General features: G+C 37.1%; 1 protein-coding gene across 1 annotated transcript; it reads right to left on the bottom strand.

The window, feature by feature from the left end:
* Nucleotides 1–27,792: 27,792 nt before the first annotated feature.
* LOC137637978 (uncharacterized) lies at nt 27,793–40,808 on the bottom strand. The gene is made up of 8 exons (XM_068370082.1): nt 40,787–40,808; nt 40,198–40,599; nt 38,910–39,041; nt 36,661–38,232; nt 36,241–36,552; nt 35,015–35,446; nt 32,782–33,783; nt 27,793–27,926 (listed from the first exon to the last, which is right to left on the bottom strand). The coding sequence occupies exons 1-8, from the start codon at nt 40,806–40,808 to the stop codon at nt 27,793–27,795; spliced, it is 4,008 nt and encodes a 1,335-aa protein (XP_068226183.1).
* Nucleotides 40,809–72,089: the final 31,281 nt, after the last annotated feature.

A 72,089-nucleotide genomic window follows, 5' to 3' on the forward strand; every position in this document is an offset into this window, starting at 1 on the left:
CATCGAACTTCCCTACGGAGAAGCATAGGTAATGTTTAAACGTGATGTCAGTGGTGTTGGTCATGTTTTCGTCTCTTGCTTCCCAGAGGCCATTTTCATAGCCAATAGAATTAGCTCTGGCCAGAAAGCTGCGTTAGGAGTATGACCTCGACCAGGCACACAACAGCTTAATTCACAATACCATCAAAACGGGAGTGACGCTGCCTCTTTCACTCCCCAATGTAACATCTAAGCCAAACTGAAAAAAATACAAGACTATTTCTTGAAGAGATTCGGAAAATTATCTATCTAATGTAAATAGTGACTGATGCTTCAGATGATTAACGCTCAATTTTCTGAAATATTCGCAAAAAAGGAAAAAAAAATCTAGTTTTGTTACAAACAGCAATCAGTACTTGAAATAATCAATTAATTCCACCTTATACATTTTAATGTGCAGGGTTTCATATGAGAGAGAGAGAGAGAGAGAGAGAGAGAGAGAGAGAGAGAGAGAGAGAGAGAGAGAGAGAGAGAGAGAGAGATGGTGATATTTGGCACGATGTGTCACTAATTATTTACAGTTTAAGGATGGAAATATATCTCCTATAAGAATTTTAGAATTGCAATCGGTTCTTCCTCGATTTGACTACAGATTTTATTTACAATAAAAAAAAAATAAAACAATCCCTGTACGTTTGTGGGATATTTTTGTTTTTATATGCTTTTTATTACTATTATTTTCCATTTTATCTAAATCAACCTATTTTCTGTTAGTTCAACTTCTCTCTATTATCTCCTTACGACATTTAGGTAATTTATATCAGTGTGTTGAACTCGGAATAATAATAATAATAATAATAATAATAATAATAATAATAATAATAATTATAATAATAATAATAATAATAATAATAATAGCTGTAGTAGTAATACCTTTGGTGAAATAAACATCGCAGTTGTAGGTTTGTAATGTAATATTATACAGTACATGTGGAACTGTTCGTGAATGCTTCAAGTTGAAGGCGGAAAATTAGTTGTAACTTCAGACACGCCTATTATTATTATTATTATTATTATTATTATTATTATTATTATTATTATTATTATTATTATCATCACCATGTTTAAAAATGTTGGATTTTGTATTCAAAGGCAGTGCCTAATCAAGGACGAGAGATTGGATTGGGGAATTTGAATATAAATCAAACGAAAAAGTAACTTTGAAAAAATTAAAACTATTTTGGAGATAAAAAGAAAAGAAAATCAAAGCAGAGATATTACTCCAAAGACTTTGTATAAAAGACCATAATTTGTTCGGTATTCGCGGAATTTAAGCCCCTTTCCATAATAAGGTCTTGGCCTATTAATTTCTTTACTCCCTCCCAGGGGGCCTGATTTACTTGGGGCCCCAGTTTTCAGGTTCAAGAAACAGTTAATTGTTTAGATATACTTAGTGTCAACATTACCTTTCGGTAGCATACACTGTATTACTAGAAATACGCAAGAATGTTCCGGCCTTGAACTGCAACTTCTTTTGATGGTGACTTTTTAAATCAATCATTAATATCATTAAAACAGGTGGAAAAAAATATTTTCTTGTGCATATCTTTTTACCTTTTTCGCAGTCAGTTTTCGTAGTGACGCCATAAAAACACAAAAAAATTGTCAAATATTAAAAGAAGGCTATATAAAAGCTTCCTAACACAATATATCGCTCTTTTATTGTAAAAACACTTTTTGACGAGACATATATTAATTCAGCACTACCTAGATCGGAAGATCAACAGAAACACAACACCAGATATGGCAAACATCGACAATGAGTAAACCATAGGAAAATTTAGTTTCAAATCCAAATGTGATTTAGTGTTCTTCTATATTATCCCAAGAATAATCACTGAACTTGATGACGATAATGGTAGAATATTCACTAAAAACTAAAGGTTAATCAGTCAGTGGTTGTTTCCCGTGTGGATGCTAAACGTATTTAATTTCACCGGTATCTGTCTTTGAGTGTTTCATTTTGTCTGAAGTATGGAGGATTGTATTGATGAAATTTGAAGGAAAGGGACATATGATGAATTTCTTTTGGAGATTGATGGAAGTTTATTATATTTTCAATGACGAAATAAGAACTCTTCAAATCTCGCCCGATACAATTCTTTTTATTGTTTTTGCTTTTCCATTGACAACCTGAACAAGTTCTTTGCCCAGTAATCACTAAAACTAGTTTCTTGCATTTCTTATAAAGATATCACAAGACAACAAAACATAAGGTTTCTGAGAGAGAAAAATAATGATATAAGGCCATTTCGAGGTTGAGTGATTTTAAAACATATTCTTATTGACTTAGAGCTTAAAGGTTAATACTTTTCCAGATATTGATAATAAATGTATATATGTATACATATATATATATATATATATATATATATATATATATATATATATGTATATATATACAGTACATATATATATATATATATATATATATATATATATATATATATATATATATATATATATATATATATAAATTAGTGTGCCACTGTAGTTAACACACATTTGGGTTCTCTTCAAATGTCATCTTTAATGTGTTATAATTTAGAGTTGGTATGTTACATCTTCAAGTAAAGTCTAAGTAAGTTAACTTTAAAATGGTTTATTCTTTATGAACAGTGTTAACATCTCCATCCCAGGAATATAGCTGGTTTATTCGGATGACCATTCCGTATGACATCGTAAAGTAAACTGATACAAATATCCATATTCATGTTAAAGTTACTTCAGCACTTAATGATCTATGTAAACACCACATTAATACCGGAAGATACTCAGTTCCGTTCTCACAGACAACCTTTCTCACGGACTGGGTTGGTGTTTACTCTTCATGAAAAATGTTACATTGCTGAGGTTTGGTATTCGCATCCTGCTATGATATGACTACAGCACTTCTCACACTCGCTTCTACTTCCACAATGACCTATTATGTCATGTGTTTTAAACATGTAATATATAATTATTACATAAGCTCGGCCAGCTATCTCAATTTTTTTTTTTTTCAATTTAACAACACGTCAAATATGTTTACTAGGAGTGTGACTGGATATGTATATTATTTTTTGTTTAACTTTAGCCATAAGCAAATGAGGATGAATGTTCAAATAGGCACATTAAAAAAAATAATGATAATAATGCATATTAACAGATATTACCAAAGCAAAGAAAAAATGCATGATAAATACAGATGACATATATGGTACATTGCTAACAAACGATTATATGGTACCAAAAAAAAATACTGATATACATATGATTCGGTAACTTTGTTAAAGAATAATTGTTACCTTTGTCAGAAATAGTGATTATTATAATACGGTAATTAATAAAAATATTTGTTACCTTGGTAAAGATACAATTTTAGTTCACAAACACGAATTCCTGGTACGTACACGTACCATGGTTTCGTACATATATATATATATATATATATATATATATATATATATATATATATATATATATATATATATATATATATATATATATATATATATAAGGCTTATATATTTTATTAGATGCCCATAGATTCTTTATTTAAACATTTGGGGCTTATATATTTTATTAGGTGCCCATAGATTCTTTAAGTTTTAAATATTTTTATTATTAAAATGTTTGTAAAAATGTTTTTAAAATGCAAATGTTCAATAGTCTCTTCAATTACATATTACTAGCGTACTAACTGCTTTTCGTACACAACACTTTTCCAAGACATTTTTAATCCTTTGAGCGAATGAAGGGGCCAGTTTCAAACGGCTTTAAATTGAATTAAATAAGGAGTTTTGTCTGGACATGGCAAAACGTTCTGTTTGAGCTGCAAACTATTGTACCTTAACGTACGCCAAACAAAGATGTTAACGGCGATAAAAATCATCACCGTAACGCATAAAGCTGCTAGGAATATGTAAAATCTTAGATCTGCATAAGTCGGTGACGGGTGGTCCATCTCGGTCAATTTCATCAACCGCTTAGCCACATGTGCATTGTATGGGAAAGGTAAAGATGGAATTGTTGTTGACCACGTGAAGTTCGCGAAGTAGGCTCGTTCTCTGATGATAGTCTTGATTCCTTGCACCATGTAATTCGGGGACGTCCCGATACAACCATCTGCTGCAACGAAGATTTGGGAATAGGACGTGGATCCGTCCGAGCATGATACATTGAAGCCGGCCTTGTCGTATCGTATCCACGAGCCGTTGTTCAGTCTGCAATTGAACTTATTATTGTCAAAGGGATAAAGCCTATCCCGACAATTTTCATTTGTATGGGAGAGAGCACCGTCTAGCACTATACCTAACTCGCATGAATTCATTAAGTTTTTATGGAATTCAAATGAATCAGCTGTACATATTTTTCTATCCATTGCGTCTGAACAGTGAGTTAATTGATTTAAGTCTTTAATGACCGTATATGTTTCCTTGTCTGGGGAAATCAATACGTGTCCTGTCAAACTGGATATTACTGGATTTGAGTGATTTGTCATGAAAGTCAGAAATGGTGATATCCTGTAAGATTGCCAGGCATCGAAAGAATCAAAGGGAATTGTAATCATAATCCTGTGATTTTCAACACATACTGTAATTAGGCTGTAATAAAATTCTAACCTACGTGCGTCTAACAAAGGAATGTAACCTAATTTCTCCCGTCCGTTCTCCACAATTAACGTTAAGTCTCTTATTGGCAACAAATGGGGTGGCAGTACACCTTTAGTCGCTAACATGAAAGCTTCCATATAATCTTTTGATTTCTCAATGAAATGTGCAATTCTGTTATGTATGTGATCTATTTTTGAATCATAATACGTTAACGTTGCCAACAAATCCTGTACTTCCATAATCTGATTGATATTACTAGAATGTTCATTTACTAAACTCATAATTTGATTGATTGAAGCTAACTGATTCCTTAGTTCTGATATAATCAATTCATCTTCATGAGTCAAGAACTCAATTTTCTTATTTTGATTACTAATCTTAAGACGATTGGAAATTACTAAACCTAAACTTGCAATAGAACCAAAGATGTTTAGTGCAGCAAAAATAAACGGGTTACGTTTCTCAAGATTATTGTGTCCTACAGTCCACATCAAGAGGTCACGAGCCAAAGATTCTACCTCGTAAGTCTTATTTTGCAAGTCGTCAGATAGCATCTTTGCAAATTTTAGTGTCGATGCAAGCAAACTCTCTGTATTAAAAAGGAAACCTTGAAATTGAGCTCTTTAAGCTAGTGACGTCATTCTCTGTGAGAAAAAATGCTTGCATACACACTTCAACAACTTTGTTACTTGATGTAATAAAAACGTCTTCTTGTCTTTCAACTATAGTGCCATATTCAAAATCTATACTTTCAGTTTTAGAGCTCATCCCACACGAGAAAAATGTCTGAGCAAACAATATCACTCCCAACAACAAAAACTTCATCTTGGAAACCTATAACGAGAAAAACATATGTAATTACTCCTGTATTAAGAAGAAAAACTTTTTACATATAATGTAATAAAAAAAATAAAAATCTTTCCCTCACTTCTTTCCCTCTTATTTTAATTTCTTATGTGAGCCAATGGTACGATTCTCTCATCCGTGGGTTGGGATACGTTTTGAACTCTAAACCTATTGGCCGTTAATGTTTCCAAAATGTTAAATGGGCCTTCAAACTTAGGTGTTAGTTTATAATTGAGTCCTTTACGTACATTTACCTGTATGTATACATTATCACCCACGGTATATGTTTTAGTTGGCTTCGCTATTTTATCATGATTCCTTTTCATTATGATTTGGGATTCTTCTAAATTCTTTCGAAGGATATCAAAACGACTTTTGCTTGCATTTATACATTCTTTTAAAGAATTTGATAGATTAGTTGTAGGTGTTAATACATGGAAAGGCATTCTAACTGCGGTACCATACAATGCTTCGTGCGGTGACATTTTAATTGATATATGATATGAATGATTCAGAGTACTCAGTACCGCAGGTATTGCAATATCCCAGTTGGGGTCTGATCCCCCTAGTGTTACTCTTAATGTATTTAAAACCTTCCTATTTACTCTTTCCACTAGCCCATTCGACTCTGGGTGATATATCATGGTATTTATTTTCTTTATGCTAAGGAATTCACACAATGAGGTAAGAAAGTGATTATTAAATTCTCCACCCGAGTCTGAGATTATCATGTGTGGAATTCCATGTTTACAAATGTAACACTCGTTAAACTTCCTAGCTCATTCCATCGCAGTTTTAGTTTTAAGCGCTATTAGTTCTGTATATCGAGTTAAAGCATCTACAATTACTAAGAGGTGCTTATTTCCTCTGTCTGACTCGTAAAATCCTGTTAATAAATCTAAATGTATCCTTTCAAAGGGTTGATTGGGCACGGGATAAGCCCCTAGGCTGATAGGTGTTTTCGTATGCCCTTTGTTTTCCTGACATGTGCGACAATTAGCTATGTGTTTTTATATATCTGTAAGCATCGTATGCCAATAAAACAATGATTTGGCTTTCTGTGACATTAATGAGAACCCCGGGTGTCCATGCAATGGATTTGCATGCAACCAATTCAGGACAGTGGAAATAAGTGAGATTGGTACCACTACCTGGTCGTTAGTTACATATGGTGTATTGTGGGTTTTCCTTGTCACGGTCCTACACAGAATATTGTCTTTGATTATATAATTCTGCTGCTTATACTTTATATATTCCTTTTCCTTATGATTGCCTTTCAAAGCATTTATAATTTTTTCTAATTTCTGATCTTTTTTTTGCTCAGTCTGTAATAATTCAGCACTCCAGCCCAAATCTTCTTGTTCAGATATTGTTATTTAACAATAGGCATGTATGTTGATATATCTATTAATTCAGCTAAAGGCTCCGTACAAGATGACACGGGGTTGCGTGATAATGCATTAGCAATGATATTTGCTTTCCCAGGTAAATACCCGATTCTCGCGCCAAAGTCTTGAATGATCAAATGCCACCGAGTTCGTTTGGGGCTGTGGTTGAAGCCTTTAAAGAAGTCGGTTAGTGGTTTATGATCAGTAAGAACCATAACGGGATAACCGTATATTATGAACTTAAAATCCACTAGTGAATTAACAATAGCTAGCCCTTCCTTGTCTATTACTGCATACTTACTTTCGGAAGTTCTCAGTTTTCGAGAATAAAAAGCTATCGGGAAAAATTGTTTTTCATATTGCTGAAGCAATACCCCACCTACTCCTAAGTCTGAGGCATCTGTTGAAATGAAGAATTCCTTACCGAAGTCAGGAAATTTTAAGATAGGAGAACTACACAGTTCATCTTTCAAGGTATTAAACGCCTGTTGATGCTGCTCAGACCATATGAAATCTATGCCCTTCTTCGTAAGATCAGTTAAGGGAGCAGCTATTACTGAATAATTGCGTATAAAACGCCTGTAATATCCACTACAACCCAGCAATTGCTGTATTCCCTTGACAGTAGTAGGTATCGGAAAGTTACGGATAGCCGACACCTTATCATGGACTACTTTAAGACCTTGGCTTGACACCATAAAACCCAAATAGACTAATTCTGTTTTGAAAAATTCACACTTACTAATCTTTACCCTTAAGTTATGTTGTCTTAGTCTCTGTAGTACTAGTTCTAATTTATGTAGATGTTCTTCTAAGGTGTTGGAAAAGATTACAAGGTCGTCCATATAGGCATGCAATATATCCCCTAGCAATTCTCCAAACACTATGTTAATCATTCTTGTAAATGTTATGGGAGCACAACGTAAACCAAAAGCATCCGTAATAATTCATAATGTCCCCTGGCTGTGCTGAAGGCTGTGTATGGGATACTATTTTCTTTTAATGATATCTGGTGAAAGCCTTTAAGTAAGTCCAAACTGGTAAAATATTTATTCTGACCTAACAACGATAAAATATCGTCAGTACATGGCACTGGGAATCGATCAGGGATCGTCTCGTCTTTTGGGCGACGGAAGTCTACGCAGATACGCCATGTCCGATCTTTTTTCGGTACAACTATTAATGGAAAATCATAAGGGCTGTTCGATTTCCTAATGTCTCCTTCTTCTAGCATTTTACCTACTTCATCATTTATTTCATTCTGGAATTTCATAGGGAGTCTGTACGAGGGTACATAGATAATTTTCTGCTTGTCCTTTAACCTTATTTGATGCTCGATCACATCTGTTTTTCCTAAGGATCTATCCGTAGTGGAAAAAACATCATGATATTCAGTTAAAAGTCCAAAAATTTTCTGCTGAATTTCTTCGTCTTGAATGTCTGTATTGATTTTATTTTTAATAGATTGCAAAAGGGATTCATCTGCAACTGATTGAGCATGATTGATTTCAGCAACGGTAAGAATACGATGTTTATAAACTTCTACATCCAAGATATGTTGATTTTTGTGAATTACTAAAGTGGTATTTAAATGATTACAGACTTCAATATTACATTGTTGATGTGAGGCTACTGTATAAATAGCTTGTGTGACAGACAATCCGTTAGTTTTCAAAGTGTCGGAAAGGATTAATATTTCAGATCCTGGTAATGTTTTCTTTACTTGCACTATTAAATTCGAAGGTACGTTTGGCTCGATAGATTGCGTGCAAGATGATATTACGGGTGAACGAGAATTCTGTTGGGTCGCGTATATTATTTCTTTATTAGTGAGACAAGTTATTGGTTCTTCAACGTATGTCACTGTTTCATTTGTCGTCTCCTTTTTATCCAAAACTGATTTTAAGGTATTAGAAGACTTATAGAATTTTCCTTTGATATACACGCCGTGCTTGGCAGGGGCTAAGATAATGTTTTGATTGCCCGTAGATGGGTATCCTATAATTACAGCTGGATACATATCAATGTTTTGTACAACAACAAATGTATCGGCAAACGTGCGCTTACCGACCTTGAACTGAACATGAGTTACGCTTATTACATTTAATTCATTATTTCCTATACCCGAGAGTCTTACTCCGGATTTTTCTATTGGAAAGTTCGAAAACAACAAATGATGTGTCCTAAAATCCATGATATTACGTGGACTAATAGGAAAATCTATTGCCTCACAATGATCTGATAAAACATTAAATTGATTATTCAACATTACTGATGTTGACATGAATGACCTTGACCCAACATCACTCTCTTCCCCACTGGAGTTAATTATGTGGTATTAGCTTTGCTCTGCACATTCTGAAAATTAGTCTGACCTTGCGAGGTCTGGTTTGACGACCCAGGATCAGCGTTATTCGAAGAACTGTTTGTTTGTTTTGGATTCTGAACTACATTGACGTTTGGCTGTTTCTTCTTATTGAAATGAGGATTTTTCTTTTTATTTCCATATGGAAATGTGTTATAATTTAGAGTTGGTATGTTACGTCTTCAAGTAAAGTCTAAGTAAGTTAATTTTAAAATGGTTTATTCTTTAAGAACAGTGTTAACATCTCCATCACAGGAGTATAGCTGGTTTGGTCGGATGACCATTCCGTATGACATCGTAAAGTAAACTGATACAAATATCCATATTCATGTTAAAGTTATTTCAGCACTTAATGATTTATGTAAACCACATTAATACCGGAAGATACTCAGTTCCGTTCTCACAGACAACCTTTCTCACGGACTGGGTTGGTGTTTACTCTTCATGAAAAATGTTACATTACTGAGGTTTGGTATTCGCATCCTGCTATGATATGACTACAGCACTTCTCACACTCGCTTCTACTTCCACAATGACCTATTATGTCATGTGTTTTAAACATGTAATATATAATTATTACATATATATATATATATATATATATATATATATATATATATATATACATATATATATATATATATATATATATATATATATATATATATATATATATATATATATATATGTATATATATATATATATATATATGTATATATATATATATATATATATATATATATATATATATATATATATATATATATACATATATATACATAGATATATGCATACATACAAACATACATAAAAGGAACAAATGGACAACAAAAAAACGTGTATAAAGATAGTGATATTGTCTGACTAACTTCGTTAATAAAATAGAAACTTCACGATATCAATGACGCGAAAGCAGTATCTCTAATCAAGTTTTTACACTTTTCATTTCGAAGATTGTCTTATCACGTTTTAACTGTTGTGGGGTTCACAAATATATGATATATATATATATATATATATATATATATATATATATATATATATATATATATATATATATATATATGTATATATATATATATATATATATATATATATATATATATACCTGTATATATATACATATATATATATATATATATATATATATATATATATATATATATATATGCCAGTCTATCTCCGCAATTCTTTTAGTTTGTTAATCCATCGTCTTCTCTCCCACCCCCTGCTTCTTTTGTAATCTCTAGGGATCTATTCTTCTATTCGTAATGTCCATCCGCTATCTGTTATTCCGATCATATGTTCTGCGCATGTCCATTTCTTATTGTTACTTGTTGTTAGATTATCCTCTGATTTAGTTTGCTCGTGTATCCACGTTGCTTGTTTTCTGTCTCTTAGCGTTATTTCTGTCACAAGTTAGGGAATTAAAGTAAAAACTTCGATGGAAGTTTAGAAAAATTCTAGATGACCTTTAACAGGGTTAGGTAAATGCGCAGGAAGTAGGGCGGTGGTTACCGACTAGCGATCTCATCTCCATAATCTTGGGCAGTGTGAAAATCAGTTTAAACCAATTTCTTGTCATCATTAGCTATTTTCTGACTCAAGCACACATGTACTGAATCTATTTCCATGCCAACGGGTACAACAGGGAGAGGGGACATATGGAGGCAAGAACCGGCTGGGAGCGGTTGCAACACCCACCTCCCCTACCCAGAGGCAAGGCAAGCCCTCATAGCCCCCAGCAATGAGCGCCCCAATAAGAACAGCTGGGAAGCCAAGAGTAGTCAGTTCAAGTTAGGAATGGGCAGTAGACCTGTATGCCCACACACCATGGTAGGCTTACCTCAGCCATGGCTGGCGTCGGTACTCAACAAGACGCCCAATATTTACTAGTTTTTAATATAGTATTAACTTGGCTGTTCCTCCTAGTGTTCTTTCGCTTCAAGTGTGTCTGGAAATTAAAAGTGATTCTTTGTTATTTACAATTTATGATCATTTTATAGTAAACTGTTCCGGTAATTCGAAAGTCAATAAGAGGCATAGAGTACTATTAATTATGTAGTAATAGAGATTTATCCATTAACTTAGAAAAAGATTTCCTCTCATGTCATGTGAAGATTATCTTAGACGATAAATCCTCTTCACGATGTAAAAGTCGTCATCCTTTATTCTTTAATTGCCACTCAAAACCAGTGACAAATTGGTGGCATAATGGTGGATGAAGAGGATGAAACACTATTAAAAACATATGTAATAATGAGCAAAAGACCGAGTCCAACAGCTAACAAAAAGAGACTTAAGATGTAAACAATGATGAATAAGAAAAAAAATAAGAGAGAAAAACGAAGATGCACGAGAAGCAAGGAGCAGACATCTCAGAAGAGGAGGATAGGAAAAGCTCAGAAAAAAAACAGTTAATAAAGCATAATGAAAAAAATTAAGGGACAAAGGATACCAAATCTCGCTATCTACCATGGCAATTAGGCAGATGTATATGAGGAGGATGGATCAAATTCCATGGGAAAGGATCGAGGCCAACGAATGGAAGAGTCAACAACAGTAAACAGGTAACGGTGTCCTTGTGATGTGGGTATGGAACATACTACATCAACGTGAATGTTATCAAAATGACACTGAGGTTGAGAAAAGGTGCCCACTCCTGAATCCATTGATGTACTTTTAAAGTTTGGCATGAAATACAGTTGTGAAGCCAATCCTTAGTATCCTCAGTAATGCTGTGACCAATGAACTTTGTCTTCAGTAGCTGTGGAGTAGATCAGCACGAGGTTTCTGAAAGGCCATGAATGAGATCAAACACCTGCCAGCGCATGGGAGCAGGTATCCACGGTTTAGGTCTACCAGTACAGACACCACAGAGGAGGGTGACATTGGAGTAATCGAGAGGGATTTCTTCTCAATGGAGGGGTGTGCAGGATGCCCTACATGCCTGATACTCTGGATCTTTTCATTGGGCTTCTGCCAAGACATTGTAATCTATTCCCATGTAAATGGTGGCCAATGTACTTATTGACTGCATTGGCCAAAGGATTAATTTCCCCAGGGATGTGTTGAAGGATGCAATTGTATTCAACCACGATGAGGAGAAGTCAGCATTGACGGGTGGACCAGGAGTCAGACTAACAAGTAAAGGCGTTCACCAGAGGCTTGTGGCCCGTGCGAATGAGGAAGAGCGCACCTTCCAAGAAGTGGAGAAAGTGACGGATAGCCAAATGCACCGCTAGCAATTTGTGGTCGAAGGTAGAGTAGCCGGATTCCGCCTTGGACAGTTTTCTACTAGAGATGGCCAATGTGTGGTGCGAGATGTTGACAACCCACTCGAGTACTGCATCAATAACAACGTCACTGGCATCGGTAGAGAGAAGGAAATGGGCATGTGGCACTGGAAAAGCGAGAACAGAAACAGTTGATAGGGCCGCTTCATGAAGGTAACCCCACTTCAGGTCTTTTGGTTTGCCCTTGAGGGAGGTGTAGAGGTGGGCAAGAACAGTGGCGATGGCTAGTAGGAAACGGTGATAATTAGTTGTTCATGGACTCCTACAGGAGTGATGCGGTGACCTAAAAACGATACGTCGTTGGCGCCAAACTTATACTTGTCGTACCGGACTACAAGCCTTTTTGTTGTAGGTGGTCGAGCATGATGTGTAGGTGATGGAGGTGTTCCTCTTTGGAAAAAGAGAACACAAGTATGTCGTCCACGTAACAGACACGGAAGGAGAGGTCCACTAAGATGCCATCCACGAGATGTGGAGAAGTGCCCCGAGTATTACGAAGGCCAAAATTGAAGTAATTGAAGGTGAAAGTACCAAAGAGGGTGGTGATGACAGTCTTGGAGATGTCATCGGAGTTCATGAGCACCTGATAATATCCATTAAGGAGGTCGAGCATGGAGGAAACCTTCACTTTGTGCAGGTAGATCATGTCAGCGATGTTAAGAAAGGCGTAGTGATCCGGTTCTGTTTGCATGTTTAGGCACCTGTAATCCCTCAGGACAATGAGTAAGGGTGACAAACATAAGCTTGAGGCCTTTTGGCAAAGGCCCATTTCTTCTATTTTGGTGAACATTTGCTTAGCAGCTGCTAAACAATACGCTGCCAGACACTTGAATCTGCCCTGTCTTCTTTATATGGTGATAATTACTGTGTTTGGCAGAAACCATGGAGGTTTGGTGAAGTTCTGGATGGAAGACTTCTGGATACGGTGTGAGGAGGTAGGCGTAGGCATCCATGGGTGCGCTGATGTAGAGAGCGAGGTTAGAGGGGAAGGTTGAAGAGGTGTTGATGAGTAAGTGTCTGCGTTGTTAACCATCAGCGAGCAACATCATCCAGGAGGTAGATATGTAAGAAGAAATTTGCACCAATGATTGGCAATATGATGTCAGCAACAAAAACTTCCAAAGGATCTTTGACACCGCTTCTCATCAGCTTCAGTTAATGTTAAATAGTTGTCTTCATCGTCAGGAGTGGAGGCATTGGTGGAAGTCTTGAAGGTGATGAAGTGAATGTCCATAAGGGCATTGACTTTAGTCATCAGGTCCTTTATGGGAAAAGTATCGACAATGGCGATGGCAGCGTGTACAGGTTTGGGTATGCGTCATACCCAAAGGGTAGCAAGTAGGTTTACCTTACAAGGAGAGCAGTTTGCAGCTTGCTGAAGACAAGCAATACAGGTCATTTTCTTGAGGGCGAGCGAAGCCTTTTCATCTCCCCACGGTTGTTGAAAGCGCTGAAAAAGCTTTGCTTTGGGGGCAGTTGGCAATGGCATATACTGCTCCAGGAGGTATGTTTTAAGGGCTTCGTACACTATTGGGGTATCCCATTATTTGCAAAACCAAACTGAGATTTCCAGGAAAGGGTCCTTGGTGATTGCCTCAAGGACATAGTCTTATTTGGTGCTTAACTGAGTCACGCCCTTGATGTGGAAGTGGATTTTAGTGCACTAAAACCAGGCAAATGCTTCTGTACTGGCAAAGGGTGATAGTTTCATGGGTGTGGTATTGATTGGATCCAAAGGTCACCAATGTGTGAGTGAGCCATTAAGTCGTAACTGGTGATTTCACTGCATAAGAAGCACTGGTGGCATAACACCCTTTCACAACCATACATTAGTGCCCTTTTGTAAAGCTCACCCTGCAACTCCTCACCAGTAGCTGTTATGGCATAATCCCTAAGAAATTAAATCTTTACAAACCCACCTTGTAACTCATTAGTTGGTCTGATGACATAACTCCATCTACAAACAATTTGGAACCTTTTTTTCTAAATCCCACCATGTCTACCCCTCACTGACCTACCACATAACACACTCCATATGTGATCTTTAAATAAAAAATCTTTTCTATAGCTAATAATGTACCCTACAATGTAATTTGATGGCCAAATACCATTCAATACACAAGGTTTAGGAAGCTTTTTCTAAAGACCACCATACAGCACCAACCTCCACACACTAGTTTTAGATACTCTTTTATAAAGCACACCAGGTAACCTATGAAGTGCACTGATGGGATAACTCACTTTCCCACTTGAAATTAAAAAAGATTTTCCTAAAGCCCATCAAGCACCCCGAGAGACTCACTGCTGCCAAAACCCACAACCAGACAAGCTTCAAAACCCTTTTCTAAAGTTGACCATTTACCCCCAAGATGTGCAATAATGGCATAACCCTGCTACACAGGCAAATTTAGAAAATTGTTCCCTATACCCCACAATGCTCTTCATAAGGTGCACTGATAGCATAATCACCATCCTTACATTAGTTTTAGACAAAATTTCCTAAAACCCAACATGTACCCTAATAGGAGCACAAATGGCATAAAATACCCTCCAGGTACACATGAGGCACACTGATGGCATAACACTCCTCCACACAAACTTTACAAACCCTTTTCTAAAGGCAACTAAGCAACAAGCAAACCATCAAGTACACTAATCGGATTTACCATATCTATACCTGATCATTAAAAACTCTTTTCTAAAGCCCACCATGCACCATATGATGTCATAACACCCCTCCACATGCGAGCTATAGGAGCCATTTTCTAAAGTTCACCATGAGGTGCACTGATGGAATAAACACTTCAACACAAAAGCTTCACAAACCTATTTCTTATCCCACCATGCACCCCATGAGGTGGACTGCTGATATAACACCTCCACAAGAGAGCTTTAGAAACAATTTTTTTAAGCACACCTTACACACCATTATGTGCAAAAATAGGCTAAATGTTCTCCACGCACAAGCTTTCCAAAACTTTTTCTAGAGCCAACCATGCATGCTATGAGGTGCACTGGTAACACCTCCATAAGCTTTAGAAAAACTTTTCTATTGCCCACTATTCACCCTATGAGATACACTGATGGCATACACACCCTACATTCAGAAACCTTTTCTATAGTCCACCATGTACCCAGAGTTACACTCGTGGCATACACTACCTCCGTACACTACCTTTAGAAACCCTTTTCTATAGCTGACTATACACCTTATGAGTTACACTGATGGCATACACCCCTTCATTCAGAAACCCTTTTCTATAGCCCACCACACGCCCTATGAATTACACTAATGGTATACAACCCATCTATACACGAGCTTTAGAAACCCTTTGCTATAGCCCACCATGCACCCTATGAGTTACACTTATGGCATATACACCCTCCATACACGAGCTTTAGAAACCCTTTTCTATAGCCCACCATGCACCCTATGAGTTTCACTGATGGCATGCACAACCCACTCCCCATAAACGAGCTTTAGAAACCCTTTTTTCTAGCCGACCATGGACCCTATGAGTTACACTGATGGCATATACCCCTCCATACACGAGCTTTAGAAACACGAATTTTAGCCCACAATGCACCTATGAGTTACAGTGATGGCATACACCACTCCATACACGAGCTATAGAAACCCTCCTCTATAGCCGACCATGCACCTGATGAGACTGATGGCACACACCCCTCCATATATGAGCTTTAGAATTCTTTTTTTATAGCGCACCATGCACCCTATGAGTTACACTGATGGCATGTAGACTCCCTCAATCCACCAGCTTTCAAAACCATTTTTTATAGTCCACCATGCACCCTATGAGTTGCACTGATGGCATATACCCCTCCATACACCAGCTTTAGAAACCCTTTTCTATAGCCCACCATTTACCGTATGAGTTACACTGATGGCATACGCCCTCTCCATAAACGAGCTTTAGAAACCCTTTATCATAGCCCACTATGCACCCTATGAGTTACAGTGATGGCATACCTTCTCCATACACGAACTTTAAAACCCTCTTCCATTGCCCACCATGCACCTAATGAGTTACTCTGATGGCATACCACCCCTCAATATACGAGCTTTAGAAACCCTTTTCTATAGCCCACCATTCACCCTATGAGTTACAATGATGGCATACACCCCCTCCATCATCGACCTTTAGAAGCCCTTTTCTGTAGCCCATCATGCACCCTATGAGTTACATTGATGGCATACACCCCTCCATCCACAAGCTATAGAAACCCTTTTCTATAGCCCACCATTCACCCTATGAATTACAATGATGGCATACACCCCCTCCATCATCGAGTTTTAGAAGCCCTTTCCTAAAGCCCACCATGCACCCTATGAATTACACTAATGGCATAAAACCACTCCATACAGTAGCTTTAGAAAACCCTTTTTTAAAGCCCACCATGCACCTATGAGTTACACTGATGGCATACACCCACTCCATACATGAGCTTTATAAACTCTTCTCTATAGCCCCCCATTGCACCCTATGAGTTACACTGATGGCATACACCCCTTCCATACACGATCTTTATAAACCCTTTTCTATAGCTCACCATACTCCCTATGAGTTACACTGATGGCATACACCCCCTCCATACAGGAGGTTTAGAAACCCTTCTCTATAGCCCACCAAGCACCCTATGAATTACACTGATGACAGACACCCTTCCCATACATGAGCATTAGAAACCGTTCTCTGTAACTTACCATGCACCCTATGAGCTACATTGATGGCATATACCCCCTCCATACACGAGTTTTAGAGACCTTTTTCTATAGCACACCATACACCCTATGAGTTACATTGATGGCATACACCCCCTCCATACACGAACTTTAGAAACCCTTTTCTATAGCATCACGCACCCTATGAGTTACAATGATGGCTTACACCCCCTCCGCACATGAGCTTTAGAACCCCTTTTCTATAGCCCACCATGCACCCTATGAATTTCACTGATGGCATACACCCCCTCCATACACGAGCTTTATAAAACTTTTTATATAGCCCACCATGCTCCCTATGACTTACACTAATGTCATACATCCCCTCCATACACAAACTTTAGAAACCCTTTTCTATAGCCCATCATGCACCCTATGAGTTATACTAATAGCATACACCCACTCCATACACGTGCTTTACAAACCCTTTTTTATAGGTCACCATGCACCCTGTGAGTTACACTGATGGCATATATATCCTTCATACCCGAGCTTTAGAAACCCTTTTCTACAGCCCACTGTGTACTCTATGAGTTACACTGATGGCATACAACTGCTCCATACACGAGCTTTAGAAACCCTTTTGTATAGCCCACCATGCACCCTATAAGTTACACTGATGGCAGACATCCCCTTTATACACGAGCTTTAGAAACACTTTTCTGAAGTCCACCATGCACCATATTAGCTGGACTGATGTACAGATAGCATTTCTAACTTCCAAACGCAAATTTTCGAAACAATTTCATAAAGCCCTTCATGTACACCAAGATGTGCACTAATGACATAACTCTTCAACCATTTACCTATGAGTTACCCTATGAGTTACACCGATATCATACACCCCCTCCATGCACGAGCTTTAACACCCCTTTTCTATAGCCCTCCATAAACTTTATAAACTCGGTTCTAATCCCAACAAAACATCACATAAGAAGCATTGATGGCCTTTCTCTTCCCACGAATGAGCTTTAGAATCACTTTTCCAAAGACGACAGTGCACCACATGAGGTTTATTGATGGAATAAGTGCCTTGACATTGGAGCTTTTATAAACTCTTTTCTAAAGCTCACCATTCATCCTATGAAATGCACTGATGGTATAACCCATTCCACAAACAAGCTTTAGAAACCCTTCTCTAAAGCCAACCATGAACTGCATTAGGTGCTTTGATGGCACAATCCCTAGGAACAAAGAAATTTGAAAACCCTTTTCTAAGGACCACAATTCACACCATGAGGTAAATTAAGGGCATAAACTCACTCCACACATGACCTCTAGAAACTGCTTTAATACTCACTATGCACCTAATAAGGTGCACAGTTTGCATAACCACCATCCAAACGCACAAGTTTTAAAATCATCTCCTAAAGCCCTTATTTACTGCATAACATGCATTGATAGCATAAACACCCTACACAGGAGGTTTAGAAACACATTTCTAAAGTCCATAATGCACCCTATGAGGTTCACTGATGACATAAACACCCTTCCACAAGCGTGCTGTAGATTTAGAACCCCTTTTGTAAAGCCCACCATGGATTATGCCCACTATGGGTTATGCCCAACAGGTGGGCATAACCCAGCTTCACACATGCAATTTATAAACCTTTTTTCTAAAGCCTACCATACACCCCATGAAGTGCATTAAGGGCATAAACACTTTCCACTTACAAGCTTTAGAAAACCTTTTCTAAGGCTCACATGCACTCCACGAGGTGCCGTGGTGTCATAACCCCTTCCATAAACGAGCTTTAAAACCTTTTTTAAAAGCCACCATGCCCCACTGATGGGAAATCTGCCCTTAACCCACAAAGTTTTTAAAGACATCAGGCAGTGGCCGTAAAACCGGTGTTATTCTACATTAAAATGCTCGGAAGTATCTAAATAAATTGACCATAGAGTTTTCAAAATATTTTTGCAGCTATAATTGATCCTCGTTTGGTTATGCCCAGCCCTTGAAATTTCCCGCGTTCGCAGCGCTGCCAGTAAGCCAATTGAACAGCTGCGTGATGTCATACCAGGAACACCTGATTTCACTGGCAATGGCGGACACATTGGAAACTACGAGCGATAATGAAGAAATTAGCTTTGATTTCATCGATACAGATGACGAAAATGACCCAAAATCAGAAATTTTGACAGCTGAATGTCCGGGCAGTATTCAATCTTATAGATTTGAGCCAGAGCGCTCATCTTTAGAAGAAAACGAGGAAAGTTCTGATGAGGGCAGAAACAGAGACGACACCGAGGATAGAATCTAGAGAAATAAAATTGATCATTAAGAATAACAGAATGGGTCCTTAGAGATTGTTAAAAAAGCAGGGGAAGGAAGATAAGACGATGGTTGTCGAATTAAGGAAGTTTGCAGGCGTGGACTGGCACAGAAAGACTATAAACAGACTCAAGTAAGAGAACATGTCTGAGGCCTTTATTCTGCAGTGGACTAGAAACGGCTGATGATGATGATGGCGATGAGACATATATATATATATATATATATATATATATATATATATATATATATATATATATATATATATATATATATATATATATATACATACATATATATATATATATATATGTATGTATATATATATATATATATATATATATATATATATATATATATATATATATGTATATATATATATATATATATATTTATATATATATATATATATACATATATATATACTGTATATGTATATATATATATATATATATATATATATATATATATATATATATTTATATATAAATATGTATGTATATATATTTAAATATACCTATACATATAAATATATATATATATATATATATATATATATATATGTATATCTATTTATTTATATGTACTGTACATAAATATATATATATATATATATATATATATATATATATATGTATATATATATATATATATATATATATATATATATATATATGCATATATATAAATGTATGTATATAGAGATATATATATGTATATCTATATATTTATAAGTATATAAATATATATACATATATATACATATATATATATATATATATATATATATATATATATATATATATATATGCATATATATATATATATATATATATATATATATATATATATATACACACATATATATGTATATATATATATATATATATATATATATATATATATATATATATATATATATATATATAAATATATGTATATATATATAAATATATATAGGTATATCTATATATTCATACGTATAAAATATATATATATATATATGTAAATATACTATACATATATATTTATACATAAACAACACCGGTGAACAGGTAAACACGCCGGCCACCATACATCTCCCACGGCAAGTTCCTGGTATGACGTCACGCATAACATGACCTTGTTAACGGCTGGCTGACTAAATTTGACTGTGGCGCACCAACTTTAAGGACTTGCAATTGGTGCATGGGGCTGCCGAGACCGCAGGCAAAATGGGTCTTGAATCACCCACCATACCCGACATTTTGACATATGATAATACCTGATTGCTGATATTACCGCACGACACCTTTAAGACCTTTTCAAAAGTTTAAATTCACCTTATAAGGTACATTGATGGCTTAAGCTCCACACTCACAAGCCTTTAAAAACCTTTCCCAAAACCCATCATGCACTCCATGAGTTGCAATGATGATATAACTCCCCTCCAAACACAATCTTCAGAAACACTTTTCTAAAGTCCACCACACATTCCCTGATATGCTACAATGGAGTACCCCTTCCCATGCCCTACCTTTAGAAAACCTTCTCTAAAACATACCATGCACCCTTGAGGGGCATTGATGGCATAACTCCCTGACACGAAAGCTTTAAAAACCCTTTTCCAAATCCCATTATGCTCCTCATGAGGTGTACTAAAAGCACAACAGCCCTCAAAATGCACAAGATTTAGAAACCTTTTCTTAAGCCGACCATGTACCCATGAGGTGCATTAAGGGCATAAACCCCCTCCACACACAAACTTTAGAAAAAAAAATCTATTAATTCGACTGATTGTATAACCCACTCCACACATGAACTTTAAAAACCCTTATCTAAAGCCCACCATGTACCCTATGAGTTAAACAGATTGCATAACCACCTTCCACATGCAAACTTTAGAAACCCTTTTCTAAAGGCCACTATTTACCCCATGAGGTGCAATGATGTCATATCTACCCTCTACATGTGAGCTTTAGAAACAATTTTCTAAAGCCACTATACAGCTCAAGAAATGCACTGATGACATATCCGCCTCCATATACGAGCTTTAGAAATCCTTTTCAGAAGCCAACTATGCACCTTATGAGATGTACTTATGGTATTACCCCAAATCCAGACACACAGGCTTCAGAAACTCTTTTGTTAAGCCAATCTTCTCTTGCATAAGCCCTCTCCACACACAAGCATTAGAAACTCTTTTCTAAAGTTTACCATGAACCCTACGAGGTTCACTGTTGATATAATGCACCCACTCCCAATCCTTTTTAAAATCCACTATGTACTTTATAAAGTGTATTGATGGCATAAACCAACTCCACACACGAGCTTTATATACCCTTTTCCAATGCCCATCATGTACCCCATGATGTGCACTGATTTCTTAAACCGCTTCAACATGTGTGCTTTAAAAATGGTCTTTATGGCTCACCATGTACCCCTTGAGATGCACTGACGGCATTAACCTTCCACATACACAAGGTTTAGTAATCTTTTTCTAAAACCCTTCATGCACTCCATAGGGTGCACTGATTTCCTAACTACACTCCACATACATGCTTTAGAAAGCCTTTTCTAAAGTTCACCATACACCCCAATAGGTGAATTGATGTCATAACCCGCCTTCACACACACAAGGTATGAACCTTTCCCTAAAGCCCACCATGTACCCCATGCAGTGCATTGGTGTCATAACCCCACTCCACACACAATCTTTAGAGCACCTTTTTTAAAGCCCACCATGCACCCCATAAGTTGCAATAATAGTATAAACTTCTTCCACTGGGAGCTCTAGTAATCCTTTTCTAAAGCCTACATTGTAACCCCATCAGGTCCAGTGATGTCATATCTCCCCTCTATATGTGAGATTAAAAACAATTTTCTAAAGCCACCATACAGCTCAAGTAGTCCACTGATGTCATAACTGCCTTCATATAAGAGCTTTAGAAATAATTTTCCGATCCCCACCGTGCACTTTATGAGGTGCACTTAAGGCATAACCTTCCTCTAGACACACAGGCTTCAGAAACTGATGCCATAACCCCATCAGAATTAGAACCCCTTTCATAAAGCCCACCATTCACCCCATAAAGTGCACTAATCGATAACCCACTCCAAACGTACAAGCTTTTAAAGCCATTCTTTAGCCCTCCCTGTGGCCCATGCAGCATGAGGTATACTGAAATTATACCCTTCCCCCTCCACACACGTACTTTAGAAACCTTTTTCTAAAGTCTGCTATGCACCTCATGAAGTGTACTGACTGATAGAATAACCCACTCCACACATCAGCTTTAAAAACACTTTTCAAAAGCCTACCATGCCTCCTGTGAAGTGCACTGATGGCATAAGCCCCTTCAACACACGAGCTTTAGAAATCCTTTCCTAGTGCCCACCACGCTACCCATGAGGTGCACTGATTGCATAAATAACCCTCCATACACAAACTTTAGAAACCCTTTCTTAAAGCCCACTATGCACCCCATAAGATGCACTGATGTCATAACCCTCTCAACATTCGAGCTTTAGAGACTTTTTTTTTTTTTCAAAGCCTATCGTTCACCTAAACTCCAAAAGAGATGCACTGATGACATAAAAGTCCTCCACACACGACCTTCAGAAACCCTTTTCTAAAGCCCACCATGCACCCCATGAGGTCCACTGACGGCATAAACCCCTTCCACATGCGTTGTTTTCTTATATTGGAGAAGTCTTATGAAAGATGGTAAATATTCATATCGTACCGTTGATACGTCATTCATGCAGCTTTAATGTAAGAAAATTTAAGATATTTCCCAATCCTTTTCACAAGCTATAACTTATGTTGTTGTGCCCATTTCATAAGTAATAAAACAAGTTTTTCCTATTTACTAATGTAACAGAGCTATGCCATATTTTCCTAATCGTCTTTTTCTCGCACGGTGATTACTTTGTTTGATTTTTCCGTGGTGTGCTTTGTTTATTCTATTTCATGGCTCTAATCCAATCATTGTCAATGACTTATGTCATTTCTTGTTTCTCTCCAGAAGCAAGAAATACCCTTTCCACTGTTTTTATATCTCATGTCACGTGTTACATAAAGGCTGATTCACACGACCCATTTTCTTTCCGACAGGCTGGGTGGTGGCTAGCCGCCGTCGAAATGTTGTACATTCACACGAGGCGTTCCGTATCTGTTTACCAGAATTCGGTTTTCATTGTTTACTTAGACTCTGTCACGTTAGGACCGAGTAAATTACGATAATTTTGACACTATAAGATGGTTGATAACTGTGTTGATAAAATAAGTTTTGCAACTTCATAATGCTTTATGCACCATGCCAAGAATATTAAAATTGTGATAAACTCTCCTGTTTTATTCAATGCCTATCCAGTCATTTTCCATATCTTTTATTTATGTAAATTATTTCTATGCATCTTGTTTGCCATGTCAAACATCTCCTCATACACTTGAAAAAGTTCAATTAACCTCTAATACATGGTGTCAACAACAAACTAACTCATTTCTATGACTCTATACTATGAGGAAAAGTCGGGGTTGTAGGCCACAAAATGTATGGGTACGATGCAGGTCTTCGTTCACACAAAACATCATCCACCCGTTGGTTGGGACGGGTGGCTAAGGTCCGTCAAACCGGACGAGGTTTCTTGGAAAGAAAGCCGGGCCGACTCGGACGACTGACGTCCGAGGGCCGCCGTCAGCCTAATGGGTCGTGTGAACAGTTGCATTTGAATACACATAAAGGCCGATTCACACGACCCGTTTTCTTTCCGACAGGCTGGCTGTCGGTTAAGCGTTGTCTATCTTTCTTACGTGTATTCAAATGCAACTATTCACACAACCCGTTAGGCTGACGGCGGCCCTCGGACGTCAGTCGTCCGAGTCGGCCCGGCTTTCTTTCCAAGAAACCTCGTCCGGTTTGACGGCCGTTAGCCATCCGTCGCAACCAACGGGTGGATGATGTTTTGTGTGAACGAGGACCTGTATCGTACCCCTTCGTTTTGTGGCCTACAACCCCGACTTTTCCTTATAGTATAGAGTCATAGAAATTAGTTATTTTGTTGTTTACACCATGTATGAGAGGTTAATTGAACCTTTTCAAGGGTATGAGGAGATATTTGACATGGCAAACAAGATGTATAGAAATAATTTACATAAATAAAAGATATGGAAAATGACTGGAGAGGCATCAAATAAAACAGGTGAGTTTATCATAATTTTAATATTCTTGGCATGGTGTATAGAGTATAATGAAGTTGCATAACTTATTTTATCAACACACTTATCAACCAACATCTTATAGTGTCAAAATAATCGTAATTTACTCGGTGTTCACGTGACAGATTCTAAGTAAACAATGAAAACCGCACGCTGGTAAACAGATACAGAACGCCTTGTGTGAATGTACAACATTTTGACGGAGGTTAGCCACCACCCAGCCTGTCGGAAAGAAAACGGGTCGTGTGAATCGGCCTTAAGAAAGCTAGACGCCGGTTAACCGACGGCCAGCCTGTCGGAAAGAAAACGGGTCGTGTGAATTAGCCTTAAAGGGTTGGTATGAAATTCTCCTGGCTGTTTGTCGTTATTAATTCACTATTCACTTCTGTGGTATTCTTCGTTCTTCTAACTATTTTTTAAGCAGATTTTATCATATATATTCCCTTTCATCAAAAAATCTTTTGAGTAGACCTACTTTTTCAGATTTTTAGTTTAGTTTCAGGTAAGGAATTAACAGTCAAGGATGTCCTTAATACTAAAAGAAATATCTTCTTCATAGCTTGTCGGATATATTAGTTCAATATTATACTGCATCAACACTCCGAGTATTATCTAATTTATAAAATAATTTGCTTATTACTTTTTATCGTTTCAATCTTGCTCACACACTCGCTATAATTGTTAAAATTAAGAAGGGCTTTTTGTTCTTTTGTATTTTCTTATTCTAATGTAAGTAGATATCAGTAATACGCTAAATTGAAGAAGTAAAATCACACAATTATATAATTTTCTTTTCACTAAAATATATTTTCAGTTGAAAAAGTACTTTACTTTCTCGTTCCAGGACAAAATCCCCCGTTCTTATACTTGGCTTTCAAATTAGATTTTCCTAATGATTGCTAAGCTTTTCAATGTGAAAAAAAAAATATGTCCTTAGAACCATCAGTTCTTATTGCATTTATAGTGTAAAATGGATAAATTTCATTAAAAATAAATGTCATGTTTCATTTATATATATATATATATATATATATATATATATATATATATATATATATATATATATATATATATATATATATATATATATATATATATATATATATATATATATATATATATATAAAGTTTGTATATATTACGTTTTTCTGTTATTATAATTATTATTACCATCCGTAGCCTACTAGCTAACCTACACACCCAATAGGGAAACCATAATGTTACAATGCAAGGGCTCCCGCTGGGAAACCAGCCAAGTGCGGAAAGGAAATAGGGAGGAAAAGAATAAACTGTAGACTAAATGAGAAATGATAAAATTATGAAAAGTTTTAAAAGCAGTAATAACTATAAACGAAATTGTTTTTTAACCTATGAAATGATATTTATATCAACAGGAAAAAATTTAAAATTTTCACGGTCTCATATTTTTACATGGACTGCTTCAGAGATATGTTTTATGGTTTTATATGTTGTTAGTGGGTGTTTTCTTTTATCTGCTATAATATTTAGGACATAGTCTGCTTTGGTGCTTTAGCAAGTCACACCCTTGATGCGTAATTGAACTTCGGCAATCTAAAACCAGGTAAATGCCTCAGTGCTGACAAAGGGTGGTAGTTTCACAGATGTGGTATAGATAGAAATGTCAAGCATAGCACAGTAGGGCACAGCAGTGAGGTGGAAAGCAGGAGGAGCTAGCAAGTGAAGTTTATTCAGCAAGAAAACAAGCTTAGATACAGACAGTTACGAGCAAGAATGACTAAAAAAACTAAACAGTATAAAACATGTGTGGGGGAGATTGAGAGATAAAAAAAGCAATAACGTTACAATGTGCGAGCAAGTATGAAACACGTGCGGTGCAGAGGAATGACCTTGCTAATCTGGCTGTTAAATTGATGGAACTTCAGGAATGTAAACTTGTTTCAGAGGTTTTTCTGTTCAAACTTCTGAAACAAATTTTCTTTTTTGAAGTTCCATAAATTTAACAACCAGATTAACAAGGCCATTCCGCTGTACCGAAAGTGTTTCATATTTGCTCGTATGTTGTAACGCTATTGCTTTTTTTTTTATCTCTCAATCTCCCCAACACATGTTTTTTACTGTTTGATTTTTTTAATCATTCTTGCTCGTAACTGTCTGTACACAAGCTTGTTTTCTTGTTGAATAAACTTCACTTGCCAGCTCCTCCTGCTCTCCACCTCACTGCTGTGCCCTACTGTGCTATGCCTGACATTTCTATCTATGCCACATCTATGAAACTACCACCCTTTGTTAGTACTGAGGCATTTACCTGGTTTTAACATGCCGAAGTTTAATTTCGCATCGAGGTGTGACTCGCTCAAGCACCAAAGCAGACTGTGCCGTAGTGGCGATCCCCGAGGACACTTTCCCGGAAATCACCGATTGGCTTTACGACCAGAGGAACACCCAATAACCTACGACGCCCTCAAAAGATACCTCCTTGGAGCAGTACTCACCTTCACCAGCCGCCAGTTTAGCCAAGCTTTTTCAGATCTCTCAACAGCTGTTGGGATCCAAAAGGCTTCGCTCGCCACCAGGGAAATAACCAGTATTGCTTGCCGCCAAGCTGCCACAGACAGCTATCCTTGGGAGGTGAACCTACTTTGGGCCCTCTGGGTACAATGCCTACTCGAACCTGTACGCGCCACCATCCCTTATGTTGATATTTTGCCCATGAAGGGCCCAATGACCAAAGTTGATACCCTGATGGACAGCCACTTCACCACCTTCAAGACTATCAACGCCTCCACTCTGACAAAGACAACTATTCAACATCGTCCAAAGTTGATGTGAATGAGGTAGGACACAGACACCAATCCCATGATGTACCGGAGCGACAACAAAATTGCCCACCATCCAAATATTTTGCCCCTTGCTCGCACCCTAACTAAGCTGCAGTTATGCTACTACCACTTCAGAGTTTAGGATGCTGTGAAGAAATGTGTGAACTGCTGTCAGCAACCAAAAATATGTAAGTGGGCCATCAGTTGTGGTGGGGCTCTCCCCTATCACTAATCTTTCCTTTTCATGATGTAGATATGGGTGTATTGGGTTTGACAGACGCAGGTGCTTTCAAATTTCTTCTACCAAGGTCACTCTCCAGGACACAACATAGTTGTTCTAAGCTTGTTGAGGTCTGCATGACAGCTGCAAACGGGTCTGCAATCCCCACGTACTGGTATGAGAAACTCACACTATAGTTTGGGAGCACCAAATATCATTGAAAGTTTCACGTTGTTGACATCACATTGCCAATACTTGCTGTGGATTTCCTCTCTCATTTTAACCTCTTTGTTGGTGCTGCTCTTTGACGGTTAGCCAACACAGCCTCATATTCATCGACACCTCTTCTTCCCTTGCTCTCCACATCAGCACATCCACAGATGCCTAAGCCCATCTCCGCACTTCATACCTGGAAGTCTTCCATCAAGAGCCTTGCCAAATGCTCATGGTTCCCAACAAGCACAGCATTTATTACCATATCAAGATGACAGGGCCCTCTGTATTTGCCAGATTACGGCGTCTGGCCCCAGATCGTTTGGTTGCTACTAAACAAACATTCCCCAAATTGAAGAAATGGGCCTTGGCCAAATGGCCTCAAGTCCATGGTTGTCACCCCTAAGCATTGCCATAAAAAAGTATGGCTCCCTGCGTCCTTTTGGAGATTACAGATGTTTGACACTAACCCCTCCCCTAAGCTAAGGTTTTATCTTAAGGGACCTCCTGTTCTGTGTATGTTACAAGGATGACATACTTGTGTTGTCTTCCTCCGAAGAGGAACACCTCTGTCACCTATGCATCGTCCTTGACCCCCTACAATGGAACAGCCTCGTAGTCCGGTACAATAAGTGTCCCTTTGACGCCAAAAAATTATTGTTCTTAGGGAACCGCATGAACGTTATCAGCTGGTGAAAACTTTCCCATGTCCTCGTTCGTCAAATCACTTCTAGAATTCTTGAGCATTATAAACTATTATCACTGGTTCTTGACAACGATTGCCGCCCATCTTGCCCCCCACCACTATGCCTCCCTCAAGGGTTAAACCAAAAGACCTGACGTGGGGTCTTTTCAGGAAGCAGCCTTCTGCAATGCAAAGAATGCCCTATCAACTGCTAATGCTCTCACCATTCACGTGCCACATGCCCCTCTCCTTCTCTCCCCCAATACCAGCGACGTTGCTATTGACGTAGTACTCGAGTAGGTGGTCAACGGCTCTCCCCTCCCATTGTCTTTCTTAAGTAGAAAACAGTCCAAGGCAGAATCTGTTACTAGCACCTGCACTTTCTCTTTGCTATCCTTGATAATTATAGCATCAAATACAAACCTCTTCATTCCACAATAACTGCATAACTCATTTTCAATACTCACAATTATTACCAATGTCCTTTCTTGACATCTGGCATCATTTTATCCAGAAAAATGTTAAAGTGCCATATCAGAAAGATTTTAAATCACTAACAATTACCCATACCCTTCCAATACTCTTAACATTGAGTTTCTATCGATTCCATCATGAGCGTTTTCTACATACTTATATCTTGTATGCAGCTTATTTCTTTTACTTTTCAACTTTACACAAAAATACATGGTCTACAGAATCATTCCTTGTCTAAATCTACACTAATCTTTATCCGAAAGTCCTGAAGTCACCCGCTTTACTTTCTCAAACAAAATCCAACCAAATACTTTCCTTGGTTTACCGTGTTATTTTAGATTGAAATAATTACGCTTCTCATTCTTTTTTTAGGGGGAGCCTTTATCTTATCCAGAAATACTTCATGAAACCTCTGATATTATTTTCTTACTATCATCAGATCATTGAAACCTCTCACTTGTAATTCTGCTAACTGCTTATACCTCTTTGTAGCATTTCTTATATGCTCACTGTCACTACCATTTCCTGCTAACTCTTTTCAAGTGTTGGTTCATTCAGCTTTATCTCTCTCCTATCCTCACCGGTCAGCAAATCTTCAAAATACTTCCTGCGTTGTACTAGGATTCCATTCATCTTTAACTTTATCAACCTTAACTTTAGCTTTGACTAAATAATGACCTGATATGCCTCCATCTACTCTTCCATAATTCAATTCGTTCTTATTTTTACCACAAGATATATTTTATTCTTAACTCTTCCCGGAACTCAGTGCCTACTAACAACCCAAGTTCTTTCTGCCATTTATCTTTACATTAGAATATCCAGGAACTGCTGATCTTTTATGTTGTCCAAATGTTGCAAGGCCAAAACTCTGACAATCTAAAAATAATCCCTTTCAATCTCATTCCTCATCATTCATGAACTTCAAACACTGGTTATCACATATTATTATTATTATTATTATTACTATTATTATTATTATTATTATTATTATTATTACTATTATTATTATTATTATTATTATTATTATTATTATTATTATTATTAGCTAGGTTACAACCTTATTTAGAAAAGCAGGATGTTATAAGCACACGGACCATAAAAGGGAAAATAGCCTGATAAGGAAACGATATAAGGAAACAAAATATTGTGCCTGGGTGTGCCTTCAATCAAAATAACTCTAACGAAAGACAGTGTCAGACCATGGTGCCTATTCTGATAAAACGCAGGTGCTGAATAAAAAAAATTCAGTTTTCCTATCTAGGCTGATACAAACTTTATGCTTATTACATTCTACATGACACGATTTTTACCTATATACTATAGTATGTGTGTGCTCCTTTGTAAATCTATAGCCATAGATAATCTACATAGAAGTGAAAACTTATACATTAAACTAAATTACTTACTAATAAGTTAAGATGGATTCAGAAATGTGCAATAGAGAGACAGGAGGGTTCCAGTGAAACAATCTTAGAGCATAATGTATATATATATATATATATATATATATATATATATATATATATATATATATATATATATATATATATATATATATATATATATATATATATATATATATATATATATATATATATATATATATATATATATATATCCATATATATATATATATATATATATATATATATATATATATATATATATATATATATATATATATTATATATATATATATATATATAGGGTAGCACCACTCCAGGAATGAGAAACATCAATTTATGTATTTCTCTCGAGGTAAGGTTTCATTCCCAATTGTCTGTTAGTGTAAAAATAAAGGTAACAAGAATCTTCAAAAAATAAAAATAATTTTGCTTTTTATTCTTGAGCGATGCTGCATCACCAGTAATTGTCTTGATACAAGAGCGATGCGCCTTTCAAAGCTGTTAGAGAATTAGAACACAAAATAGTGAAAACTCACCCCACATCGAGAAACTTGACGGCTTTAAATAGTTTTCGTCTATATTTGCAGTAGTATTTTATACGCCGTTTGTTTTATTCGACTACAATTTCAGCCGTTGCCGATCAAGTTTCAGCTGCTGATTCAGTGATCAGTCCAGTAATCTCCATTTCTTGAGCATTGCCTCCCTGATAGAGGGCGTCATCATTGTTATCATGATTAAAAGGTTTATTTTTTTTTAACGGGGTCAATTTGCCATAGTGAAAGCGCATTTCACAATATCAAAGAAATATAATTTATTAATAATACTTAGGAAGCATTGTCGGTAGCCAATGCGATAGTAGAATTACGAGGAAAGTATGAGAAAATAATGTTGTCGGTGAATTTTGTTTCCAAAAGCAGCAAAGTTATTCTTTAGTCTCCCCAGCCTACGGCTATCCCCACATACCACCCCAAACCCCAAATTCTTAATAAATACGAAGAGAAACAATATATGTCATATTAAAAATGACGTGTGGTCGCTAACAGCTAAGTCAGAACAAAACAAAACAAAATTTCATCAGGAAACCACTTTTTACATAAGCCTCTTTACATCAACCACTTTGATAGTAGAATTAATATTACAAGCCTCTCTCTCTCTCTCTCTCTCTCTCTCTCTCTCTCTCTCTCTCTCTCTCTCGCTTTATATATATATATATATATATATATATATATATATATATATATATATATATATATATATATATATATATATGTATATATATATATATATATATATATATATATATGGTTTGTGGAAATTTACAAAAATTTACCAAATTGAATTCTCGAATCAAATCATGGTCAACATGATCTTTCATATAACTAAACTTCATTGGCAAAAATTCAATGTTATTCGATTTGCCTGTTTCCGTGATTCAAGTCCCCCTCAAACTCATTAGTTCCTTTAGTGTCTGCATCCTGAACATCCTTGTGAACTAAGTGTGGAACCTCACCACCATTTTGAACTAAGGATAGGACCTCACTATCATTTTAAGCTAAGGATGCAAACTCACCATCATTTTGAGGTGAGGAGGGGAGCTCAAAATCAATTTGAGATAAGGATGGAACCTCACCATCATTTTGATCTGAGGATGAAACCGTACCATCATTTTGAGCTAAGAATGGAACCTCACCATCTTTTTGAGCTAACGATGGAACCTCACCATCATTTTGAGCTAAGAATGGAACCTCACCATCTTTTTGAGCTAAGGATGGAACCTCACCATCATTTTGAGCTAAGAATGGAACCTCACCATCTTTTTGAGCTAATGACGGAACCTCACCATCATTTTGAGCTAAGAATGGGACCTCACCATCATTTTGAGCTAAGGAGGGGAGCTCACCATCATTTTGAGCTAAGGATAGAACCTCCCCATCATTTTGAGCTAAAAATGGAACCTCACCATCTTTTTGAGCTAAGGATGGAACCTCCCCATCATTTTGAGCTAAGAATGGAACCTCACTATTTTTTTGAGCTAACGATGGAACCTCACCATCATTTTGAGCTAAGAATGGAACCTCACCATCTTTTTGAGCTAAGGATGGAACCTCACCATCATTTTGAGCTAAGAATGGAATCTCACCATCTTTTTGAGCTAATGACGGAACCTCACCATCATTTTGAGCTAAGAATGGAACCTCACCATCTTTTTGAGCTAAGGATGGAACCTCACCATCATTTTGAGCTAAGAATGTAACCTCACCATCTTTTTGAGCTAAAGATGGAACCTCACCATCATTTTGCACTAAGAATGGGACCTTACCATCATTTTGACCTAAGGATGAAACCGTACCATCATTTTGAGCTAAGAATGGAACCTCACCATCTTTTTGAGCTAATGATGGAACCTCACCATCATTTGGAGCTAAGAATGAAACCTCACCATCTTTTTGAGCTAAGGATGGAACCTCATCATCATTTTGAGCTGAAAATGGGACCTCACCATCTTTTTGAGCTAACGATGGAACCTCGCCATCATTTTGAGCTAAAAATGGGACCTCCCCATCTTTTTGAGCTAAGGATGAAACCTCACCATCATTTTGAGCTAAGGATGGAATCTCCCCATCATTTTGAGCTGAAAATGGGACCTCACCATCTTTTTGGGCTAAGGATGAAACCTCACCATCATTTTGAGCTAAGAATGGGACCTTACCATCATTTTGACCAAAGGATGAAACTGTACCATCATTTTGAGCTAAGAATGGATCCTCACCATTTTTTTGAGCTAACGATGGAACCTCACCATCATTTTGAGCTAAGAATAGAACCTCACCATCTTTTTGAGCTAAGGATGGAACCTCACCATCATTTTGAGCTATAAATGGGACCTCACCATCTTTTTGAGCTAAGGATGGAACCTCACCATCATTTTGAGCTAAAAATGGGACCTCACCATCTTTTTGAGCTAAGGATGGAACCTCACCATCATTTTGAGTTAAGAATGGAACCTCACCATCTTTTTGAGCTAAGGATGGAACCTCACCATCATTTTGAGCTAAAAATGGGACCTCACCATATTTTTGAGATAAGGATGGAGCCTCACCATCATTTTGAGTTAAGAATGGAACCTCACCATCATTTTGAGCTAAGAATGGAACGTTGCCATCATTTTGATCTAAAAATGGGACCTCACCATCCTTTTCAGCTAAGGATGGAACCTCCCCATCATTTTGAGCTAATAATGGAACGTTACCATCATTTTGAGCTAAGAATGGAACCGTACCTTCATTTTTACCTTAAATATATATATATATATATATATATATATATATATATATATGTGTGTGTGTGTGTGTGTGTGTGTTTGTGTGTGTGTGTGTGTGTCACATTTATGTCAATTCTATATTGTCGATAGCTTACAATAAAATTTCAAATATTTACTTCAAAAAGGATTATAGAAATTGATAGAAATTTACTAAATTGAATTCTCGAATAAAATCAGAGCCAACATAATTTTTTTTATAACTAAACTTCATTGACAAAAATTCCATGTTATTCGATTTGCCTATTTCCGTGATTCAAGTCCTACTCAAACTCATTAGTTCCTTTAGTGTCTGCATCCTCACCATCCTTGTCAACTTAGAATGGAACCTCACCATCATTTTGAACTAAGGATTGGACCTCACTATCATTTCAAGCTAAGGATGCAACCTCACCATCATTTTGAGGTGAGGAGGGGAGCTCACAATCATTTTGAGATAAGAATGGGAACACACCATCATTTTCAACTAAGGATAGGACCACACCATAATTTTGAGCTAAGGATGGAATCTCACCATTATTGTCACCTAAGAAGGGAACCTCACCATCATTTTGAGCTAAGGATGGGACCTCACCATCATTTTAAGCTTAGGACGGGACTTCACCATCTTTTTGAGCTAAGGATGGGACCACACCATCATTTTGAAATAAGGATGGATCCTCACCATCATTCCTTTTTAGCTAAGGACCGGACCACACCATCATTTTGAGCTAAGGAATGATCCTCACCATCATTTTGGGCTAATGAGGGGAGCTCACCATCATTTTGAGCTAAGAATGGGACCTCACCATCTTTTTGAGCTAAAGATGGAACCTCACCATCATTTTGAGCTAAGAATTGGACTTTACCATCATTTTGACCTAAGGAGGGGAGCTCACCATCCTTTTGAGCAAAGGATGGGACACACCATCATTTTGAGCTAAGGATGGAACCTCACAATGATTTTGAGCTATTAATAGGACCTTAATATCAGCTAAAAATGGGACCTCACCATCATTTTGAGCTAAGAATGGGACGTTATCATCATTTTGACCTAAAAAAGGGGGCTCACCATCATTTTGGGCTAATTATGGGACCTCACCATCATTTTGAGCTAGAAATAGGACCCTACCATCATTTCACCCCTAAGGGTGGAGGGGCTCACCATCATTTTGAACTAAGAATGGGACCTCACCATCTCTTTGAACTAAGGATGGAACCTCACGATCATTTTGAGCTAAGAATGGGACCTTACTATCATTTTGACCTAAGGAAGGAAGCTCATCATCATTTTGAGCTAAGGATCGGATCACATCATCATTTTGAGCTGAGGATGGGACCAGACCATAATTTTGAGCTAAGTATGGAACCTCGCCATCATTTTGACCTAAGAATGAGACCTCATCATCATTTTGAGCTAAGGAGGGGACCTCACCATCATTTTGGACTAAGAATAATGCCTCAACATCTTTTGGGGCTAAGGATAGAACCACACCATCATTTTGAGCGGAGGATGGATCTTCACCATCATTTTGAGCTAAGAATGGAGCTTCATCATCATTTTGAGCTAAGGAGGTGAGATCACGATCATTTTGACCTGAGAAGGAGACCTCACAATCTCATTGCACGAATGATGGAACCTCACAATCATTTTGAGCTAAGAATGGGTCCTTTCCATCATTTTGAAATAAGGAGGGGGCCTCACATTCATTTCGAGCTCAGAATGGGACCTCACCATCTTTTTGAGCTAATGATGGAACCTTACCATCATTTTTAGCAAAGAATTGGACCTTAAAATAATTTTGACCTTGGGAGGGGAGCTCACCATCCTTGTGAGCGAAGGATGCGACCACACCATCATTTTGAGCTAAGGATAGAACCTCACAATCCTTTTGAGCTAAGAATGGAACCTTACCATTAATTTGACCTGGAGGGGGGCTCACCCTCATTTTGAGCTAAGAAGGGGACCACACAATCATTTTGAGCCAGGGATTGAACCTCAATATCATTTTGAGCTACACAGGGGACCTAACCATCATTTTGACCTATGGAGGGCGCTCACCATCATTTTGAGCTAAGAATAGGACCTCACTTTTTTTTGAGCTAAGGATGGAACCTCACCATCATTTTGAGCTAAAAATTGAACCTTACCATCATTTTGAGCTAAGAATGGGACCTCAACATCTTTTTGAGCTGAGGATGGTACCTCATCATTATTTTGAGCTAATGTTGGGACCTTACCATTATTTTCACATAAGGAAGGGAGCTCACCATCCTTGTGAGCAAAGGATGGGACTACATCATCCTTTTGAGGTATGGATGGAACCTCACCATCAATTTAAGCTAAGAATGGGATCTCAACATTATATTGAGATAAGAATGGGACCTTACCATCTTTTTGAGCTAAGAATGGAATCTCACCAACATTTTGAGCTAAGAAGGGTACATCTCCATCATTTTGAGCTAAGGTAGGGATGTCACCATCATTTTGGGCTAAGAATGGAAGCTCACCATCATTTTGAGCTAAGGATGGAACCTCACCATCGTGTTGAGGTAAGAATGGAACCTTACCATCATTTTGACCTAAGGAGAAGGGCACACCATCATTTTGAGCTAAGAATGGGATCTCTCCATCTTTTTGAGCTAAGGATGGAACCTCACCATCGTGTTGAGGTAAGAATGGAACCTTACCATCATTTTGACCTAAGGAGAAGGGCACACCATCATTTTGAGCTAAGAATGGAACCTCTCCATCTTTTTGAGCTAGGGATGGAACCTCACCATCGTGTTAAGGTAAGAATGGAACCTTACAATCATTTTGACCTAAGGAGAAGGGCACACCATCATTTTGAGCTAAGAATGGGACCTCTCCATCTTTTTGAGCTAAGGATGGAACCTCACCATCGTGTCGAGGTAAGAATGGAACCTTACCATCATTTTGACCTAAGGAGAAGGGCACACCATCATTTTGAGCTAAGAATGGGACCTCTCCATCTTTTTGAGCTAAGGATGGAACCTCACCATCGTGTCGAGGTAAGAATAGAACCTTACCATCATTTTGACCTAAGGAGAAGGGCACACCATCATTTTGAGCTAAGAATGGGATCTCTCCATCTTTTTGAGCTAAGGGTGGAACCTCACCATCGTGTCGAGGTAAGAATGGAACCTTACCATCATTTCGACCTAAGGAGATGGGCACACCATCCTTTTGAGCTAAGAATGGGACCTCTCCATCTTTTTGAGCTAAGGATGGAACCTCACCATCGTGTTGAGGTAAGAATGGAACCTTACCATCATTTCGACCTAAGGAGAAGGGCACACCATCATTTTGAGCTAAGAATGAGACCTCTCCATCTTTTTGAGCTAAGGATGGAACCTCACCATCGTGTTGAGGTAAGAATGGAACCTTACCATCATTTTGACCTAAGGAGAAAGGCACACCATCATTTTGAGCTAAGAATGGGGCCTCTCCATCTTTTTGAGCTAAGGATGGAACCTCACCATCGTGTTGAGGTAAGAATGGAACCATACCATCATTTTGACCTAAGGAGAAGGGCACACCATCATTTTGAGCTAAGAATGGGACCTCTCCATCTTTTTGAGCTAAGGATGGAACCTCACCATCGTGTTGAGGTAAGAATGGAACCTTACCATCATTTTGACCTAAGGAGAAGGGCACACTATCATTTTGAGCTAAGAATGGGACCTTTCCATCTTTTTGAGCTAAGGATGGAACCTCACCATCGTGTTGAGGTAAAAATGGAACCTTACCATCATTTTGACCTAAGGAGAAGGGCACACTATCATTTTGAGCTAAGAATGGGACCTCTCCATCTTTTTGAGCTAAGGATGGAACCTCACCATCGTGTTGAGGTAAGAATGGAACCTTACCATCATTTCGACCTAAGGAGAAGGGCACACCATCATTTTGAGCTAAGAATGGGACCTCTCCATCTTTTTGAGCTAAGGATGGAACCTCACCATCGTGTTGAGGTGAGAATGGAACCTTACCATTATTTTGACCTGAGGAGAAGGGCACACCATCATTTTGAGCTAAGAATGGGACCTCTCCATCTTTTTGAGCTAAGGATGGAACCTCACCATCGTGTTGAGGTGAGAATGGAACCTTACCATCATTTTGACCTAAGGAGAAGGGCACACCATCATTTTGAGCTAAGAATGGGACCTTTCCATCTTTTTGAGCTAAGGCTGGAACCTCACCATCGTGTTGAGGTAAGAATGGGACCTTACCATCATTTTGACCTAAGGAGGGGAGCTTACCATCCTTGTGAGCGAAGGATGGGAACACACCATCATTTTGAGCTAAGGATGGAACCTCACCATCATTTTGAGCTAAGAATGGGACCTTACCATCATTTTGATCTGAGGATGAAACCGTACCATCATTTTGAGCTAAGAATTTGACCTGATCATCATTTTAAGCATGGATTGGGACCTTACCATCATTTTGACCTAAGGAGTGGAGCTCACGATCCTTGTGAGCGAAGGATGGAACCTCACCATCATTTTGATCTAAGGATGGAATTTCACCATCATTTTGAGCTAAGAATGGGATATTACCATCATTTTGACCTAAGGAGGGGAGCTCACCATCATTGTGAGCGAAGGATGGGACCACACCATAATTTTGAGGTAAGGATGGAACCTCACCATCATTTTGCGGTAAGGATAGGATCTCACCATCCTTTTGAGCAAAGGATTGGATCTCACTATTATTTTGAGCTAAGAATAGGACATCACCTTCTCTTTGAGATAAGAGTGGGACCTCACTATCTTTTTGAGCCAAGAATGGGACCTCACCATCATTTTGAGCTAAGGACGGAACCTCAGTGTCATTTTAAGTTAAGGATGGGATCTCACTATCATTTTGAGCTAAGAATGGGATCTCACCATTATTTTGAGCTAAGAATTGGACCTCACCATCATTTTGAGCTAGTTATGGGATCTCACCATCTTTTTGACCTAAGAATGGGGCCTCACCATCATTTTTAGGTAAGAATGGAACCTAAACATCACTTTGAGCTAATGAGGGACCTCACCATCATTTTGAGCTATTGATGGGACTTCACCATCTTTTTGAGCTAAGGATGGGAGCTCATCATCATTTTGAGCTAAGGATGTGACCTCACAATCTTTTTGAGCTAAGGATGGGACCTCACCATCATTTTGATCTAAGAATGGAACCTCATTATCATTTTAAATTAAGGATGGGACCTCACCATCATTTTGAGCTAAGAATGATATCTCACCATCATTTTGAGCAAATGATGGGACCTCACCCTCCTTTTGAACTATGAATGGGACCTCACCACCATTTAGAGCTAAGAATGGGACCTCACCATCATTTTGAGCTCAGGATGGAACCTCACCCTAATTTTGAGCTAAGAATGGGACATCACCATCATTTTGAGCAAAGGAGGGGAGCTCACCATCATTTTGAGCTAAGAATGGGACCTCACCATTTTCTTGAGCTAAGGATGGAATTTCACCATCATGTTAAGGTAAGAATGGGACCTTACCATCATTTTGACTTAAGCTAAGAATGGGACCTCACCATTTTCTTGAGATAAGGATGGAATTTCACCATCATTTTGAGCTAAGGATGGGACCTTACCATCATTTCAACCTAAGGAGGGAGCTCACCATCCTTGTGAGCTAAGGATGGAACTTCACCATCATTTTGAGCTAAGAATTGGACCTTACCATCATTTTGAGCTAAGAATGGGACCTCACCATCTTTTTGAGCTAAGGATGGAACTTCACCATCATTTTGAGCTAAGGATGGGACCTTACCATCATTTCAACCTAAGGAGGGAGCTCACCATCCTTGTGAGCTAAGGATGGAACTTCACCATCATTTTGAGCTAAGAATGGGACCTTACCATCATTTTGACCAAAGGAGGGGAGCTCACCATCATTTTGAGCTAAGGATGGAACATCACCATCATTTTGAGGTAAGAATGGGATCTCACCATCGTTGTGAGCTAAGGATGAGATCTCACCATCGTTGTGAGCTAAGGATGAGACCTCACTATTGTTGCGAGCTAAGGATGGAGCCTCATCATCCTTTTGAATTAAGGACGGGATCTCACCATCCTTTTGAGCTAAGGATGGATCCTCACCACTTTTGTAAGCTATGGCTGGGACCTCACCATCCTCTTAAACTAAGGATGGAGCCTCATCATCCTTGTGAGATAATGATAGGACCTCACCATCCTTGTGAGCTAAGGATGGGACATCACCATCATTATGAGTATAGGCCCTCACTATTGTTGTGAGCTTAGGTTGGAGCCTCGTCATTCTTGTGAGCTAAGAGTGGGACCTTACCATCCTTTTGAACTAAGGATGGGACCTCACCATCTTTGTGAGCTAAGGATGGGACCTCACCATCCTTATGAGCTGAAGCTGAGACCTCACCATTGTTTTGAGCTAAGAATGGAGCCTCATCCTCCTTGTGAGCCAAGGATGGGACCTCACCATCCTTTTGAGCTAAGGATGGGACCTCACTATCCTTGTGAATTAAGGATGGGACTTCACCATCCTTATGAACTAAGGATGGGACCTCACCATCCTTTAGAACTAAGGATGATATTTTACCATCCTTGAGAGCTAAGGATAATACTTCGCCATACTTTTGAGCTAAGGATGGGACCTGACCATCCTTGAGAGTTAAGGATGAAACTTCACCATCGTTGTGAGCCAAGGATGGAGCTTCATCATCCCTGTGAACTAAGGATGGAATCTCATCATCCTTTTAAGCTAAGGATTGGGCCTCCCCATCCTGGTGAACTAAGGATGGGACCTCATCATACTTGTGAGCGAAAGAGGGGGCCTCACCATCCATGTGAGCTTAAGATGCGACCTCACCATCCTTTTGGGCTAGGGATGTGGAGTTTTGGACAGCCTATAGGTCTACCTGCTGAGTCATCTGCTGCCATTGTCTAGTCTTCCTTGGTCCTAGCTTGATTGAAGACCTTTTTGCAATGGGCAATGTTACTGTCCCTTGCCTCTGCCATTCATGATCATCCCTTAAAGCCTTCAAAACAATTATAAACCAGTCAGCCTCAGATCGCACCAACCAGTTACGTACAAAAACGCAAATTAAATCCGAAATAACGTAGGAAAATGAGATGTTCCCGAGTTTCACCGAAATTCATCCTGAAACCCCAATGTTTAGTCCACATTCTCTCTCCTTTTCACTTTTATCGCTTCTGAATTGTGATGAAAATTACTGTAACTATTTGATAGTTACTAGCATATTGCTTTTTTAATCTCAAAACTGAAAAGATTAATGAAAAAAATCGAAAGATAGGGCTCCAAATGAAATATGATAAAATAAATAAGAAACATGAATAAATGAAAATCTCTTACTGTCGTACTATACTATTTTATATCCAGTCTGTCTTATGCAAACCAGAGCGATCTCACTCAAGCTGCAAATATCACTCGCCATTCTCCAGCGACCGATATTACCCTTAGGAGGATATTTTGAGAGTTTCCTGAAAACACATTCCCATTTTGTGTATTCTTATTTCATCTTGACAGGAGTTCATAAGCTTCACAACATGGCATATACAAAAATTGATTTAAATACATTATAATTCTGTGTTAATAATGGTGAATCACGCAAGGCATTTTTTCCAGATAGTGTGAAAGAACTTGTACTGACTTTTTCAAAGTTGTTAGGTAATTAAGGCGTCCGAATATCATTCCCTCAAATAAGCTCATGAAAATTTCTCCTCATCACCTTCCATCTACAGGTGATTCTCATAGTGGGTGAGCTATAATATATGATTCGGGGAGCATATTTGGTTGTTCTAAATTCTAGATTTTTATGTTCAGACCTCAAAACTATTCATAGTGATAGCACTTTAGATGAACTATTTTTGCGACATATAAGAATGCTTTAAGATGCCCAAAAATTTATGGGCGAAATTTTCAAGGATTTGTATAGCAGAGATTGAGAGGATATATGTTGTCTCTGGATCAAAAGATTTAAAATCCACTTTACTATTCCTTAACTACGGCACTGTCACTGTCCCTTGCCTCGGCCATCCATGAGCGGCCTTTAAATCTTTAAGCTTTGCATAAGTAAATTTTGATTATGCTCAAGCAAGCCTATTTCAAAATAACTGTCTTTACCCTTTTATCTTTGGGAAACATCACAGGTCTTTGAAACTCGGATACTCTTCTTAGAGAGTAAGAGCATTTTCAGTGTCCTAATGCAACGATTCCACTCTGTTCAAGAGCGAGACCTTTGCATTAGTATGTAGCGTGTTATTTATCGTACATCATTTCAGACAGTGATTGTGGCATAATTTCTGACATGATCAATGTACAAATTCTATACCACTTCACCCATCTACGTCTATTATACACAAAACTTAGCCTTTAAGTTCAAAAATCGTTTGTGTAATTGTTACATAAGTGCTCCAAATATCAACATGATACAAGTTTTGAGAGTAACAATTTCACCCATTATGAATGCCAGTGTAAAGCCTTTTAACTGTAACCGTTATACTTCTAATCTCAATCTATAAATCACTTCTCATCATAAATTACAGTTTGTCGGAAAGTTGCGGACCTACCAAAAACTTCTGAGTAAGCTATACTACACCTGGCCATAATTCCTGCATGGTTTTTATTGAACTTCCATTTCAATCTTGTATTAAAGGTTTAACCGCCGTTCATGAATGGCAGAGGCAAAGGACAGTGACATTGTCTTAGCAAGCATATATTACATGATCAGCGCCCAAGCCCCCTCTCCATCCAAAATAGGACCAGGGAGGGTCAGGCAATGGTTGCTGATGACTCAGCAGATGGACCTCTAGGCTCCCCCAAAACCCCCAACCTTAGCTCACAAGGATGGTAAGGTTGCTGACAATAATGGCACTAACAAGTCTGAGCGGGAGTCGAACCCCCGACTGACAAACACCAGACAGAGACGTTACCAATCAGGCCTAATCATAAGGATTATGATTAAAATTATGGTAACATTATTGATGGCTAGATCTGCCAGGTCAGCTTTGATTGGACATGATTTTTTTTTTTCTTTTTTTTTTTTTTGCTCGGGAATACATATTTTTATTTGTAAACTACATTATTTTCTTTACGGTATGTTTCACTTAAGAGATGAAAGCTGTGGCTCATTTAATTTCTTATTACTGTCTTTTCAATGAAAAGAATAACGCGTAAAATCTAAAATTAGTCAGTACTATTTCTAGTAATTCACGATACTCAATAAGCCAAATTAGCATTTGCTTACTCAGGAAGCTTCCACAAGAAGAAAAATGAGAATAAAATTAAATTCAGTTAAATGAAAGGAAAAACTACGTAACATCAAGATTAATTGTTGCTAAAGATTTGCTGGAAATTAAACCTTTGGAATTATTAAGCAAGTGATTATATAATCCTTTATTTCCAGAAAAAAATTTATTCATTTAAATCTTTATTCAAAGACAAAAATATCAATTTACTATGATTATTTCCATCGAAATTAATTTAAGTAGGTTAATAGCAACGTAAGATCCCTAAGAGAACTTAAGTTGAAAAGAAGACTTTAAAATATATCATTACTATTGACTTAAGTATTAGATAATGAAAATATATCATTACTATTGACTTTAGTATTAGATAATGAAAAGTGAAGTCAAAATCCGTTTGTTAGCATCTTTTCTCAAAGGAAAAACTTTAGATGCAACAGAATATAATTGAGATAACAGTGTGGTATCCAAAATCGAATTGAAGTAAAAGGAATTAATTTAAATTTCCCGTTTGTCTGAATTAAGAACATTTTAGCAACCATCCAGGAGATGAGAGTGCAAAAATCAGGGCGTGATGTCTTAACCCGAATTAAATTAACTCTGAGTAAAAGCCTTCCTGTGTCTGTGTGATGATTATGCCCCTTAAGCCACAGAGGTTGGCCTGGAGGAGGGTGAAGTATGGATGTGTGGGGGGAGAGGAGTCTTTCTTCACAAACAATAACAAGTCTTTAGAAGCTTCTGGGAAATCTTCTGCCCGTCAGTAGTTAGGAGTTGGCGTACTTTGACCCAAAACGCATCTTCCTTTGGAGAAATCGAGGGGGGGAGGAAATTTAAGGACCGGGAAGAGTATCTCTCGCTCTCTCAGCCTAGTTCTGCATTGTCTTTACGTTTGCTTCAGCATTCGTCTATCTAAAGTATACTTATTTAGTTTTCCGGCAATTACATTCTCTCTCTCTCTCTCTCTCTCTCTCTCTCTCTCTCTCTCTCTCTCTCTCTCTCTCTCTCTCTCTCTCTCTCTCTCTCTCTCTCTGTATATATATATATATATATATATATATATATATATATATATATATATATATATATATATATATATATATGTATATATATACATGTATATACATATATATAATATATATACATATATATATATATATATATATATATATATATATATATATATATATATATATATATATATATATATATATATATATATATATATATATATATATATATATATATACACTCTTTCCTGTCACGCTATCAAACTGTTTCTTATAAAGTATTTTTGGGTTAATGATAACATATGTCCTTAGAAGCATTATAACATAACAATCTCTCTCTCTCTCTCTCTCTCTCTCTCTCTCTCTCTCTCTCTCTCTCTCTCTCTCTCTCTCTAATAATTTTCATAGGAAGCTTTACCAGAGATTGCTCTCTGTTACAGGGGTTCAAATTCGTATTGCATATTGATAAAAATGGTTTCATAACATGAAATTTGAAATTACTCCAGTTTCAATATTAAACTGTTTTAGGTAAACATTCAAGCTTTAGGAATTAATATATAATGGTTGTACATTTACTGATAACCCTTTGATTTCAAGCATATACAGAATTACTCTGTAGTCCATTTGATAGGGATAAATGTATTTATGACAGCCCTTAGACCCTCGCAAATATCTCGATTTTCATTCATTTATTCCGTATTGAATTTTCCTTATACAGGTTGCTTTCATATCTTCAGAAATGCTACTGTATATTGAAAACGATCCGTATTGATAGGGAGTTTTACCAAATGAATTATATATGTATTTATGATAACCAAAATCCTTTCTATAATCCAAACTCTTTTTTAGAAAATTGTTAAATATGGTAAAAGCGTTTGACGCCATTTACATTTGATGATATGGATAGAAAATATTATCCACAGAAAACCCGGTTTATCGCTGGACCATGAAGTAAATATAAAATTGTAGTAAGCGCTTATGAATAAGGAAATGTATTTTTTTTTTTTTTTTTTTTTGACAATAAACTATCATATTGATATTAACAATAAAAGGTATAAAGAATTACTGAGACTAACATGGTTTTGTTTAAATTCCTTCACATTCTAAAATCAAAACACCCATTATTATACGTGTACATAAACACTTACACGCAGACAAAGACACAAACATAAAAGCATATAAGCAGACAGGTACATAAATACACATGTATTGTAACCGCCCACCTCGGCAGTTAAATTTATTTATTTTTATTCTCCATCATAACTGTAACCACAACACAGTGACTATAGGAAAGGAACAGGTATAACCCTTATGAAAACTCATCCAAAATTTAAATATTCATTTAACATTAAAAAACACCAAAAAAAAAAATAATTTTAATAAGGAAGAAAACAACCCACCCACATTATAAAGCTCTAACAAGGAAGACATCAGTAAAAGAAAAGATAAATATCTATCACCAAGACTCACCCACTAGTACACTATTAGTGTTATCCGGACAGCACAGATGAAGAAAGTCAAGAAACCTTAACACTACCCTAACTATACTAAAACTAATTCGCCCTTTTATCAAGATATAGTTACCCGAAATGACGTACACTGGTTCATTTAAAAAAATTTCCACCAGGCAGAGTTTAACACGTGTCTGAATCCCCGTCCCTCATAGGCTAGGGGCATATAGCCCCAAAACACATCACACGATTACTGGAGGATATTGCCGGCTGGAGAAAGCAATACCGCCCTGTCCTTCGTCTCCAAATAAATATAGCGCCTACACCCTTACCAAAAGGCTGGCACAGCATAACCTCATCAAAGGGGATAGAAACACTTGGGCACTCGGGTCTTCCTCTTCACAGGAACTAAAAGTTGCAAGGCTCACCATAATGAAATAAAGGAATGGGTGATAATGCTGCTGTAACCTTCACACCATCAGGGAACAAAACACTTGTTGATCATGATAGCCTCCCTCTCGCTCCAATAAACACCAATTAATCCAAAGGGCAGTGATCGAACAGGGATTAAAAGGGAGGGAGTACTTTAAATCCTTAGACGCACCTAGTGTACTATCTTTTTTTTTTATTTTACTTCTCACTGAAGAGAACCATTCCCGGCCTCACCGCAGGGTACATGAAAAATAAAGATATACTCCATGAGCGCTCATCAGTTTGCGCTTAAAAAAAATAAATAAAATAAAAAAATAAAAAAAATTCTTTCATGAAGTTACTTAAAGTTTAAGTATTTAATCTAAATAACGACCAGGTTCGTTGGAGTAAATACATATATATATATATATATATATATATATATATATATATATATATATATATATATATATATATATATATATATATAATATATATATATATATATATATATAGCATATAATGTGTGTGCGAGAGATGGATATAGGGCAGGCCTTTGGGACAAATGTCCCGGGTTCCCACATTTAGGGGGTACATACATTTAGGGGCCCCCTACATTTAGCCTCCAACTCCAATACAGAAGTGAAAACCCAGAGTTATTATAGTTCTAAAACTACAAGTAAATTCAGTTTGAACACTTATTCTATGCGTGGGAAAAGAATGCTTTCCTGACTCCCCTTCTTCTCAATGGTACAACTGTTGGATTAAAAACCCAACGCTCACACTAAGCCTTAAAAAAAACCATGGTACATAAGCTATGGTACAACCCAAAACTAGAGAACAATGGTTTGATTCTGGAATGTCTTCTCAGGAGAGCTGTTTACCATAACTAAAGTCTCTTCTACCCTTACCACGAGGATACTAGCCCCTGAACAACTACAATGCAGTAGTTAACCCCTTGAGTGAAAATTAATAGTTTAGTTATCTCAATGTTGCCAGGTGTATGAAGACAGAGGAGGAGAATGTGGAAAGAATAGAATCATTTGGCCCTATTTGCTCTGTTTTGCTCAAGTTAGCGGGACAGGGGACAGTTTACTGTTGGATCCTGTAGCTAGTCGTCAGCTATGGTTTTTTTTTTATTTTTTTTTATTTATTTTTTTTTTTTTTTTTTTGAAAACATGTCTTCTTTTCTGGTTCCTCAAAATGTTTCACCAAATTGAAGGATGTTTATAAACAAAGGAATTGCAGGTGCGTCCCTCAAAATTAATTTGACAGACACGTTAATCTACACATCTGCCCCCGATAAGGGCTACAGTGCAATTTTTTATGTACTGGATGGAATTGCAAATAATAATCTAGCAGAAAGAAAACGGTATGTATATATATATATATATATATATATATATATATATATATATATATATATATATATATATATATATATATATATATATATATATATATATATATATATATATATATGTATAGGGATTTGATGTTCAAGGATGAGCCTTATTTTATGGAAATTAAAAGGCTAATGTTAGAAGAAAAAAAATCTGCGTTAAACATTTTTACACAGCTTAGCAGTAAAGTTTATAAAAACGTGAAAACTACAAATTCGATGTACTGTAAAATGTACAGCACTTGTTTCATACGCTCTCATACAATGTAACACTAATGCTTTTTAATCTCTCACTCTCTCCGCACCGATAATAAACCAACCTGTTTATGCTTACCCTTGCATGTTTCAAATTGTTTTAATTTTTGTGACATTCTTATTTTCAGATGCTGGTATATAAGCTTATTATCTAAAGAATAAACTTTACATGTATTCACCTCGCCTCTCTATTAGATCCTAACAGTTACATTGTCACATTGATGACCACTGGAGTGACTACTCCACACTGCCTTTACACCCACCCATTCACACTACCATTCTTACGATACTGCTCACTGAACCTGACTCTTCGACACACGTCTTTTCAATGAAACTGCCAGCCTTTGCCCGTGCCGAAGTTCAGTTTCGGATCAAGACTCTGACTCACCCAAGCAGCAGGGCAAACTATGTCCTCATGGAGATCCCAGAAGACACCTTCCCAGAAATTTCCAATTGGCTTTGCAAACAAGGGAATGCCCCAATAGAGTATGACACCCTCAAAAAAATACCTCCTGGAGCAGTATTCACCATTGCCATCTGCTCGTATAGCTAAGCTTATTAAGCTCTCTCAACAGTCGTTGAGGAACCAAAAGGCTTTGCTCGTCCTTAGGAAAATTACCAGTATCGTTTGCCTACAACCTGCCGCAGACGGTTCTCCTCAGAAAGTTAACCTACTTCATGCCCATTGGGTACAATGCCTGCCCATACCTGACTGCCCCGCTATTCCCAATGTCAGTACCTTGACCATGAAGGATCTGATGACCAAAGTCGATGCCTTTATGGACAACTACTCCGCCACCTTCAAGACCTCCATCAATGCCTCCACTCCTTATGAAGAGGACAACTATTCAACATTGACTGAAGCTGACATTAATGTGGTAAGACACAGACACCCACCATGTGACATGCCAGAGTGGTGATAAAGCCACCCACCACCCACATAAGCACATAAGCCACTCCTTGCTCAAAACACAATAAACAGCCTCTCAAAGCCACATACTGATGCACATCAGCTGTGGTTCTGCTACTACCACTCCAGACTTGGGATGGCTGCAAAGGAATATACGAATGGTTATCAGTGCCAAAATATGCGCAAGTAAACCATTGCTTCTGGCGGTGGTTTCCCTTATCACTAATCTTTTCTTTTTACATAATGCAGGTATGGGTGTCCGGTTTTTGATAGACACTGGTGGTTACCATTCTGTTCTACAGAAGCCACTCTCCAGAAAACGACATAGTCATTTTAAGCCTGCTGACATCTGCCTGATAACTGCCAACGGATCTGAGGTTCCCAGCCACGGGTACAATACACTCACACTAATGTTTTGGGAGCATAAAATACCATTGGAAATTTCTCATTACGGACATGAAATTGCCACAGCTCAGTACAGATTTGCTTGCCCATTTCCACCTCCTGGTTGATGTGGGACATCAATGATTGCTCAACACAGACTTGTATCCATCAAAACCCCTTCAAAACGCCCTCTCTGACCTAGCACTTTATATCAGCGCACCAAGAAGGCCTAAGCCTACCTCCTCAAGTTGTACCCAGAAGTCTTACATCCGGAACTTTACCAAACACTCATGGTTCTCGCTAGAGTTTGCCAGATTTTAGTGCCTGTCCTCAGATTGTTTGGTAGCCACTAAAAAAATATTTGCCAAAATGGGAGAAATGGTATCCTTAGCTCTAAAGGATGGTGAGGTTCCATTCTTAAGTCACAAGGATGATGAGGTCACATCCTTAGCTCACAAGGATGATGAGGTCCCATCCTTAGCTCAAAAGGATGATGAGGCTCAATCCTTAGCTCACAGGGATGGTGAGGTCACATCCTCAAGCTCTTGGTCGTACCCAGAAAACATCGTCTTGAAATAAAAATGCTCCCTGCAATCTTCTGGGGATTATAGGCGTCTGAACATGCAGACAGAACCGGATTACTACCCTCTTCCCACCTTTGCCGACATTACATCCTCATTGCGCAGAGCATAGGCGCTCTCCACTCCAAACCTCTTGAAGGGGTATTATCAGGCACCCATAAACCGGAATAACATCATCAAGACACCCATCTCCACCCTCTTTGGTACTTACAAACTCAAATACTACTGCTTTGGCCACTTTTCATTGTCTCATGAATTGCATCTTAAGGGACCTTACCCTCTGTGTATGTTATGTGGAAGACATACTTGTGTTATCTTCTTCCAAAGAGTAACATCTCCATCACCTACGCATCATTCTTGACCGTCTAGAAAAAAACATCCTTGTAGTCCGGTACAAGTGTACCTTTGGCGCCAATGAAGTATCGTTCTTAAAGGGCGACACATCACTCCTGAAGAAGTCCACCCCCTCCCTGAGAAGGTAGCAGTCATTCAGAACTTACCCACGCCCTCGACCATCAAAGTACTGCAAGAATACTTGGGTATGATATAATATTATCACCATTTCCTGCCTGCCATCACCAAGAAACGGCCTTCTGCAATATAAAGAATGCCCTATCAACCACTGCTGCTCTCACTTTTCCCTTACCACATGCACCTCTCCTTCTCTCCACCAATGCCAGCGACATCGCTATTGGTGCAGTAATCGAGTAAGTGGTCAACGGCTCTCCCCGCCCATTGGCATTCTTAAGTAGAAAACTGTCCAAAGTTGAATGAAGCTACTCTACCTTCGTCTGCAAATTGCTGGTATTGCACTTGGCTATCCGTCACCTTTTTTATTTCTTGGAAGGTACGCCCTTTGTCATTCCTACAGTCCACATGCCTCTGGTGCACGCCTTCACCCGACAGTCCGACGCCTATTCCGCCCATTAATACTGGCATCTCTCTGCCATGGCTGAATACAATTGCCCCCTTCAACACGTCCCTGGGAAAAGGAATCCTGTTACCGATGCCTTGTCTAGAAACACATTGGCCGCCATTCACCTGGAATTGGATTACAATGCCTTGGCAAAAGCTGGAAGAAGAGATCCAGAGTACCAAGCATGTAGGACATCCTGCACATCCCTCCATTGCAAAATCGTCCTCCTCAAGGGCTCCAATGCCGCCATCTTATGTGATATCAATACTGGTAGATCTAGATCGTGGATACCTGCTCCCATGCTCTAACAGGTGTTTGATTTCATTCATGGCATTTCACATCACACATGCTGATCTACTGACAGCTACTGAAGACGAACTTCATTTGGCACAGCATTACCAAGGATGCTAAGAATTTGGTCCACGTCTGTACATCATGCCAAACTTCCAAAGTACATTGACATACAGATTCAGGAGTGAAAACCTTTCCTTAACCTTAGCGTCATTTTGTCCGCATTCACGTAGGCATAGGACATCGTTACCTTTTTACCGTCATTGACTGCTCCACTCGTTAGTCTGAAGCCATTCCCATGGAAACTTCAATGTCACCCTCATGAGCGTCTTCGTTACTCTCAGGATGGAGAGTGAGATTTGGTATCACTGAGCAAATTAGTTCTGACAAGGGTACCACTTTCACCTCTCAATTGTGAACACTATTAGCGAATCTCCTGGGCATCACCCTACATCAGACAACTGCCTACAACCCGGCTGCCAACAGAATTGCTGAACTTTTTCATTGCATCCTCAAAGCAGCATCTATATCCTGCAGCAAGGACTCTAACTGGTTTACCCAGCTCCCTTGAGTCTTCCTGAGACTCAGGACTGCTCCTAAAGGCCCCCTGGATGTCTCAGCAGCTGAAATGGTGTATGGCTACCCGCTGGTCATCCCTACCAAATTTTTTTCATCTACAATCTCCTCCAGAAATCTCCAGCGCCTAAGTCACGTTGTGAGAAAATTTATTCCATGCCGCCAGACTTACAAGCCCCCAGCGAAGCAACGCATGCCGAAAGAACTCCACTCAGCAACACGTGTTTTTCTGCGCAACAACACTAGCAAGCTACCACTAATGAACCTTAATGCAAAGCATTCTTAATTAACATTTATGGCAAAGAAGACTGGATCTCCATTGATCGCAAAGCCTGCATATCTCATGCCAGATGACCCACCTATAGTTCACCTGTGTAGAGCAGGGTGCCCTATTTGACATGTATGTCATTTTAAGGGAGAAGCCAAGTATCGCACATATTTCATACAAACTTGTACAGTGTAACGGTTTTCTTTTTTTATCTCCTTACTTGCTCTTCCCTGCACTGTTAATTGACCAATCTCTGTAAGCATTCTAGCTCATGTTTGATTATGTTTGATTTTTTGTGTCGTTCTTACTCGCAAGTCAGTATGTATAAACTCGATGATTGGTTAGTAAAGTTCTGTTCCATTCACCTTGCCTCTCAGTTATAACCTAACCTTTCCTACACAACAGAGGCGCCCACACTACCCTAATGCTCTCATGAAGGGTGCAGATGAACTGGGGAGTGCTCAAAATCCATAATGTGCATGGGATGAGAAGTAAGTTCCAAAGAAGAGTGGGCATTATTTAGCGAGTGTGAGAATTCCAATGGGCGAGCATGTTCACACACAGGTGAGAGAAATCCAGTCAAAGAGCACTCAAAAAACAGTGGCATACTTTTGAAGAGCTCACTTCCCATAGGCAGACCTAATTCTTTACTGAAAAAAGGAATCTTTCTCTGTGGATGCTATAAGACATGTCCATGATGAAAGGGGAAAGATGTTCTCGAGTGATGTTAGATACAACCTCTCCTCTTCCTCTTGTAAAGGTGGTCCAAGTCTGGAAATTATTTATCAGATGAATGTGTATCCAGCACACACACAAGAAATCTAAAAAGATAAGAAAAAATAATTAACAAGTCGAGTTTGTTGACTGAGAGTACATCTCTACCACTTGGCGGTTGAAGTCAAAGTGGCTTCTCATTGAGCTGGCACAGGGGCGGTGATCTCCCCCCTATCTGGCAGTATCTATGAACACCTCATTATAAATTTCAACAACTGAGTTTCAAACTTCACCGAAATTCTATTTTTTTCAAAAGATGAAGGTTTGTATCCGTGTAGGAACACAAAATTTATTAAGTTCAGTAATAACATAAATCATATATCTTATATAAACTAAGAAACCAGACTTGTGTCAACCTATTCAACAGAAAAGCATTTGAAACAAGGTTGAAATTTTAAAGTTACACTGATCAACCCACCATGATTAGAAAGATCATATAGATCAAATTTCTCTTTTTTTTCTTGCAATATTATTTGAAGGTAATAGCTGCTTCCGTAGCATTCAACTTATATGAAACTTTTTCAATGTTCCAAGTTATTTTCCATTCAGAAATACTGCATTCAGCCTGTATATGTATGTATCTCATTGTCTGGAAGGAGAGGAATACTCATAAGATATTCGCTTATTTTTACTGCAATAAACAGTAAAAAAATAATGAAAGGACTCGCTGTCAAAGAGGAGTTCAGGTGACAATTCCAAAGAGGCCCAAGTTTGGAGATTAGTTCTATTGAAGCTTTGAGGGTAGTGTGACGTTCTGTACAATTAAACTCAGGTAGACTGAAGGAGGAGAGGTTGATTGGTTGGTTCAGATATATTAATATATTAAGAAACAAAACAGTTTTACTTGTACAAAAAACCTGTATGTTGAACCTTGAACGTATTCAGATTGCCATGGTCTAGTGAAGGCGTAAGTCTGAGCTAATTCTGTTTAGTAGATCTTGAGATATCATGAAATCAATAATGGTTGTCACATGGTCGAAAATGCTGAATCAGAAACTACTTGGCCAATTTGAACCAAATTTAGTGGGAATGTAGAGGGTAATGAGACAACATAAACTGTGCAATATGAATTACCTTGACCTTCACTTCAAGGTCAAAGGACGATTTTTTGTGAAAAGATTTATTTTTTAGAATAATACTAAATCTACAGTACTATCCAGCCCAATTTCACGCAAGATTTCATCCGAGCCCTAAAAGCATGGGTTAGGTGGCATTCTAAGGCAACCTAAATACTTTATTAAGAGGTGTAGTTTTAGTCCCTTTGTAGGCTTATAATCAATATTATACTATTTCCAATCTTTCTATTGTTTCAATATCCCTAAGAGCTAATTATTGGCAAATTCTGTGTGGAGTTCTTCTAAGAATTGCTTCAGTAATTCTAATGTTCTCTAGTTATTATTATTATTATTATTATTATTATTATTATTATTATTATTATTATTATTATTATTATTATTATTATTCAAGCTACGAGTCAAAGGGCTCCAACCGCAAAGGTAGCTCAATGAGGAAAGTAAATACGGGAATAGCAAAAAAACTCTATGTAAGTAATGAATCATTGCTATCTCCTTCTACGCCTATTGACGCAAAGGGCCTCGATTAGATTTCACCAGTCATCTCTATCTTGAGCTCTTAATTCAATACTTCTCCATTTATCATATCCTACTTCATGTTTCATAGTCCTCAGCCATGTGGGTCTGGGTCTTCCAAGTCTTCTAGTGCCTTGTAGAGCGCAGCTGATGAATAAGAAATATAAATATTCTAAGATCAGTAAAAACGTAATACTAGATTAGTCATACAGAAATCATAAAACGAGACTTATGTCAACCTGTCCAAAATAATGAAATTTATAAGAAGTTTCAGCTTCTGAAGTTCCTATGATCCAACTGCCTGATTATAACTTGAATAAAACGTATAGAATACTGTGTAGTATCGTGTCTCATAGTGAAGACAATGCTGTTAGAATTAATTGCATACCTTTCATCCATTCCAGACGCAATGAGGCCTCGTTTTTCGCAAATATCTATTAAATGAACAATCGGATCAATGTGACATTTTAGCACTGCTTGTCTGAGACCAACCTAGAATTTATGGAGCTACATTATAATGTTAAGTTTTTCATTGATTAATATACTCTTGGGTTTGAAAGCAAAGATGGTAAGACCAGAGTAGAGAAATTAATGATAGCACTACGTACAGTCTGGGAAGATCTGAATGCAATGGATAATCGGAATTATGAAAAACCTGATGTAACATGCTTAAAGAACTAACTGACCGACAGTGACAGAGATTATTATACAGACCAAGAATGAGAAATTCAATAGATTGCAAGTTTTCAGCCAAGTTTGTAACCTTACATCGATAAATTATTTTTTTGTCTAATTTACGGATTATTAGCGTAATAGAAAGAATTAATCTCACTAAACAATGTTGTAATCAATATCCATAGTTTCTATCAAAGCTTGACTGTTTTTGGTTTTATACTAATAAAGAAAATAAGCATGATTTTCAACATAAGTAATATTATTAACCAAATGCTTAGGTTACACAGGGCTGCTACCCTATGGAATGAAATTACTACTCTCAAATATCTTTTCTAACATATTACACACTATAAAATATCATTTAACCAAATTTTTAACTAAAACAAGGCATGTCTAGAATGTTTTTTATAAGTTTATAGCAATTGAAATTAGCCAACTCTATCATGTATAAACGCCATTTCCATCCATTATTGCCGGCCACCAAGAAAAACCTTTAGGTAGTATAAGCAGGTTTGTTGCCATATTGTCAGAGTCGAAATTCTCTGAGCTCTAAATAAAGTTGGCAGAATAAAAAGGAAAAAACATGAATTTTGTCTTTAAACATTTCAAACAAGCTATAAGGACCCACATTCCCCTTTAATCAGCAGTTATTTCTTTTATTCTCCCCAATTGCATTCCTCCAAAGCCAACGACATCCACAGTGTATTTAAAACTATTTTTCTGAAATATTCAAAAGATCGTCTCAACATAACATGCATGCAGTTCGGATTGCAATACCTTTACAGAAATTCCTAGGATACACTAAACTACTGCACAGCATTATGTAAAATCTATATGTAGTAGGTATAAAATACACGTATGTATAAATTTGAACAATTTATTGTAAATAGAAAAACCAAAGCGCCAGATTTTTAATTTAGCAGAATGGAAGTCTTCAATAGCACATACAGATTATAATCGGTTATACAACGAATCTTTTCAAACAATGGGTTTCTAATGTTATACACTCAATCATAACCCAATCTAAACTAAAATTATATTATGATATACATAATTTATGCACTAGCTAAATGAAGGACTTAATCTAGTACAAAAATAGTCCTGTCTACTACAGCTGGACAGGGGTGTAGGAGCAGGGGCGTCTGGGCCCCTGGTCTCCCATTAAAAAATGCAAGGAAACACTCTTAGATGCGATTTCCTGTCATCTGACAGTAGATTGTAGCAAAAACAAAATCATATTATTAGAGGACTTTTATGTGACCAATCACAATTTGTACGTATTGACCATCATAAAATACCAGTAGACCTACTTGATGAATTTATCAAAAACATGCTAGCAATGTTGATTATTTGCTATATACTCTTTCCAATATCGATTTGGAGGTACAGAGAGCTACGTTAGTAGAGAGGCCCCGCTCCTCCTTACCCTGGAGAGTTGGTGGCATTTTTAAATTTATACTTACATAGCGGTAACTTTATTTTCTGAATCTGCTTTAGAGGCACTCTTCTTTTGGAGGTCTGGTGCGGGTTATTTTGAAAAAATTCCTGTCCTCCCGTCCCCCTCTTGGCTATGCCTGAGGCTCTGGCCTTATTCTTCAGATAATGATAATAGTGACTTGAATGCTCAAATCAGGACTAATTAATCAAAGAAAAGTCATGAAAAAAATCTTATATTCAAACCAAAATCATGTGATAGGGTGGACCTAAAGCAAATTACTGATAAGGCCAAATCTACAAAACTTATATTATATATAAATTGTTTTTACTATCTTGCTTTAGAGAACTTCTATAAAGAGTTTCATAAATTTTATTATTTTCTAAGTTAAAAAGTTACCCTCTCCATTCATATTACCAGAAGTTTGTAATGGATGTGCAGCTAGTAGTGTACATACAGATGAAGAATGATGCACACTATCAGTGTTTTCTTTGATAGCACAACTATTATCTGACTTCACATAAAAAGTCGTTAAATTTAACAAGCAACTTTAATTTCTATTGTCATTTCATTATGTTATGTACGTTTTATGCCAATGTCAATGTTATTGAAAAGAACCAGTTGACTGTAAACAAGCAATTGTTACCTTCATGTGACCCCTTGCAGGCCTACTATCTGGGAAGAAATATAGTTGTTAGGTTGCTGTCCTTGTACCAATACATCATCTCTCGTCACATTAGTGACTTATGGAATGCCCAGCTCCCAGCTCCCACCCTTCATTGTCCTGCTTGCTAGGACAATGTCACTGTCCCTTGCCTCTGCCATTCATGATTAACATTTAAGCCTTCCGTTCTCCTACCGATGACTGATGTCATGACTGATAACGATAAACTAATACAGGATATATTCTAAACTATTTTTATTATTTTACATTATGTTTGCATAATAGCTGTATAAGAAAATAATATTATTTATAAACATATAATAGCCTAGTAACAAATACCTCAATAATAATCATATGGTACTTTTTTACGACCTAGTGAGGATTAGAAGGTGAATTTGCTCTGTTTCATCCAGCTGCCAGTCTGAAATCTTTGTTTACTAGCTTTCATTGTTTTTGCTTATTTCTACCATACGGTTGCCACTGTTCTTCGTCTGCAGAAGCTAGATGTTTAGTACACAGTACCTTACAGTTAATTGAACAAAATTGAAATATAAAGCTAAAGAAACACTAGTGGCTAACTTGATAACTAGTCGAGTACAGATATGACAAAAACCTTGAACCCCTCAAAAATTGCTAGAAAATTTTTTCAGCTGGTTCTAGTACTATTTGATGTGGAAGTGACATAATAAAATTCTACTAATTTCTAACCACTGGAAGGAGAGCTGCTACATCCAGGATTGCCTCTAGTACATTATTATGCAAATAAATTTCTTATTATTTACTTAAGAATTATAATTCTGACGTCTACACCTAAGTTTTAAGGGTCGAGGAATGCAATGGAAGTATTGAAATTTATTGAATTTTAATTATATTGCATCAAAATCAGTTATTAGGTTGCTTTCACACTCTAATGAACTTGTTGGGTGCAATTTAATCCATCAAGAATGGTACAGGCATAAACAACATTCTACAGGTGGTATATGGTGAAAGCTCAGTAGATCATATGATGACAAGGAAATCTGCACAAAGAATTATCCATGGTCATCTGCTTAAAGGCATATTACTGAATCCCATAATTATTTCAGATCTACTTACTGACAGCCCGGAGGTCGCATCTTTGGTTGTTAAAAGCGAAGATGCATACTCATCATTGTTTTCAGGACAAGCATTCTTGGAGAGTGCTATGACATGAGATCCAGTGGTTAAAATCAATCTGGAATTGGGAAAATGATAGTCAGAACTTAATGATAGGTCAGAGACAAATCATCTGTGGATTAATTATCAAAAGATATTAGGAGTTGCAAGAAGATTGATTATAACATTGGATCTTGGTTATTACATTCAAGTGACATTTCTGAATCTCTCCCAATATTTACATCAGCTGTAGTGATAGGTAGTAGGCAGGCCTTAATTCTGATCTTGTTATTGAACAAACTTTACTGAGGTCACGAAAAACCTCAGGTGGACTGACTCGGGAATGTGGTATGACAGAAGAGCAGAGGTCATTGTGGTCAATGTCAGCTCCAATCACTGCTGAATTAAACGACCTTTCCTACACTACCAGTGATCTACTTAAAGATTTGACCAAAGCAAGGATGAGGAGGGATGCTTCAGACCTACAAAAGGTCAAGACCAAATTACTCTCTTGTTCATCCTTTTCAGAAGACTCCTCACTGTGGAATGTGGTCAGTAGTGTAGTTGCAAATCCCAACATCAATGTTCTTGAATATGAGTCCATTGTAAAGAAAATAATTGAAAATATGATTGGGCAGTCTGCTTTCAAATACTCTTTTAAGAGAAAAGAAGAAGCCATAACACTTGGTGATGTTTCTGCAATCAAAGTTGTACCAGATCAAAGTATTGATCCTGGCCTATTATTTCAGAGATTACTGTAAAATCAGTTTTGATCACGCAGGACGAATTTTCGATTATTTTGCGCTACATACTTTACGCAAATTTAAGTCCGCGCCATTATAAAAGCAGCATTCGAAAAATTAGCATATAATTTTGCTTCTCAATTCTTATGTTTTGACTGAATAATCGACTCTATTGGCCCACACTGATAATAGTGCTTTTATTTGCTAATTTAGTATTATTCATTTTATTTTTCTATTTCTATTTTAAAGTGTACATGCAGTAATTATCGTTATCATTCGTGTATCAAAACTGTGTAGGACTAATGATATTATAACATAGCATATGTACCACAAATTTATTAAAATGTTTTTTCTCTCCTTATTTATATTTATTGGCAATCAGTAAAAGATAACATGCAAGACAATAATTAATAGAATTACATCTACTTGTGATAAGCTCTTTCACCGTTTGCATGCCATGATTATTTCACTCCTGCTTTTGAAAACCCTCAGATAATGTCTTTTTTAGTTCTATTTCTGAGTGAGCTCAACCACTCTACTGTAACAGTAGACATATGAGTTTGTTTACTTGACGTGACAGCTGGTGATTATGCACAAGTTCTGTTTAAAGATTTGGTTGGGGGGAAAATGCTATGGCTGAAATTGAAAATACGGAAATTTACAACCAAGCGAATATAGAATTTTCAACGTTTGTGCAAACTTTCATGCCAGCGAAATTAAATGATACTACCGTAGGATATGAGCTTAACCCATTCCCTCCAGCTCTTTTCGAGATTAGAGATGTATTTTGTTAGCTAGATAAATCAAAGCACTTTCATGCTATCTCAGACCATTTGAAAGAAGCAGGTGTAGATCCACCTTAATCCACTCCTCAGACAGAGCATTATGTCCTCGATGGAGCATCCTTATTATATCGAGTACTCTGAAAAAAGGGAGATAGTTACGGCGCAATAGCTGAGTCATATGCAGATTTCACCATTCGAAAATATCGGGTGGCAACAGTAGTTTTTGATGGCTGTAATGGAGGTCCATCAATCAAGGACAAAAAAGGTGGGCGGCAGAAAGGGTGGCTGATAATGCCACCGTTGTATAATAGATTAAAAGAGCTTTTTGTGCGTGTGTGTGTGTGTGTTTTCAGCTGAACAACACTTATCAGAGGCATTTAGGGCAGAAAATTCACCATGTTGTTAGTGTTACAGCAGAGACTTTGTTCTATGGCAGGAAGGAAGCGTTTTTGTTGAGGAATATCAACAAGCAAGTCTTAATTGATATGATAAGTGGTAAACTTAGGAAAAGAGGATGTGTTATCATAAACTCCCCTGGTGATGCTGACATAGATATTACTAAGGTTTCAGTTGAAGCATCACAATTCCATACCACTACGTGATTGAACAGGCAGTAGCAGGGGACCTTTATTGCAGGTTGGATAAATAAGCTGCCAAAACAGTGTACCACATCAACAGTCTTAAGTCAGTCATAAGAAATAAACTATGCTCTTGGCTGCTTTTCATCCATGATTTACTGGATGTGATACTACATCGCGCATATTTGGTGTAGGAGAAAGGGCTGCATTTTAATAGTCAAAGATAATTCTGTGTTGTAATCTTGTGCTGATCAATTCCTCTCTCCAAACCAAAAATGAAAAGCAATTGAACACACTGGAGACAAGATGATGGCTGCACTATTTGGTGGGAAGGGTGCAGAGTCATTGACATCTTTGTGCCATAGTACCCTATCCAAGAAAATTGTGTCCTCAAAATCTTTTGTAGTATCGGAACATCCACCCCAACAGAGTCTTTGACCAAATTTCCTTCTCTTGGAGTTTATTATCAGATAGTGGTATGGATTGGGAGAGAGAGTGACATGGATGGGTTGAACTGGAGTTGGAAGATAGAGGACACTAAGTTAAAACCAGTAATGACAGATATAAATGCAGCTCCAGACAATATGTTAATATGAAACATATTAACTTCAAATCTGCCTGCCAATCATAGCAGTGTAGTTGTAGGGCGTATGGATCACCATGTACCCTTGCCTGTGGACAATGCCAATTAGAAAATTATGATAATCCATACAATCATATCAAATTTAGTAAAGAGGAAGATAAGGAGTATCAATTAGAGTCTATGTAATAACACTGCTAATGAAACATGCAGTTAGTAAGATTATCATAATATCAAGTTTAGACTTTTAAGACTCTGGTAGCAACCAATCACGCTAGTTTCATAAGTGGTGTACCGTTAAGTTTTTGCATGTTTTGTTTATATTGATATTTGATAGTGAATGGTTGATTTAGAATATGTCTGCATGTCAGTGACCGTTATTGGATACCATCTTGTATTTCATGATATGATGATTAAAAGGAATTTGACTGTTTTCATTGTATTCTTTGGCCCAGAAAACCTAGGTGTAGACATCTCATCTATCATCATAGTGAATACTAAGGAAGTTAATTACACCTTTTTTATGCATTGGGGCCATCTTGGATTTCATAGCTTTGTAGTACTCGCATTTTTTAGACTGAAGTATGTCATTCAACACATCACATGAATCCAAAAACAGTTGAAAAATTTTGTTAGATTTTTTTTTAGTGTTAAACAATATTTGTGCTCGACTAAACAGCAAAATTGAAAGGGCGTGTATCTTCTTTTTGTGGAATAAGAATGGCTGAAAGAAATGAATGTTTGGCGGTTTCCAACAGATATTCATTAAAAACCAAAAGAAATATCTCAGGAAGGATAACTTTCGCAGTTCAAAATAAAACTGACTACTAGCATTTTCAAAATATCCAATTTTCAAATGTAGAAAAGTCTCAGTGAAGAATTTGATGGTTCAAGTTGCACTTACAAAAAACAGATAAGGTTTTGGACCTTAAGTTTTATTACCAAATAAAAGAAGCCTATATCACAATCCCTTACGGCTTGCATTTCTTAAAAAAAAAAAAAAAAAACTCTAATCGATTTCTCTCGGACACTGCGAGGCATGGGATAGGTTTATAAACCCTTCCAAACAGATACTGTTGCCTGAGCCTCTGATTTCTCAAAATGTTCACTTTTTTATAAGACTACAAAACAAAGAACAAATATGAGCAACTACAACTAACAAAGTGGACATGCACACGGGAATATTTAATGGCAAGTGGCGGTCTCGAATAGTGCTGAAACTTTCGGGGTGGGGGTCGGTACCTTCGAAATTCTAACACATCTAATAAAGTATTTTACGGGGCTCAGGCTGTAACTCCCAGTCATCTACAAATTCTCTCTCTCTCTCTCTCTCTCTCTCTCTCTCTCTGTATACACACACACACACACACACACACACATATATATATATATATATATATATATATATATATATATATATATATATATATATATATATATATATATATATATATATATATTCTTTCGAAGCTGGTCTAGTGTAGAGTAAATATAATAGTTTATTCATGATTCATTATATATATTTCATTTGTGCATTGAAGAGATGAATAGCTAGCTCTTGAGATAAGCTTCTCTCGTGTAGACGTAAGTTTAATTGTGTAAAATATGTAAGACCTTCATCGTTAATTTCATTGCATTCTTTATTAAAGTCAGTATATGTAAATTTGCGTTATTTTCAAGTATTGACTTTTTATTTCACGTATTTTTGTTACGAAGTATTACGTAATTTGTTTGAGAGTGTTGTGAGACTATATGAACTATGAACAAAGGATTATGTAATGTTCTTTTATATCATATGAGGTATTGTGTCATGTTAGTGAGAGAATACACAATTGTTTTGGGTACCATGTGCTTTGGAATTTTCGGAAAAACCTAGTGATTGGATGTTATCTTTTTTTTCCTATTTCGGGAATAAATGGTGGGAGGAGCTAGCTGACTGAGAGAGTTCGTCTCCCTGTTGCATGAATAAGCGTTCGAGAGGGCAATACTTGATAACTCTAACGCCTTAGGCCAGCCCCCCACGCTTCCAAAACTATTTGGAACATTCTGGTAGTAGCTAAGACCCTTATATAAGTCAACCCTAGGGTTGCAGCGATAGATATAGATTTCCAGCCTTAAGATTGCCATCTCTCCCCTCTCTCTCACTCTCGCACCCAACCCAGCATATTGTTTTAAAAGTGTTTAGTACCTATAGTGTGTTCTCTCCAAAGTGATTTTGTGCCCTTGCATATGCTGTGTATAGTGAGTTAAAACATTGCTGTAAATTTGGCATGTGATTTTAGATTCATGGTGTTGTGGTGAGTTTCGGCATTATGTAAAATTTTTGTAAATGGCCCTGTAATAACGAGAAAAGATTTTGTATCGTGATCTGGTTATCTGTTTCCATTAAGTATCAAACTTAAATGTTTGTATTCTGTTTTGATTTTAAGTTAAACCAGTAATTCTATAACATTCATAAGTATTTATTTTGTCTTAGTTTAAGGTTTATTTAGATATGATATTTAAAGTCAAGTAATTATATAATTTTCAGATTGTAACATTTTTGTGTTAATCTAAGTTTTTTTCAGACTTAATATTTCAAGTGATTTATTTGTTTTATGTAAATTCTTTCAAAGTATTGTAATTTATATACAATACATCTATCTTTTTAAAGAGTGTTTTATTTCAATCACCATTGTTTAGAATGATATTCGTTCGTATCCTGTTAAAGAACCGTAGTAAGTTTAAGTAATTCTTAAGAATAATTACCCAGTTTGGTTTTGAGTGTATTTAAAAGACCTTTGGATATTCAGTTTATATATATATATATATATATATATATATATATATATATATATATATATATATATATATATATATATATATATTATATATTGCTGTCTTGTGGCAGCTCGTGAACTGTTGGAGGAAGCTGAGGAAGAATTTTTAGGGAAGCAAGGACCAGTTGACCCACAAACTGAAGGCATGAAGGCAGAAAGGGATAATGAGGCTGAGATTTGACGAATTGCTGCGAAGGAGAATTTGCTGAAGTTGAAGATGATGGCAGAATGAGAAGAAAGAGAAAGAAGACGAGAAGAAATGGAAGGAAGACGAGAAGAAGCGAGAGAAGAAAAACAACATGTGAAAGAAATGGAAACAAAACAAGAAGATGAAAGAGAAGAAGCCCGGAGATCACAAGACATGCGAGAAAGATGGAAACAAGGGATATCGCAAGACGAAAAGAAAAAGGGAGAAGACAGGAAGAAAAAGAGAGAAGAGAGGAAGAAAAAGAGATGAAAGAAGCAAGGGCATGAACGGGAGTTGGAGCTGTTGAACGCCCATGCACAATTGACAACGCAGACAGAGGAGACCCCTATTAAGCACGAACCCATGTTTAATGTGTCGGATACCTAAAGGTTAATTCCAAGGTTCACTGAAGAGGCTCCAGATGAGTTCTTCGATCATTTTGAAATGGTCGCAGCGCCGATGAAATGGCTCTTTGGGAAAGAGTGTGCTCTTTGGGAAAAACTGCAGTGCTTACTTATGTGATGTTCTCAGGACCAAAGGAAGGAGTACAAAGAAGTGAAGAGGAGCGTGCTGCAAGTGTATCAGATGACCCCTGAATATTATAATGAAAGATTCCGAAGTTTGAGAAAAGACGAGAAAATGACTTTCCTGGATTACGCTTAAGAGGTACGACGATGTTTTAAGAGATGGACAGAGGCGGAAGAATTGATAATACTAGAGAACTATCTACGAGGAATTCCTAAACACTTTCCAACGTACTTAAGAGAGAGGTGAAGAAACTTGATAAAGCCGCTTCGCTAAGTGAAGATTAAAATATCATCAGTCGTAAACCCTCCTCAGGCATGAAGTTTCAACCGTCGTTCCGAACAAGTGTTATGTATTCGCTGAACCATGGAAACCAATTCAGTAATAACTACGTAAACAAGTTCTACAGTGACAGCAGAAGTAACATGGGTACTGTTCCTAAGCTGAATGCAATAGTACTACCGCAACAATCGTCGAATCGTCTTCCTTCAAGTATTGTGAAAGACGTGCAGAAAGTTGACATTGTCTGTTTTAAGTGTAGTAAGAGAGGCTATATCAGTAAAGAATATTGATCAAATTAACCAAAAGCAGTTGCCCAAGTGATTGAGGATAATTCGACGTCACAGAATGCAAAGACAAAGAAGCAATCGGGAAAGGACGAAGGGGAAAATCAACCAGCCAACAGTTACAAGATGATCAGGCCAAACAAAAACGGCGTGGATGCCTTTAAACTATATATTTATGAAGGTATGTTAGCAGCAATACATGGGAAGATGGGAGTGAGCGAACCTCGGTCAGGATATTGCGCAACACAGGTTGTAACCATAGTGTGGTGGTACGAAGAGTACACCCATTGGTGGAACAGTCTCTCACAAGGGACTCGGTTATTTTGAATGGAGTAGGAGGTGAGGAGGTTACCCCTATTTGCCATTTAAGACTGTCATGCCAGTTGGTGACAGGTAATTTTGACTTTGTGTTAAAGGATTCATTGGCTGTCAAAGGAGTAGACATCCTGCTGAGTAATGAGGTTAGTGGAGCACTGTTTGTGCCTTGTACCATTGTAATCGAGAAACCTTTGAAGTATAGTCCTACAACTGAACTCAAGAAGGACTACCCATACCTGTTTCCTAGTTGTGTCACGGCTAGGAGTATGAAGAAGAAAATGGCTGAGGAAAAAGAAGAAAAAGAAATCGAAGGAACAATTACCTTGAAGGATTTGTTTTCCAAAGAAGAGGATTCCCTTGATGGTACGCCAGAAGAGAAATCCCGAGTAGGCCCGAGTGAAGAAAAACGACAGACGACTGTACAAGATGACAAATAAGAGATGCACTGGGAAGCAATAGAAAATTCAATGTTAGAAATAGGACAAGTGATTAGAGAAAGGCTGATAGGATTGTAACAGATGGATGCTTCGTTAACAGAGTTATCGTACCGCGTGGTGGACGAGCATGAGGCACAGCAGTCTCCGACCTGTTATTATCTTATGGATGAGCTTCTTATCAGGAAGCATAGGCCCGCCAATATCCCTGGAAATGCCGAATGGGGGATATATTGTCAGATACTAATTCCCACACCATTGAAAAGACAGGTGATCGCGGTAGCACACGAGACGAGATATATGGTGATAAGGAAGACAACGGAGAAGATAATGAAACACTTTTTCTGGCCTGGCGTGCATAAGAACGTGAGCCAGTTTTGCCGTGCATGTCACATATATCAAATGGCTGGAAAGCCTAACGAGTACATTAAGAAAGCTCCCTTACACCCAATAGAAGCGCGAGGAAAACCCTTCTGCAAGGTAATGATTGACATTGTGGGACCTTTACCAAGGACGAAAAAAGGACACGAATATATGTTAATCTTGATGAGTCCAGTATCAAGATACCCATAAGCCATACACGTCAGGAACATCAGTGCTAAAATAATCTCTGAGAAGTTACCAGACTCTTTTACCAAGTTTGGTATACCGGAAATCGTTCAAAGTGACCGCGGAACGAACTTCACGTCAAAATTATTTCAGGATGTAATGAAACTCTTGTATATAAAACAACAACTATTAACTGCTTATCATCTGGAAACCCAAGGTGCATTAGAGAGGTTTCATCAAACGTTAAAAAGGATGTTAACGAAGTTCTGCAACAAAACGGGGAATGAATGGGACATCGGACTACCGTTGATCTTATTTGAGTTACATAATTCTTAGCAAGAAAGCATGGGCTGTAGCCTGAATGAAATGGTATTTTGATGAGAAGTACGAGAACCGATTAATATGTTAGCAGAAAATGGGAAGGACTGAAAGGAAACGGATGGAGAATATGTCAAGAATTTGAGGAAAAGGATCGGCGAAATAAGAAAATTCTCCCTAGAAAACCTAAAGCTGAGTCAAGAAAAATGAAGAAAAGACTCAATATGTAAAGTAAGGACAGACAGTTTTCGATAGGACCACAGATATTAATTTTCCTGACCACAAGGAGATTCCCAGTCACCAACAAGTTTCAAGGACCATTCAAGATTTTAGAGAAGATCAGTGACCTGACCTACATTATCGAAAACCCAGGACGAAGGAAAAGTCCAAGGAAAGTACACGTCAACCCACTGAAACCCTATTTGAGTGGAAACGAGACTGAAGCTTCACAAGTATATATGACGCAAACCATACCATCCACAGATGATGACGACAGATATGAGGTAGGGGTTGTAAGCAAAGTAAATAATTCATCTACCATTCGGAATTTGGGAAAGAAATTAATTCATTTGGACCGGGAGCAACAAGAAGAAGAATTAAGCCTGAAATTGTCTTGGACATCCCGAAACAAACTAACGTGACGAACAATGATATATTCCTTAAAACAACAGACAGACCATTTAAACAACATGCCTGTCGACTGTCACCATATCGCCAAGAAGTAATGGACTATTTGTTACAAAAAGGGATTAGCCGAACAAAGTTCTAGCCCTTACAGTTCTCCATGCTTGCTCATGAAAAAACCGGACAGATCTTTTAGGATATGTACGGACTACCGAAAGTTGAACTCTATCAATGTGGCCGATAATTATCCATTGCCGCTCACCGACCAACAACTCTACAATATCGGACAAGCGAGGTTCATCTCCAAGATCGACTTGTTAAAAGGCTATTATCAAATTCCTTTGACTGCAACGCAAAACTGTTATCAGCTTTTATAACCACGTTTGTGTTATATCAATACACCGTCATGCCATTTGATCTAATGGAGACCCCCGCTACTTTTCAACGTTTGATGGATAACCTTCTAGGATTGGTAGAAGGAATAGGCATATATCTTGAAGATATTGTGGTATATTCTTTTGACATGGGAAGAACATCTCGGAATCCTCAAAAAGCTGGATTTGTGATTTGAAGTAGGAAGAGGGCTGATGGCACCGGTAGCCGCTAACATCAAGGGATTAAGGAAAGCATCACCCACACACCCCAACGAGGAACCCATTACAAGGCTTTTCAGGGATGGCAGGATTCTATTGATGTTTTTGCCCGAACTTTTCGGCTGTAGTCGCTCCCTTGACAGATTTGACTAGCCCCAAGGAAAAATTTTGTATGGACCAGCGTGTGTCAGGAATCCTTCGACAGGATAAAGACCATATTAACTTCAAAACCGATACTACGAGCACCTGATTTCAACAAGAAATTTCTTATCCGAGTGGATGCATTGGATAACGGGATTGGAGCTGTTTTATTGCAAGAGGACAAGGAAGGAATTCTTTGCCCTATTTGTTTCATGCAGTCATCTCTGAAGAAACATCTGCGAGCCTACTCGACAGTTGAAGAGGAACTAATAGCGTTAGTCACAGTGATAAACAAGTTTGAGGTCTATGTGAATTGACCACCAAATGAAAAGATTAGAGTGTATTCGGATCATAATTCTTTAACTTTTGTGAATAACATGAAAAATTATAATCAAAGGTTAACTAGGTGGTCATTAGGTTTGCAACCGTATTGTATTAATGTAAATCAAATATCAGGTACAGATAACTTGATTACAAATTATCTATCTCGGGCTGAATTGATGGATTCAGGCCCGGAATAAATAATCTTTTTTGGTGTCAGCTATCTTAAGAAGCTGGTTTAGTGTAGAGTAAATACAATAGTTTATTCATGGTTTATTTATATGTATGTCATTTGTGCATTAAAGAGATGAATAGCTAGCTCTTAAGATAAGCTCCTCTCGTGTAAATGTAAGTATATTATGTAAATTATGTGAGACTTTCATCGTTAATTTCATTGTATTCTTTATTCAAATCAGTATATTTAGATATATGTTATTTTTAAGAATTAACTTTTTATTTCACGTATTCTTATTACCAAGTCTTACGTAATTTATTTGAGAGTGTTATGTGACCATATGAAATATGAGCAAGGGTTTATGGAATGTACTTTGATATTTTATGAGGCATTGTATCATGTTTGTGAGAGAACATGCAATTGTTTTGGTTACCATGTGCTTTGGAATTTTTGCAAAAAAGAAAAAAAAAAAAAAAATATATATATATATATATATATATATATATATATATATATATATATATATATATATACAGTAAGTATATATATATATATATATATATATATATATATATATATATATATATATGTAAATATATATATATATATATATATATATATATATATATATATATATATATATATATATATATCACTGTATATATTTGTATATATAATATATATATACATATATATATATATATATATATATATATATATATATATAAATATATATATATATATATATATATATATATATATATATATATATATATACATATATATATATATATATATATATATATATATATATACATATATATATATATATATATTCTGTATATATCACGTGTCTGTGTACCCATCGCCGCCAGCAGGCGCTACAGCTACAACATCGTAATATGAACAATATTTCAAGAAGAAAGTACAGTAGTTTATTAAGTAACGTAATCCGAGTTAGCGTTTACGACGCATCTTCAACCTCTTAAACTTCTGTTATGAAATTTCCTGCGTATCCCTGAGATTTGCAACGTATCTAACTCATAATTAAGATGTAGCTTTGTAATATCTAAAAGGGACGTTCGTTATATAAACAATATAAAGACAAATCTAATGATATATTTTTAATAACAGCTTTTCTTTTTTGTTATAATTGGATTGAAGTCGTAATCTATGCTTAATTATTATCAATGCTTGATAACACAGTCTTTATTTATCTTTTGTGTTTGAATAAAGATATGTTTCAAAAGAGTCAACTTCTCGTGGTATTAACAGTTAATCTCTACGCAGTTTTCTTACAAATATTTTACTATCTAAATAAAGGTCATCTGCGTGATACAGTATGATAATATACAATTAAAATATGATCTACGTATATATCCTATGTCTGTGCTCTTTAACTTGCTATAAAAATCCGTCTCCGATAGAATGACCCAATTACCAAAAACACCAATTTTTATATTTTCCTTGTATTGTACTGAAAAAGGTACAGAAATAATTGTTATGATCAAAGATGTGGAGTTTACCTGAAATCTATTAACAAAAGAAAAAATGCAAGAACTGATAAGATTGCAAAACTAGCAAGATGCGTTTGACAATAGATTCAAATCAGATTCATTTGGATATTAAGCAGTTACTGCAATTAATATTTGCGTATTTATGTATGAAAAGCCCAGTTAGAGGATAGTGGTGTAAAAAGACCTTGACTTTTGCCACTTTACAGTATTGATTACTGAATTTTTTTACCATTAGAGTAGCAGCTCATTCACCTGGAATACACACGGGTCATTAGTTGAGCATTAATCCCAGCATCTTCAAGTCATCATCGGGATTCTGAAGTAGACGTCTGCATTATAAAATACATTTAATGAGCTAAAGTTACATTGCTGATATTGCTGTCAGCAAGCTTTAAAGCGCTTCAGCCCTGACTCGTGACTCTTGACTGACATCATGTAAACAGACTCTTGTATAAAAAATGGAAAAAAATAACAGATGAGCATCACTTAGGAGATACTGATCTTCTACAGTACAAAAGTAAGAAGAATCACATCCTATCTTTGAGGTGACTTATACAGAATTCAATTCTTTATAACATACGCTACAACGCTTATAATCAACGTTTAAACACGTTCTATCAGTCCAATACTATACAGCATTACTTCCAATACACGTTGCACTTTTGGTATTACAGCACAAATTACACATAAAACATAACATCCACATCTTCACTTAATAATTACAGCTACAGTGCTAACAAAATTTCGAAATTCCTTCCTGATGATCACTTTGCATAATTTAAGGAGTAATGACAGCTGCATATCATTAACTACGGTCTATAAGGAAATAATTACAAGGAATTGGTCATATCTTTCAGTCTGTTTTGTTTTAGAGACAGTCTCCTGCTTTGACTGAAATTTTGATTTTTACCAGTTAAGAGTATGGGGTTCAGGGTCCTGTCAAGGGATGAGGTCTTAAAGCAGTTGTTTTGTGGATGGTATTGACCATCGACTTGTTAAGATTGTACGTGATGCTCATGTCTGAAATCTTTCACTGAATTTTCACGTTTGTTGCTAAGTCTGGAATATTGCTGAAAGGTTTCAAGTAATCCATTTTACGTGTAATAAGATTTTATAATAGACCCAATGAAGGTGTGCGAATGTTTTTTCTATCGAAGAGTTTTCCTAAATCGGCAATGTTTAGTTATGGCTCCGATTTTGTTTTCCAATCGCATATCCTAGCATAAAAATACAGCATCATTCTTTTTACCAAGGTTCGTTTTTGGTTAAGGAAAAGCAAGATAAGTTGCAAGTTTATATTGTAAAGCTAAAAGATGTTGCCTCTAATAATGCCTCTACAAGATCGTTAGTTGCAAGCTGTTTGACGCCGTTGGACATTTTCCTTCCCACGTACCACTGCGTATGACTTACATATTTTCCTAAGTTATATGATAGTATTAAAACATGTCTTATTACCAATATATTTTTTGGAGTTAGATGTGATATTATTGAAAAATAAGTTTTCTACATTGATTGTGATATTTTTGCTTTACCATTTTTCCTTTTATGTATTATGTTTTCGAACAAATAACTAAATTATGTCACTAAGTTATAATAGAATTATAAGTAAATCGTAATTCTGAAAGAAACAGTCAGAAAACATTCCCACTTACCGTAACTATAATTCAACCTTTTCCTTCTTTTTATCTATTATATTTTCGAACCAATGGCAATTGTCAGGGTGACAAAATATGTTTGCCTGGCAATTCCCCATACTAGCAGTTTTCCACATGGAAGTAGTCCGTATGGAAATTGTCCTCCTGAGAATTATCCGCGCACGGTTCGTATACATTTAATATCTTTCAAACTGTACACTACTCAAAGATTCCAGCAAAATTCGTATTCTTTTGTCTGCAAGCTTAAATCGCGGTGGTCTCATCGAAAGCTTTTCTGTTTTCCAGCATAACTATTTGATATAGGCCAGTCATAAATGGGGTGAATAAAAGAAAAAAATAAGGAAAAACTGAAATAAGCCTTATATTCTTCTTAATAAGGTATTTGATAACATTAATTTTAAGCCCATCTATCCCTTCAGACTCACTTTAGAGAGAAAGATGTCAAGACAACGTAATTTACATGAAATTTTCTATAAAAACTCCTCAATTACTTTTTGTAATAAGTTGCTCCATTTTGGTTCCAGAATTGTGAAATTGTTCGCAGCTTGTTTTTCATATTCCCCGGTTCCTGATAATTTAAAAGATTATCTGCTATCTCCCAAAGGTGACCTTCCTTCTTTATTTTGGCCTAGCACAGACAATGAATGCTCACTGGCGAAGTTACCACCATTGCTCCCAACTATCCAGCCAATATGTAAAGTTATCAATCATATCCATTGATATGCTAATTCCTGCTGCTTAATTAGAAGTTTTGGTTTGCATGAGTCAGCTTTCTTGCTGTACACTGCATAACAAGCTATCTTGC

Source organism: Palaemon carinicauda, chromosome 1 (genome assembly GCF_036898095.1).
Source record: "Palaemon carinicauda isolate YSFRI2023 chromosome 1, ASM3689809v2, whole genome shotgun sequence".
In the NCBI taxonomy this organism is placed as follows: domain Eukaryota; kingdom Metazoa; phylum Arthropoda; class Malacostraca; order Decapoda; family Palaemonidae; genus Palaemon; species Palaemon carinicauda.

Coding starts and splice junctions, on each gene's coding strand:
- LOC137637978 (XM_068370082.1), bottom strand. CDS start 40,808: ATGGCAGCAGATGACTCAGCAG. Junction 39,042..40,197: donor ATCCTTAGTTCAAAAGGATG/GTAAGGTCCCAC, acceptor TTCCATTCTTAG/ATCAAAATGATGGTGAGGTC. Junction 35,447..36,240: donor ATTCTTAGCTCAAAAAGATG/GTAAGGTCCCAT, acceptor TCTCCTTCTCAG/GTCAAAATGATCGTGATCTC.